At 36.0% G+C, this 72,089-nt stretch overlaps 1 long non-coding RNA gene across 1 annotated transcript; it reads left to right on the top strand.

Moving 5' to 3' along the window:
• Window positions 1-42,434: 42,434 nt before the first annotated feature.
• On the top strand, window positions 42,435-55,026 carry LOC125094338 (uncharacterized). Its single transcript, XR_007125469.1, has 3 exons — window positions 42,435-42,585; window positions 48,116-48,235; window positions 52,823-55,026. It is a non-coding gene; the product is annotated as an uncharacterized LOC125094338 (long non-coding RNA).
• The last annotated feature ends 17,063 nt before the right edge of the window (window positions 55,027-72,089 follow it).

The following is a 72,089-nucleotide window of genomic DNA, read 5'->3' as shown; positions in this document are numbered from 1 at the left end:
TCCTTAATTATCATTTTAAAAGATGTGCCAATAATGAAATTTCCATTATTCAATATTTCATTAAAAGGTCTAATTAAAGTGATTTACAATCTCTAATTAAAGTTCTAGGAAGACAAGCATCATACAGTTCCTAACAACAATGAAGTAAAACAGGATGGGTAACAAATATGAACCCGTGATGCAGAAATTATAAAGATCCGTTTTAACTAACAGGGAGTATTATTACTCTGCTCAGTCTGTGGCTTCAACAACAGAAATTAACTTTCACATGGTTCCGGGGGCTGGAAGTCTAAGATCAAGGTAGCAGCAGAGTTGGTGTTTGGTGAGACCTCTCCTCTTACATTGAAGTTGGTTGCCTTGTTGCTGTGGATATGTGGGATGAGGGAGAGAGATCTATAGTTCCTCTTCCTTTCAGGATACCAGTCCTATTTGATTAGGTGTCAACTCTTACCATCTCCGCTAATCTTAATCACCTTTTTAAAGGTACTATCTCCGAATATAATCATCTTGGGTGTAAGGATTCAACCCATGAATTTTGGAAGGCTTTGATCTCATGCAGTAGTCTTGAATATTCAGTTTTAGAAACTTTTGTGTTTTAATTTTAAACATAAACTTTAAATATTTTGCAGAGTGCAGTAGATAAAATCCATGTACATATTAAAGTATTATATCTACCTTACTATTCTTTGTGTAATAGTCCAAGAAATAGTCCAAGAAAATAGTGACAAGAAACCACTACTCTACTATTGTTCTCTAAAGGGTTATAACTATGTCCCATATTTAGAGGAGCCAGAAAAAAAAAATGACAGATTAGAGTGTGAATCTAGTTGGAATATCACTGGACCTCTTTAAACAATCTATTTTCTTAATATGTCTTGAGATAATGTTTCAGTGTAGTGTATTATAAAATTATAGTGTACCTCATGAATTACAAATCCCACTCTGAAAGTATGAGCAACTATAACGGATAAGTAACTCATTTATTCAGTACTCTTTTTATTCAAGGAGCCATATATCTTCCAGTCAATACAAGTTCTGTTCATTCAGTGGGTCTGAGATAAGCTACTTCTTCTTCCATTCCTTGAATAATATGCAGATAACATGACCCCAAAATGGACTATCCCCCTTATACTCTTTTTCTCTTATAAGTCCTTTTTTCATGTATAAGTGCTAATAAATTCCAATCCCTTCTTGAGCTTTGAGTAATTATGTCAGCTGGGCTTGCCATGTACCTGTATTAAACTAGCAGATCAGCTGACTACTATATAATCTATTATGCCCTCATTAACAGGTCTGCTGCTTGAAAGGCTGTCAGCTGGGGTCACGGGGGCAACTGGGTCACCACATGCCTCTCATGATCCAGCAGGCTGTTTACATGGCAACACAAGGGTTTTAAGAGCAGCAGAAGGAAATCCTGATCAGCTAGCACTTGTTAAGGCTCTCCTTAAATCATATCTGTTGCCCATTAGCAAATAAGAGGATAAACCCTAATCACACAAGAAGATGTGGATTAAAAAAAAAAAAGGTGTGAACAGTATGGGATATTACTGTAATCATATACACAGCAGGGAGGAGCTGGTATCACTGAAGCATTTTGCCCAAGTAGAAGGTACATATCTGGGAAAGCTTAGAAACTAGATTGGGGTTAGATAGAGAAACCAGATGGTAAAATACCAGATTAAGAAATGCACAAATTATCAGTGGAGAGCTGAAAAATTAGAGGAAGTCCAATCCACAAAATTTCTCTTACTTCTGACATCAACTACAAGTCATCAGCGGGGTTACTAACATAACCCTAAGTTTCATTAATTTTCTAGAATGACTCATAAAACTTACTGAAAAGTGTGATACTCATGGTTATGGTTTATTATAGCCAGAGGATACCTATTTATATCCATCAAGGGAAGAACAAATACAGTCGAGTCTAGGAAAGTGCCAGTTATGGAACTTTCAGTTGTTCTCTCTCTGTGGAGCTATGGACAATGTTACTTTTTCATTAAGGATGCGTGATTATATACAGAGTATTGTCAATCATGAAAGCTCACCTAAGCTTTGATGTCCAGATATTTATTGGGGCTCCACCGAATAAGCATAGTTGACTGACCACATGACCAATCTCAGACTCTTGCCCCTTGGAGGTCAAATAGATACCACATGACCCAAAGTCCCCATGCTCAGTCACACGGTCAGACTAGCAAGACAAGGAAGACAAGACACTCTATCAAGCATGACACATGCTTTCCTTTCATTCTGTTTGTTTGGAAAACAATACAGTAACTGTAATAATTTTAAGGGGATCACTCTGGAAATAAATGATGGGGAGATTAATGTGTTTTATGGTAAGCAACATAATGATCCCCAAAAATATCCATGTCCTAATTTTCCAAATCTTTTAATATAGCAAAAGAGACTTTGGAGATATAATACAGTTCAGAAACTTTTAGATGGGGGTATTATTCTGGTTTATTTGGGTGAGCCCAATCTAGTCATATTAGATCACATTATTCCTGATCTAAAAGCAGAGGAGGATCAGAAAGATTTGAAGTGAGGGAGATCTGATCATTACTACTTTGAAAATGGAGGAAGAGGGCATGAGCCAAGGAATGTGGTGGGCTCTAGAAGTTGGGAACAAGCCTCAGGTTACAATCGGGAAGAAACTGGGGACCTCAGTCCTACAACTACAAGGAAATAATTCTGCTAACAGTCCAATTGAGCAGAAAATAGATTCTTCCTTAGAGCCCTCAGAAGGAGCATAGTAGTTCTGCTGACACATTTAGTTTAGCCTATTTAGACACATGTCCTACTTACAACTACAGACACAAAGTTAAATTGAAAAAAAAAAGTGTGTTAAATTGCTAAGTTTGTCCCAGCCTTCAAAAGCCTAATGAAGGTATCAATATTGGAATGTATACTACCTTCATATTAGAAGCTAATTGTCTAAAATTAAATATTCATATTTTGGTATTATAAATAATGTTAGGTCTTTGTCCCCTGTTCCTGGTACAGAGCTCCTAAAACCCTTCAAATTTCCTGAGAGATCAGGAGTGTCTGTTATTCATAAGGAGTAACTTCTGAGTACATCTGAGTTTATGGTAACAAGGTGTCACAGGGTGGAGTCTCTAGGTGGCTTCAGGATGGGGCTGGTGACCAAAAAGACCAGTGATTAGATGGTTAGAACGTTCAGCCCCACCCTGACTCTGGGAAGAGGAGGAGTTGGGCTACAGATTAAGTTCTATAAAAACTCTGAACAAGGAGACTTGATGCCCTTTCAGATTGATGTATGTGTCCACCTGCTGGGAAGGTGGCACCTCAGTTCTATGGCTTCTGGACCTCACCCTATGTACCTCTTCCTCTGACTATTCTTTATAATACCCTTTATAGAAAGTTGTTAAATGTAAGTAAGTGTTGCTCTTGAGTTTTGTGAGCTGCTTGAACACAATGAGCACACCCAAGGAGGAGGTCATGGGAACCTCCTGTTTATATATAACCAGTTGCTCAGAAGCATATTTGACAATCTGGGTGTGTGATTGGTGCTGAAATGTGGTGGCAGGTGGCAATCTTGTTGGACCATGCCTTCAACTTGTGGGAGCTCATGCTGTCTGTAGGCAGATAGTGTCAGAATTGAGTAAGATTGTAGGACACCCAGTCAGTGTCTGCTGAGAATTGGAAAATTGCTTAGTGGTGATGAAAAACACAAAACACCTACGAATTGAAGTTCATAGATGTTTCTAAGTGATACTCCTGGAGATCTTTCAAAGCCTTCTAGTTCACATATACCAAATTAGCATATTAGTTTCCACATACCAAACTTAGAAAATACAGTTTGATAGGTACTGAATATAAAATCAGTAGAGAAGAGTAAAGAGAAGTTTCAGTGCAGATGTTGGGCAGTTGTCTAGGTTCTTCCATGGGAAATACATCACTCTCCCTCCCATACACTCAGAATGCATCTCACTCCAGGTCCTGCTCTAGAGCCATATCTTCTATGTCAAGGTCATAAAGCCATTCATTTGTCCTTGTGATTATTTCACGGATGGTACTAGCCTAAAATTAATGTAATCTCTCTGTGCATTTCTCCATCAAAAGGGATTGGTCCAACTTAGAACATTCATTTTGTCGTCCAGGATTCGTAGTTGATGTTTGGAGTGAGATAATTTTTCTTCTGAATGGTTTGCCTTACAAATGTGTGGACAAGAGTAGTTCAAGTTATTTCACTGCCTCAGGAAAAGCCACCTGATTCTGAAAGTTTCATATTAAAAAAAAAAAGCAGCATTAGAAGATAAAGCAAAACAGAGTCAAAGCATAGAGCTAAATAAAGGAATGCAAAAATTAAAAACTCTAAAGTATGTATGATACTCTGAAATTACTTCCCCTTATTATTTAAACTAGCTTCACTTGGGTTTTCAATCATTTCTAGGAGAATTTCATATTTTAGGATTTGGGACTTTAGGGTCAGTCCTCAATAGCTGGATTTAAACATAATAAAATTACAAAGGCCATATTTGTCATATAATGGTAGCCATAGAAATAATTAAGAAAATGACAAAGGAGGGGCGCCTGGGTGGCTCAGTGGGTTAAGCCGCTGCCTTCGGCTCGGGTCATGATCCCAGGTCCTGGGTTCGAGCCCCGCATTGGGCTTTCTGCTCAGCAGGGAGCCTGCTTCCTCCTCTCTCTCTGCCTGCCTCTCTGCCTACTTGTGATTTCTCTCTGTCAAATAAATAAATAAATCTTTAAAAAAAAAAAAATGACAAAGGAAGTTACTTCTAGTAACTGAAAGTCTACCCACCTGTATTGTTCTATGCTTTCCCTAAAGCACCATCCCAGCCAGGAAATAATCCCTGATTCTTAAGGGCATGTTGGAACCTCATCTTGTGTTTCCTTAGTACTCTGCTTGTATTCTTAATATATTATATATTTATTATTAGTATTGTATTACATAATTTCACAGAAATTGGAGGTTTCTTTTGGTATAGTTGTCTCTCGCATTTAAATAGACTGAACTAGTTATGATATAAAGCACCTATTAGTGTCTGACATATAGAAGGTGTTGAACTACCATGAAAAAATGAGTATGATCCACTTCCCACTTCCTGCATTAAGCTAATCTTCCCATGTACAGATCTTTTAGAAACAAATCTATAAGGCATTTGCCAGTCTCTGAAGCTTGCCTTGGCTCTCTGAGGTAGAGAGACTTTGAGAGATTTGTCTAGGACTCTCAAGGTGGCTGTTTCCACATAGAACATTTTATTACTTATTCAAGATTCTTTTAATTCAGCCAGATTATTTATAGAGTGTCATCAAGAGCTTCAAAGGCCTCATTGCCTATCATACTTACATACACTTCTCACTTAGGAGAAAACCTCTAAGCTCACTTTCAGTTCTGTTTTGCTTACTCAGAGAGCTAGATCTATAGAGGTTTTTACATTAAAAAAGAGATTGATAAGGAATATGTGTGTCAGGTAACCTGAATATAGACGCTGGAGTTTTTTCTTAGTTCCTTGCTTTTGTTCTGTTATTGCTATTATTTCTTTTTTTTTTTTTTTTAAACAAAGAAACTAACTGACAAATGAAAAAATCCAGGTTATTAATGAAAGAAAGATCATTCAAACAGAGAAAGGGAGGACCATGCTTCAGACTTCTTTCAGTGTAAAACATTAGCAATTCCAAGTTTGAGTTTCAAATGTGGTGTAATAGGTTTTTACACCAAAACTTTAAGGGTAAATAGCTTGTTAAAAATTATATAATCACATAGGTCTATCTGAGCTAATAATGAAGATAGAGAAGACACGAATAATACAGAGCTTGAATTTCAGAATCTTAAAATAGGAAAAGGAGACAGTTTGAATCTAGTTTACATTTAATAAAAATGTATAAAATACCTTTATGATTTTTTTTCTAAAAGGAACTTTCAGATTGTGTGTGTGTACATATATATGTGTATACAATTATATATCTATGTATATATATTTCTAGTACTTTTAATTCTTCTTTGTATTTTCCTGTTTAGTTTTTTGTAACTTCATAGAGCTGTTTTGTAATAGGAGAATGAATGATTGTCTCCTATTTTGTTTATACTGGGAAATTTCATTTGCATGGAGTTTATTTACATATTTTATAAAATTCAATAACTCCTTGGTTCATACATTAGTGATTATTTCCATTAATATTTAAAAATATTTTTAGTTTTAAAATAAAATTTAAAAGCAAAATAAGATACAGTGAGTTAAATATTTTGAGTTCATGCCTGAGAGAGAAAGAGAGAACATCCCCAAACAAATTTGTTTAGCTCCATTTACCTTAGTTATGCTTCTATAACTATTCTATTTACTACTTTCTTAACTAAATCTCTTCCTGTTTAAACGAAGGCTTATGTTTTCCAAAAGCAGCTTTCTTTCTCCTTTCAGCCCTATATTGCCAAAGGGATGATATGCTAACATTTAAAAAAATAAAACATGACAATGATAAACCTAACAATCAGACACAAACATCTGACATAGAAAGAGGGTAAAATTTTAAGTGGCATGAAGTGAAATTAAATAATCCCAGTGTATCTTTAGCAAGTCTCCACTAAAATCACCATAATAAATGTTGAGCCAGTAATTTTGGAACAAACATTTAAGAAAAAAATTACTTTCGTTTTTCTTTTCATTTTAACACCTTTAATAAAGCTAGTGGTATTTGCTCATGACCAAATCTATGTTAATTAACTTGTGTTTGCTTTTAAGCAAGGTGCATATAAAATTATTTTCTAGGGGCGCCTGGGTGGTTCAGTGGGTTAAGCTGCTGCCTTCGCCTCTGGTCGTGATCTCAGGGTCCTGGGATCGAGTCCCGCATCGGGCTCTCTGCTCAGCAGGGAGCCTGCTTCCCTCTCTCTCTCTGCCTGCCTCTCTGTCTACTTGTGATCTCTGTCTGTCAAATAAATAAATAAAATCTTTAAAAAAATTATTTTCTAAAAGAAAAGCATTTTCCAAATTATAATCAATTACACCCATATTTGGGTTAATCAGCTTCTACTGTAAGTTATTTTGATGATTTAACTCTTGTTATCTGACCTGAGCAATCTGGACAAAATATCTTCTAACTTGGCCAAATTTTAGTCATTCTTCTTTCTTCCCCACAGGTCGTTGGACCTTGACTTGTCCTTGAATTTAAGAAAGTATTGGAATTAAGAACAACCCTCTTCGATGGGCACTCCCGAAAACTGACTGCCCTCAGGCAAAAACATTACTAGATCAACTATGAGATCATGCCATCTGTTCATCCTTCTTCCCACACATTCCTTTTTAGCCTACTTTACTCCTTCTTATACAAACATGAGTCTCTTCTGTCTAACCTTTAAGATAAGCATAGAATTTCCCTAGCAAAGTCCTCCCTATCATAAGAGTCACTTTCCTCATTGTGCAGTAATCTATCTGAGTCAAATAACTTCTTATCTACCTTCAGATCTGTTTTTTTATTTGACAGTCCCCAAGGTATTTGTTAGGCAACTCCATCCCACAGTCCAGAAAATGATACACTGGTATGTCAGAAAAATACATACTTCAACATTTTTTTTCCTTTTTTTCCAAGTTACTGTGTGCCAGTTCCTAACATAAACCGTCTCTAGAGGACTGTATATAACTTTAAGATGTATATATCTTTATTAGCCTTTTTTTTTTTAAATAAATGAGAACACTGACAGGTTTAGCACCCAGTTACATGGGTGTACTAACACTGTAGCTCAGTCACTACCCTTTCTCCCAACTTCCCCCAGATAATCCCTTCATTGTCTTCCTCCTGTTCTGTTATCAGGAGACATACATTGCCACACTTGGGATGGGATTCTTCTAAAATTGTTATAATTTTGGATTTGAAAGTTGTACTTTTAATTCTGTTGTAAAAGTTGTAGCATTTTATTTTTCCTTATATGCTCCATGTAAAACTCAGAAGTAGTATGCAGATTAAGCAAATCTATATGTATATTTATGCAAAATAAAATGCAAATGTGCCTACCTAGTGTTTTCACAAACATCTGGTAGCTTTAGGATAGAAATGATGGTGTTAAGAGCCTGCTCATTTGCTGTGGCTTATCCATGGGTACCAGGCCAATTGAGAAACATTAAAGTAATAATTCCAAGTTTGGAGTTATTGTTGCAATTTTTTCTCCTTCTATAAAATTTTTTTAGGTTAAAAAATTCAGAAAAGTAAATAAATAATATAACAATGAATATACCAAATGATTATATTAGAATTACCAATATAATTTTTTAGTGGTTCAGACCTTTTAAAACAAAAAAATATAGGTAAAACAAAGCATTATAGGTAAAACAGGTTTGTTTGTGTTTTCTCTCATCAGTTCACCTCCCGTCTATCCGGACACATACTGATTTTCATGGATTTATTCCTTTTTTTGTTTCTTCAAATTTTAAAATGTGGTTATGTTTACATAAGTAATACATGCCACTTCTTTGTATACTTTTAAAAATTGCATTTAAACTCTCCGACTGTAACTGGCTCTTTCCACTTACATTGTGTTTTGGTAAACGAGACACATTAAAATGTATAAATTTGAGAATTTTGAATGTTGCATGATAGTATATGATACATATAAACTTAAAAGTAATCACCGGGGTGCCTGGGTGACTCATACAGTTGAGTGTCTGGCTCTTTTTCTTGCCTCAGGCCATGCCCTCAGAGTGGTGAGATGGAGCCCCACAGTGGGCTCCACGTTCAGTGTAGATAGAGTCCACTTAAGATTCTTTTCTTCCCCCTCTGCCTCTCCTCACCCTTGCTCATGTGCACGTGCTCTTGCACTCTCTCTCTGTCTCCCTCAAAATTAATTAATTAATGTATTTATTAATTAAAAATTAAAATTAAAAAAAATTATCCATGAGCACAACAGACATTTCCCTCAGTAGTTTACCATGAAAACCATAGTAGCAATGTAGCAATGGAAATCATTATGCTTATGTTCTGTTACAATTATCTATTATTTATCTACATCTTATCTATGACTTTGCTTTCCATGCTTTCAGTTGACTGTGGTCAACCACAGTCCAGAAAGAGATGATCTCCCTTCGGACATACTGTCAGAAGGTCAATTGTAAGTTAATGCCATGTCACTAATGACTACATCATTCACCTCACTTCATCTCATAAGTAGGCATTTTATCATTTCACAATCTCACAAGAAGGGTGAGTACATTACACTAAAACATTTAGAGAGAAAGAGAAAGAAAGAGACCATATTCACATAGCTTTTATTATATTGTGATAGTTGTTCTATTTTATCCTTTAGTAACTTTTATCTTACTGCACCTAATTTATAGATCATACTTTATCATAGTTATGCACATATGGGAAAAAAAAAGTATATATAGGGTTTGGTACTATCAGCAGTTTCAAGTATCCACTGGGGCTCTTGGAATATATCCCCTGTGGATAAAGGGGGACCTACTGCATTCTTAAAAGGGAATCTATTGGGGCGCCTGGGTGGCTCAGTGGGTTAAAGCCTCTGCCTTTGGCTCAGGTCATGATCTCAGGGTCCTGGGATTGAGCCCTCATAGGGCTTTCTGCTCAGCAGGGAGCCTGCTTCCTTTCCTCTCTCTCCGCTTGTCTCTCTGCCTACTTGTGATCTCTGTCTGTCAAATAAATAAATAAAATCTTTAAAAATAAAAAAAGGTAATCTGTTAATGAGTTTGATTATTAATGGTTTAATTGTATCCCTCTAAAATTTGTATGTTTAATTCCCCACCCCAAGTACCTCAGAATGTGAACTTATTTGGAGATAGGGTCTATATAGAGAAATCAAATTAAGATGACATCATTAGGGCAGACCTTAATCTGACTGGTGTCTTTATAAAAAGGGGAAATTTGGACATGGAAACATGCGCACATGGAAAGAATCATGCAAAGATGAAGGCAGAGATAGCAATGATGCTTCTACAAGCCAAGGAACATCTGAAAATGCCAGCATATCACCTGAAGCTAGAGAAGAGACATGGAATATATTCTCCCTCATGACTCTCTAGAAGAAACAACCTCGACAATATCTTGGTCTTGTTCTAGCCTTCAGACCTGTGAGTCAATAAATTTATGTTTTTTAAGCCATTCAAAGTACTTGTGCTTTGTAATGGTAGCCCTAGAAAACTAACAGATTGGGCATTTTTCAACTTTACTAGACACTACCAAATATCCTTTAAATCAATTTTTACTTCTACTAGTGGTGGTCTTTTTTTCAACTTAACTCACCAAAGAAATCACTAAACCTAGAGGCTCTCACCTGGTAGGCATTCCTAAATGAAAGGATTGGTAATGAAGGGGAGTTTTTTCTGTCTCTCTTGCTCTTTGAGTATTCATATTCCAAAGAGTTAGGAGAGTCCTTGTTTTTATCCCTCATCATGGTCACTGTCTTCTTTTCCTCTGAGTCAGGAGTCTAGTGATATCTCCCTTTCTTGTTCAACACTTAACAATAATAATCATTTTTGGACTGTTAGAGTACTAACACTTTTCTAAACACTTTATATTAATTTCCAAAGTGCCCTACAATGTAGCTCCTCTTGCCTCTATTTTGCAGCTGGGAAATTTGAGGCTCAAAATATACTAATACATGTCCAGGATCATATAGTAAAAGAAGCAGAATACGAGCCCCATTTTTCTGTACTTCAAAACCAATTATCTTGACTGTTACTCCATGAGCCCTTAGTGCCTAAAGTATGTATAGTAAGACCCCACAAAGATGTCTATATCCTAATTTCCAGAACATGGGAATGTTAGGTTACATGGCATATGGGAAATTAAGGTGTTAAGTTCACTAATCAACTGACCCTAAAATAGAGAGATTATTCTGTATTATTTTGGTGGGTCCACTTTAATCACAAGGACATTTAACATGCAGTAATGTTGGCTTTTGTAGATGGAGGCCATGAGGTAAGGAGCGAGGATGTTCTCTAGTAGCTGGGAAAGGAATGGAAACAGATTCTTCCCTAGAGAATCCAGAAAAGAACAAAGATAGCCCTGCTAGTCTCCAGAACTGTGAGGCAATGCATTTTTGTTGGTTAAGCCATTCAGTTTGTTGTACTCTGTAGCCATAGCGAATTAATGCATTCAATTAGTTACCATCCATATATTCGTGAAAACTTTGAAACTGGGTATTATGGTTCAAACAATGAACCATATGTGAAAAATGAACCATATTCACAATGAACCATATTCACTATCATGAATTATGGTTCAAGCATAATACTGGGTATTATGATTCAAACAATTTTTTACAAAGTTAGGGAAAATGCCTTAATTGGGTAGTAATACATCTTACTTCTTGGCCTCCTTCTACCTGTTGAAAATAGATACAGTTAGAACAATAAAATAAAATGATTTAAGAGAACATTGATCAGGTCATTTAGAAGGCTCTGAACCAGCAAAACTGTCACAAGCAAAACGCAGCTACTGTATTACTTCTCTTCTGCTGCCTTAGCAAATTTCCACAAAGTCAGTGGGTTAAGCAACATCAGTTTAGTATCTCACAGTTCTGTAGTCAGTGGATTTGGCTTGCCTGTCCCAGTCTTACAAAGTCCCTATCTTACAAGGTCTAACTCAAAGTGTAGGCAGGACTTGCCTTCCTTTTTGATGGTTCTGGAGAGTGTTTTTCTGGGATAATTCATGGAGCTGGCAGATTGAGCTCCGTGTAGTTGTAGGAATTAGGTTCCCGTTTTTTGTTGGTTATCTGCAGGGATGCTTTCTCAAACTTCCTGGGAGGTCTCTTCCACCGTGTTCAAAGCCAGTGATCATGGCCCAATCCTTGTCGTGCTTTGAATCTTCTCTCTGTCTTCTCTGTCTCCCCTTTCTGCTGTGTCTCTCTAACTCATCCCTTTTGCTCTCAGCTCCCACTTTTTAAGAACCCATGTGATTACTTCAGGTTCACTTGGATAAACCAGAATAATCTCCCAATTTCAATGTCAAGTAACCTTAGTAATATCTGAATATGATATGTAACACAGCTCTCAGAGATTAGGGTATGATGATATTTTGGTGGGGCAGCATCATTATGCCCAGTGCACCATCATAAATGTAGGTCCAAGTTAAGATATACTATAACTCCATATTTTACTTAACATGTGTGAATATTGAAATACATTGGAACATCTGATAGAATTAATGTGTATATCACTTAATGCTCATTTTTATCTTAAGTATCACTTGAATTTTTTTTAGTAATTGTATAGGTCTTCAATTGTTAGATTACTTATTTGAAAACATGTTTTTGTCATTTCTATTGAATATTTAATTCTAATCTTAGTGAAGACTGTATCAGTGTTTTAATGTAATTTTGTAGGAAATTATAGTGTTCCTTTTAATAGTATAGTTTAGGACTGAAATCCACAGAGAAGGCCCATTCTTCTTTGGCTTAAAAAGACTAATGTAGCTTTAAAATTGTAAAAGAAATTATATGAGCTTAGAGATAGGTTCCACAAGACTCCTGAGTCTTAGTGCTGAAATAAACACTGAGAAAGGGCTAATTGCCAACCAAAAGAAAGCAGACTCCTCCAGGGCAGAGAGAACACACTTCCTAGCCAAAAACTGATGGAATCCACAGAGAAAAAAAGTGCCATGGAGAAAATGGTGTGCTTTTTTTGGAAATAAACAATTGTTCTCTTTTGTCAGTTTGAATAAATGAATAGTTTGAATCTGTTTAAACATAATGTGGTTCCAGTCGCCCAGACAATAGCATACGGAATATTTAATAATAAGATGATGTAAACAAGGAAAAGTGGTTCTCACTTGGCCATATGGTTTTATTTTCTGTGAAAATATAATTTTTGCTCAGAGTTATGTTATTCCTCTTAGATTTCAAGATACTGTATTTCCTTTGCTAATGTTATTTAACACTTCAACAGAATATTTATAGTTGTAAAGGCATACCAATGATTTTATTAGAACATTCTGATAATAAATATATCAATGGAAGTGAAGAAGATGTCAAGACACTGAAAACCTGTGAGGGTTTATTCAGAAGTTCCATGAACCTGATTAACATAAGTGAGGTGTAGCTAAATGAGTTAGATGATAGTGGCAGATGCCTGAAAGTTGAACAAAGGAGACACACACCCTACTAACTCAATCTCAGAGTCAAAAAGATGTTCTTACTCCCTCCCAATCTCTACAATTGCTCCTAAATGTGTCCAGAAGACACATTTGGTATGTGGAAAAGACTTATTGTCAGTGATATAAAGAGTGGCTTCATAAGCTTCAATCTAAATTATATTTTGAAATTTTTTATTGGAAAAATTTTTATTCAGATATAATTGGCATATACTATTGTATAAATTTAAGGTATACAGTGTACTGATTTTATACATTTCAACCTTCATTCTAGTAGTAATGAAGCCTACCTACAACTATACTGCTCCTTGATATTTTTCACTTTCAAGTGATACACACTTTTTACTGAGGTAGTAAATATGCTATATTTACTGTCTATGAAAGGACGTATTTTGAAAGAATCATTGACACAAGGGATTAAAAGGAAAAATGACTTGTTTCCAAAAAGTGAATAATTGTCAATCCCAGGGTGATGTTAAATTCTCATTAAATAGATTATGAAAATGTGGGAGACAAAAAGATGGTAGATTAAACTATTTCTGTGACCATAAGCATTTCTATTATACATAACATTTAGATTTCTTGTGATAGCTTTCAAAGTTTATACTATTTACAACCTACTTCATTTTAATATGGTAAATCTCTATTGTGCTAATATGGAAAAAAATCTACAAGATACGTTATTATTTTTTTAAGTATGCAGAGAATGCTACTAATTGTGAAGAAAAAAGTTTATATATTTGGATATAAGCTTTTACCTGTAAGCAAATTTCTGAAAGTTTATATAATAATTTGTATCAGTCAGCGCCCAAACAAGAAACTGATTGTACACTCAAATTAAGGTAATTTGGAGAAGGTTTATTTACACAGAAATTAATTACAAAGGTATGGATGAGTATAGAAAACTGAAAGAAAGGGATCATGCAAGATTCTTGACTATTAGTGGCAGAACAGTTACCTACCAAGGCTGAGGGATTAGGGAAAAGGAAAGCTATCCAATGCCTGAAAGAGGAACAATCTTATAGGACAGGCTGTCTTTTAAGGGACAGACAACCTAGGTTGGTCTTAGTGGTAGACAGCAAGATGAATAAGGACCTTGAGGTCACTCTCCTTTCTCTCTTCCTTGAGAGGGATCCAGCAAACCCAACCCAACAAAACCAACCCTGAGATCCTGGGTGTACTGGTTATGTAGTTCACATGGGTCACTTTCTCAGGGCAAAAAAGAGAGAGTAGGAGGTAGAAAGCAGGTCTGGAGAAAGAAATGGAAGAAATCAATTACACTACTCTGCTGCATTAGGCATCTTGGAGTGTAAATCACTTTTCCTCTGCATGTATAGTTCTTGCTTATTTATTAAAATTGCTCATAACAAGAGTTTACCAGTAAAATAGTTAATGAAAACAGCATGTAGATAACTTCTTTTAGAAAGATCTTCACAGTTTGTCTCATGTAAATGTAGTTATTCCATTATATTAAGTCTGGATTGTACCTAATAGACAAAATACTTAAAATTTTTTAAGGATATATACCATCAAAATAGTTTGGCAATACTTTTACAATTTCTTCAGGAAGAGCAGAGGAATTGACCAAGTTAGGACAAATTGGTTTGCCAATCTTTTTGTATTATGTAGGCAGTAAGTATGGTGGCTCCCTAACTGGTAATCCCCATTTTATAGAAAAGAAAAAGACATCTGACATGCAAAATTATCAAGCCAGAATCTGAATTCAATCCTGTTGATAACACTAGGATATTAAGAGATTTAAATGAGAGAAAGAAACTGGTTTTCAAATCCCACCTGTCCCATAAATCACATCTTTTTTGGCAAGTCATTTCACTTCCTAAGCCTGATTTTTTTTAAAGATACTAAAATTAAAATATTTTCTTACAAGGACTGAAGTGAGACTAAGTAATACAGTATGTGAGAAAATAAATTAATGTAAAATAATTAATGTAATTTTGTTTCATGCACAAAGAGTTTAGGTTTCTGTCTGTCTCCCTCCCTTACACACACATACATACACACAGACTCACATTCATGTGAATTCTCACAGGCTGACCTTAGAGTTCTTATCTGGTAGATTCTAACTTTCACTCTAACTGGTTCTGCTGGTCTTGACCATGATGTAGAACCATGTAATGCTCTGTGAGGCCTGTTGGATTCATTTGATTTTGTTCCATGGATTGGCTACTAGAGAGATTTTAGCAAATGCCACCAAAACAGTTCAGAAATTCAACTTTTTTGTTCTTGTGAAATGTTAGAGACATCAATCTATCTTTCTCCTTGTAATTTTTCCTCTCCTTTCTTTTGTCCTGCGGGTAACAGTCTCTGAGCCGCCTTTTCTTAACTGAGGCATTTTTGGCAGGAAGAAAAAGCAGAAGTTGTCTGCATGACACTCTCCTTATTTGGCATTTGTTTCCTAAAACCAAAATCCACTGAAGCAATCAGTCTAGGTTCCCCAGAGGAAAGAGACTGGAAAGCAACATGAACAGAAAGGGAGGGTTTCTTTCAGGCGAAAAACAAAATCTGGAAACTGGAGAAAGCAAAGTGGAGTATTGTTCTATGGCTAGTACAAGAGTGGGGCTCCTTAATCTGATCTGTAGAAAATTCCCAGGACAGTATCAATAAATCTAAGTGGAACAGTATCATGATTCCCAGCCTTGGTAAAGACATATGAGTCAGAGATGCAACAGACCAGAGAGGACTAAAGGAATGCTGTGAAATGATTCTGTAGGCTTCTTGGAGACAACAGTGGATTCTGATGATCAAGAACTAGAGGCAACTATTAGGATTTTTTTTTTTTTCTGCCGCCCATAGCCAAAGATGAATTTTCTATCTGTCAAATAGAAAGGAGATACATAGTTCAAATTGGACTGTTTTAAAAACAATTAGGTTGAAATTAAGGTATTTCTTGCTTGTGGAAAATGAGCCTTATTGCATACATTTGTATCAAATACAGCCTGTGGTTGCAGGACTTTAGGAGTGAGAGAATACAGGTAGTAAAATACCAGTATAGGCCACAAGCTTTATGTCCTGATGACCTCTGCAGGGGAAGAGCTAATGGGGGACTCCAGGCTTTTGAGACATTGACCTGCATGGGTACCAAAACAAGCCCACAGTGAATTTTAGATATGTCACTCAGATTTAATTATGTTGTTTTGGTTTTAACTGTTTATTTGTTCAAATTCCATAAAGATCTCTCCTGGGGGCCTGGGAAGCACAGTGGGTTAAATGTCTGACTCTTGGTTTCAGGTCATGAGATCAAGCCCGATGTCAGTCTCCATGCTCACCAGAGTCTGCTTGAGAATCTCTCTTCCTCTCCCTCTGCCCCTTCAGCTTGTGCTCTCTCTCTCTCTAAAGTAAATAAATGAATATTTTTTTAAAAAATCTGAAAAGGAACATTTCCTTAAAAAAAGATCCTTCTTGACACTACTGGATGATTTTCTTCAAATGTACCTTTATATTGTTCCAATGCATTTTTTCTAATGCAACTTTATTGAGGTACAATTGACATATAATACATTATACACATTTAAAGGTATAACTGGAAAGATTTGACATACAAATGCACCCATGAAGCCACCATGGAAATCAGGATAATGAACATGTCACTCACAAAAGTTTGCTCATTCCCCTTTGTGATGCCTCCCTCTTGTCCTCCCTGCACATTTGCCATCCCATGAACACCCTCTTTCCCGGGTAACAATTAATCTGCTTTTATCCAAGATAGATTAGTTTGTATTTTTTAGGATTTTACATAAATGTGGCTGTACTACAGTATGTACTCTTTTTTGTTGAACTTCTTTCACTCACCATAACGATTTTAAAATGTATCCATTTTGTTGTATGTAGCAACAATTAAACATTTATCAAAAAGAAAGAGGCTATGAACATGTGTGTGCAAGTCTTTACATACACATAGGCTTTCCACACTCTTAGAAACAGAATGGCTATATTTAAGAAATTGTAAAACTTTTGTTCCAAATGGTTGTAATAGTTTATATTCCTCCCAGATATATATTAGAATTCCATATGCTGATACTCAGGTTCAGTCGGGGCATATGAGCCTCAATTTTAAAGTCAACAATCTCAAAAGAGAAGAGAAATGCAGTAAGGAAATTATTCATTTGCTGCCCAGTTTTGACTAGGGTCTCAGAGGAAGGAAAAAAAAAAAAACAAAAAAAAAAAAAACAAAACAAAATAGAAATCGCCTGTTTGTCTCCATAGCGTCCCCAAATCATGGACAACCTGAAAGGTATACCTGCCATCAGTATAATGGTTTTGCCTTCAGATGCCTGGCATGCTCAGGTAAGACAATGGAGCTCTGCTTTTTGGGAGAACTTAGCTTAAAAATAGTTAGTCCTCCTTTCAGTTGGGTCACATCGGGTAGTAAGAGCACCACCATCCTGAAAACTCCTTTTTTTCATTTCTACATATGACCCATCCACAAACAAAATTAGATTAGGATTAGTTTAGGGGTGTCTTGTAGATAAGTCTGCAGTGTCACAAAATGGGATGTAATTGCCTCGTTGTCATGGGGCTCGCCTTCCTCAGACAAGGGTGATAATACTGGGATTAAGAACGTTACAACATTTAAGATGTAGGTTAGGTGGCAAAAGCAGAAAGAACTCTAAGGAAGTTAGTCTGCTTGCAGAGGAATGTTGAGTCAATTCAGAGTTAGGGTGGCTTTGGACAGAGTGTGTAGTTTGTAAATAAACATCATTTCCTAGGGTCAGATCTGCTGGAGCTTTCACTGACTTAGCAGCTGCAGCCATGGAACCTTAAGACAGCTGAAATACACATGAGCAACTGAAGCAACTCGCAGGCTCTAATAGGCAATAAGACTATGCTTATTACCATGTTCTTGCGTGACCATTCCCAGGGCTAACTTATCCCTTTTGTGCATAAACATCGTGAAAGATTTTGAATAGTTAGGTAAATAGTTAGGTAGAAATTAGGAACCCATAGTCTGCAATAACCAGTCAAGCCTGGAAATCTACAAAGCTGTTGTTTAGTTGTGGGTCTAGAAAATTTCTGGATTAATTTAACTCTTTTGAAGAGAGCTGAATTCCTTCAGTATTTCAATCATGACCCAGGTAATGAATAGTGTCTAGAGACAATTGCAGTTTTTTCTTGAAGACTTTGTGTCCTTTTTCAGCTAACTGTTGCAGCAAATAAGCAGACTCTTGCATGGATGCCTCTTTGGTAACTGAGCACAGCAAAAGGTCATCTACATATTGTACAAAAATTGATTTCCCAGGGAGCTGGAGGGCACTTAAATCTCAGTGAAGTACTTGAGGAAAATAAGAAAGGACCTCAATGAACCCTGGAGGCAAAACTGTCCAGGTATATTGTCAATTGTTCCAAGTAAAGGCAAATGAATATTGGCTGTTGGGGTCTACAGGGATACTAAAAAAAGGTTGAACAAAGGTCTACACCAGTGAACCATTTTGAGTTTGACGGAACTTGTGACAGAAGAGTGTTTGAGTTTAGAGCAATTGAAAAATAGGAATGACTATTTTTGTGTTTGTTTGTTTAAGGTTTTATTTATTTATTTGAGAGAATGGGAACATGAGCAGAGGGGAGGGGAAGATGGGGAGAGAGAAGCAGACTTCCTGCTGAACAGGGAGCCCAATGTAGGGGTCAGTCCCAGGGTATGGAGATCATGACCTGAGCTGAAGTAGATGCTTAACCAACTGAGCCACCCAGGTGCTCAGGAATGACTATTTTGTTAATAGCTCTCAGGTCCTGGACAAAACTCCATCTCTACCTGTTGAGTTTCCTGACTGGCAAGATCTGAGTGTTGCAGACTGGGAAAGATTGGTCCCTGGGCAGTGAAGTCCACTATCACAGATACGAAGCCCTGAATGGCCTCAGGCTTTAGAGGACATGGAGGTGATTTAGAGAGATGTTTATTTGCATCTATTTGCATCCTTTGTTTCCACTTTTCATGTTGGGCTCCCTGCTCAATAGGGAGTCTGCTTGAAGATTCTCTCTCTCTCTCTCCTTCTGTCCATACCCCCATTCACACACACTCTCTCTCTAAAATAAATAAATGTTAAAAAAAAAATTATCCCTGAACTTTATTAGATACCCCCACTATGGAATTTTTTTTTTTTTATTCCAAAGTGTATGTTGCTTTATGAGGGTGAAATTTAAAGTAGAAAGTGTAGCTTTGGTGTCAACTAAAATTTGTCAAATTTTCATTTTCGTTTCCCCTTGGTTGTTTAAGGGCATTACTGATAATAGTTTTCTGGAAGATGAATCCATCTAAGGTGTGAGAACCCCTCAGACTCCTGTCAAGTATCTAGGGACTAGTGTTTTGATAATGGACCCTTGGGGAGGGTGCAGTGCAGGAGGCCCAGGTGTTGTTTTGGGTCTATGGCCTTGGAGCTTTTATAGCAGGAAAGCTCAACTTGGGCAGATTTTTGCTTTCAATCTTACTCCAGGGTTCTTTCAAAATGTTCAGCTAAGACATGAGTTCCAGCAGGCCTGTAGCCTCCTTTTTTTTTTTTTTTTTCCTTTTTATCAATCCACTGATCTTAAGAGATAATCTATTTACAAAGAAGGCAGCTGGAGCAGGCTGTGTGACCTTATTTATCGTATGGAACCCTGGATGCCATAGAAAAAGGATTTCCAAATGGGATTTAAAGAATGGCATGAATTCATTTTTGTATGTCTGTTTGCATGTTTGAAAAATAGACCATCAGGGTGGGCAGGGAAAACTCTAAGAATGGCTTGTAAAAGTTCAACTGCTGCTGTGTGAGCTTTTTCTGGTCTCTGAGATGTGGAAGACCAAGGATCTTGGATATCAATCATCCTCCGGGTTTTGCCATCTTGCTTCCTGCAACCATTTTTGGACTCCACCAACTCCTCCCAACATGTGTACAAGCTGACAAAGATCTGGCAACCCAGGGTCATAGGCCCCATAATAGCTCTAAATTCTTCAAAAAACTTTTTGGGGTTCTGCCTTAGGTTTAGGAAATTCTTTAACTAGGACTCTTAATTCCATCTTTGACCAAGGGATGAAGGATATCTGAAGTTCATCTGTAACCTCAGGTAGTTTTATTTTAAAAAGTAACTGTCTAATAATAGTCTCTTCAGAGTGGAAAGGCAGCTCAGACAAAGGATTAGTAAATTGAGCACTCAGGTGAAAAAGAATGGGGGGTTAGGCAGTAGGAGTCACATTAGTCCTATGATCTTTTGTTTTAGGTACCTCTTGTGTATTTAAATTTCCATTAGCCTTTTGTAACGAGCCTTTTAATGAAGCTATTTTGGAATCTTGAAGTCTTTTGAAAGTTTCTGCATACCAATTAAAGTAGGCATTCCATTCTGTTTATTCAACCTGGGATCCCAAGCTCTCAAGTGCATTTCTTAAATGAGTGATCTTATCTAATTGGAATGTTCCCCAAGATGGCCATGATATCTTTAAGTTATTTTTAGTAAAATTTTGTCATTTTTCTAGATAATCTGCAGTTTCTGAGGCTACAGTTCTTAAACATAAAGTAATAGCCATGCCAGAGGTGGTGAGTTAAACTCTTCGGATATAAAGCTTCAAATTTCTTTTAGCTAGGACTTTGGGTTTCCCAGAGTCAGACTAAAATCTATGATGACCTATCACAGGAATCCTCTTGAGGTGATGAGGGCTCTAACAACCTTTAAATGCTTGACCCTGTCCACTAATATTTGTGGCTTTTTTGATTTCTGAACAATTTTTTTATTTTGATTTTTGAACAATTAGCCCTTATTTCATATACATTCGAGGCCTTCCACCAGACCCAAGCCAGCCCAAAGCAGAACCAAGTGAATCCCAGACTCAGTCCGATTTTGAAATTGTACCCCTGAGGACTCAGCTTACAGCCCCAGGAGGAGTCTTACCCACCAAACATGCGGTGACAGATGCCCAGCTGTGGACCCTGAAGTGTTACTCTGTCTTTTTCAGAAGAACAAGTAAACTGATTTTTTTTCTTTTAAAATAATTATGGCATAAAGGATTTAATTAATGGATACCATATCAAACATGTACTACATGTATTATTTGTCAGATAATGTGCTATTAAATGTCATACAAATTATACTAAGTTCTTTGAGATTTCAGGAAGAAAATGTATGATTTCATCTTTTTCTTCATCATTCCTGTTTACTTATGTATAACTCTAGGATTTATTTGTACAAAATAGCACATACATTTGTGCACATGAAACATTCATTGAAAGGAGGGGTGTTCTCCTACAAATTATTGGTTCATTTTTTTAAAACCTCAAATTAAGAAAATTGAGCTAATACCACTCGTGGTACCTTACCATTGTTGAGCCACTCAAGTCCCTTCTCTTCTTTGGTTTGCTTCTTCCTCTCTCTGAGCTCCTTCCCTGGTCCCTTTGGCCTTCCTTCCTCCCTCCCTTCCTTACTTCCTTGTTTAATTTCCTAGACATTTTTCTTCCATTTCTCCTTAAAATTCTAATATGTTTATTAGGCATCTTTGTTTGTGTCCTTTTAAAACATGTATTGATTATGCATGCAAGCAGTTTCTAAATTTACATAAGTAATATTGTGCTTTGTATCTCCTGGGTTTTTTGTTTTGTTTTGGTTTGGTTTTAGATCAGTTTTATTCTATTGTTGTTGTTGTTTTAACTCAAAGCTGTATTTATAAGATCCAGCCATGTTGTGTTATGTATGTGTGCGTTTATTCCTTGCTTCTACTGCTAGATGATGTGTGTCTACTACATTTCTTTATCTGCTTTCCAGGTGATAGGCACCTCGATTGCCTGCAACACTGTACTGAACATCCTGATAAATGCCCCCTCTGGCATTTACCCCCGCTGTGTAAGAAATTCTGCATTGTGGATTCCCAGGAGCATAATTGCTAGGACAAAATATATGTGTAATTCAAGTGTGTCCTGGCAGGTTCTTGTCCAGAATAGATCCATAGTTTACAGCGCCATCACCAGCATAAGAGCTGTATCCTAATACCAGCCTTTTAAAGTTTTGCCAGAGAAGTAAGTATAAGCTCATAGCTCATTGATAATTGCATTTTCATGCTTCTGACTTGTAATGACTGTGCATTTCTTCATATGCTTACCAGCACTGCAGTATTTCTCTTCTGTACACAACAGTTCATATGCTTTGCTCATTTGATCATTGGAATCACTGTATCATTCTTCTTCATCATCATCATCTTCTTCTTCTTTTTTTTTTTTTTTAACATATACTGCATAATTTGCTTCAGGGGTACAGGTTTGTGAATCAACAGTCTTACACAATTCACAGCACTCACCATAGCATACACCTTCCCCAATGTCTGTCACCCAGCCACCCTATCCCTCCCCAGCCCACCCATCAGCAACCCTCAGTTTGTTTCCTGAGTTTAAGATTCTATTATAGTTTGTCTCCCTCCCCAGTCCCATCTTGTTTCATTCTTGTTGATTTACAGGACCTTCTTGTTTTTTGTGTGTTTTGTTTTGTTTTGATGTTTTGTGTGTGTATGTTTTCAAGGGGCGTTGTATCCAATCATTGCCAATTTTGGATATGCATATACAAACCCCTCTTCTAGCCTCCCTCTAATTTTGTCTGTAGTGTTATTCACTGGCAGAAGTTGTTAATTGTGATGTAATGCAATTATTTCTTTTTAAAGAGCTTTTTGATGAGAAATTTTGCATAAGAATTCTTTCTCCTTGGGGAGGAGATATTTTTCATATTTCCTTCTACTACTTATATAGTTTTATTTTTCATATTGAGGTAACTCATCTAATAGGAGCTACCTGGTGTTACATAAAGATACATACAGCTTTAGTTTTCTTCATATTGTGAGCGGACTTTTACAGTTTGAACAACATGCCCTTGTCCTTAAATTTTGTAGTAACATATTTATGGCATTTTATGTCCACATACATATGGTTCTGTCTCTAAGTCCTTTAATCAATTTTATCTATTTATTTGTTCTGCAACAAAATGGCTCTGTTTTTATTACTAGGGCTTTGTGAAATGTCTTAGTTATTTATCGCTGGTATAGAAAATACTATTAATTTTTATAGTTTGGCCTTATATATCTTAGGCTTCCTTATGTATTTTCCACCTTTATCCTTCTCTGAAATCATCTAGGAGTTCTTCAACCTGATATTCCATCCCACTAATTTTTTTCTTTATTGTATCCTTACTATTATGATCTCCATGTAGTCTGCATTTATTTCAACCAATATATTTTTCATATATAATATTTAAAATTGTTTATTTTATTTTCTAGTATTTTCCTTTATTTTCTTTTTTAAAATTATTGTCTATTGCAATAATGCTGATTCAAATCTTCCTGCTGGTCAGTTTCTTTTATGGTGCTTGTCCTCTGCGGATGTTGAGGTTTTGACTTGTGGGCTCCACTTGACTTCCAGTTATCAGATATGGTCTGCTAACACGGGTTGAGCATGGATTTGGTCAGATTTTTTTTCCCCCTTCGGTGACGATCTCAGCCAATTTAATCATTCCCATTTTTTGCCAGTTCATCAGGAAAAAGAAAGTCTTATGGTCGGGGCTGAAGTAGTGAGGCCCAGGTCCAAGAGGTATTCAATACACACCTGTTTTCATCAGCTTCAGGCTTTTCCCATGCACAGATGTGAGTAACCTTGCAGACCCTAGCATGGACGGTCTAGGCTCATGTGGTAGGGTTTTGTTCTGAAGAAGTAAGGTCACCAGGAGCCAAGACAGGAATGGAACCTGAAATGTTGTCTTTAAGCTCTTTTCTCTGTAGATGTCTTTTTTTCCAGATTGCAGCCATGTACTAAATACCCTCGCCCAAGACAGCATTTGTCTTCCTGGGATTGTCTTGTGTTGTTACTTGGTAACTCATATTTTGTTGGTATTGTTTGATTGATTAGTTCTTCGAGTCCATGTTTCCCTCCTGTCTTAATTTCCCCAGAGATGTGTCCTGGGGAGGGAGTCTTAAACGGCTTTGCCTGAAACTTGAGATTTCTCTGTCACCATTTTTCTTATGATGTTTGTGCCAATGAGTTGAGCCAGAAAAAAATAGTTTATTTCATCATATCCTCATAGGCCTTTAATAAATTAGAATTCACTCTTACATGATTGTATTGGGTTTACTTTAAAATCATAAATTGTGCTTTTTATCCCCTTATTTTTAAGAAATGTTTCCTTTTTGGGTGTTCCTTTTCCTTTTGGGTGTTCTCTCAGTACCCTGATAGACATGCAGAAGGTCCACCTTCAGTAACAATAAAAAAATAATAATTCTAGTCCGTATTTTCTTCTCAAGAGTTATCTAATTTAGACCTCATGGCAATCTATTAGTTCAGGTGCTATTTTCAACATTTTATTTAAGTGAAGAAAATATTAGAGAAATAAATTTTCCTGAATTCCAGAGCAGGATTCAAAACAAGCTCTGAATTGCCCCAGATTCTGAGCTTGTAGCCATTCCTGTCTGATTTTCTGATGCTAATTAGGTAAATGCTGGCAAACTTCTACTGGTATAACGTAAGAGCATTTAAAAACCAAAAAAAAAAAAAAAAGTAAAAAGGAAAGAAAGTTCATTTTCTCTACCTCAATTTGCCACATATCACTGTTAAAACTTTTCTAAGTTCTCTCTCCCCACAGAATGAATCCACTTGGCCTTAACTATATCCTTCCTATCTCATGCTACCTGCTAGGCCAACAGCAGAAGCATATGAAAACCCAGATTTGTCCTACTAGTCCTGATGAAGATGAAGCCTTCATACTAGGACCCAGGACCAATTAATTATATTATTAATGCCGTGGTGTCCCTATAACTTGGTAGAGCATTGCATGCTGATGGGAACTGCTGTTTTACCATTGAATGCTGTATACATTATTCATAATGCATGGCAGTGAAACTGAATAATTAATATCTTGATATCAGTGATAATCCGACCTCCCTTCCACATGCCAATACACAGTTTGGAAATTCTTTTTGATGCATGCCCAATGCATATCACACTGTGCAAGAGTTCTGCATCCTGAAAGATATATGCATGTGCTGTAAATCTGAAACATAGCTATAGTGCCTTGTAACTCAGCAATTATTTTTTCCAGGGCACCATAAATAAAAATGAGAAATTTACCTATATACATTTTTGAGAATTGGAGAGTGGATACAGCTCTAGTAAACTATTCATTTTAAAAGAATGGCTATTGAACTTAATGCAACAGCTTCATCGATGCACAGAAATTTACCCTTTTGACAATACAATTTAAAGCTGGCTTGTTTTAGAAACAGACTGGTAAAAATTGTAGGAAGAGATTTTTCAAAAAGGAATGGAACTCCCAGTCCTTACATGGCTCTCTGTATCCGAAAATTAGTTATTTAAAAAGAAAAAAAAAAAAAAACAGAAAGTGTGTGTGTGTGTATGGACTTTTTCCATCCCTAAAATTTAACTTAAAAAGATATTATCTGCTGCATTTTTACAGTATCACTTTCTACTATTCATTAATATTTCCATCACCGTCGATTAATATTCATTGGACATCCAAAGCATCTTTGCCATTCTAGCAAGAGATCTGATCCCTCAGAATACTGACTTTTGATCTAGAGTCAGATAAGCTACTATTGTATTCGTGAGGTCACGATTAATTACAGGAATGAAACAAATTATATATTTATAAGAAATAGTTGGCATTTCCTGAATTCCAACTGTGTATAAGGCACAATCTAGCATACTTATTATTCTCATATCTAGTTGGGATTACAACTTAAGTTAAAAAGTCAGAAAACACAGAGACATAGAGACGGACTAGAAATGGAAGCCCAAAATAGCACCCTTGTCAAAGTGACTTTAAATTAGGGTGACAGACAAGAACTATAAAAATAGACATATGGAAATAGCCAAGTTGATTAAAAATGGGTTTCTGAATTAGTGCCATTTGGAGGCTAATGTCAGATTCTGATTCTGTTCTGACATATTAGGAATTGTGTCATATTTCCACCCCAGGCCATTTAGATATCCTTTATCTAATGGTACCCGGTTTTCCCAGGGAGGCCTTTTTATTCCTCCTGAGAGCCCAAAAGCCTGAAGCACAAAGACCCAAGTTACCTCTTAATAGAAATTCATACCCAACATGACCAAGACATGATTATTTCAGTGTATGTATAGGAGAGCTCCCTGCTGTTCTTGGCATTGTGAGAATCATTCTTGCTCACTCTCCCTGAAGTTGTAGAGGGCTTTTTTTTTTTTTGGTTTTTTATTATTTTTTTTTATTTTTCTTTTCCATTAACAAGAGAACATTTCAATTCAGTTGGTGTTCCTTTAGTCACTGAGGTGGCATTACCACTAACTTTAGCACTTTGAAATGGTTACAGTCAAGTTTTAGATCACAATCCTCATACCATTGCTAAGGGTAATGGTTTTCAAACAATACAACTGTAAGAGAGAGCCTGGGGATAGCCTGGGAAAGGAAAGGTGGGAAAGTAGCTCTATTGAAAGGTAAGAATCTCTTGTGACTGAAAAACCTCCTTTATGCATTGACTGAACCCCAAGTGGACCTTTCCTATTGACAAGCTAAAGGTATTTCTGAGAACAGGTAGTCAAGTAACAAAAACTCATTTCCTCCAAATTGAACTGAATCGCTAAAGCTACTGCTTGAAAGAATGACCTCTTCAGAAGACAGGGCAGAAGAATTTAGCTATGTTTCTTCTCCAACTGTGTACAGTTAGCAGAACTGTTAGCTATTCCCGGTGTCACTAGGAACAGCCCTTTTGAGCAAGAAAGGGAGAGGAGGTCCAATACAGTAGTGTGATTCTGTAGAGAAGGCCATTCTTCTTCCTTACAACATCATTAAATACGTATTACTACTCTCTGGGTCATTCAGCTTCATCATCTCCCAAATAATTTAGGTCTTTGTAAAAAGATACATAAATGTATACCAGTACAGTTTCATTTAACTTTTTGCCTTTAGCATAAATATAAAAATACAAAGTGTCAATGCTCCAAGTGATTTCCTCTGGGACTTTAATATATTTACCAGATGCTTGTACTATGTCATAGTCTGATGGACAGTGTGTCTTGGTTGACATTTCTTCCTGCTATTTTGCACAGGTTGGTTCAAAAAGGTTTTTTAAAAAAAGTGACAGTTAAGCATATCAGTATTCCTTGATCCAACTTAAAGCAATACTTAGCATTTTATTCACATTTTTCCCATCATATGTCTATAGAGTCTCAATTTATTAATGATGGTTTTCCATTATCATTCAAGAGACATTGTCTCTGATATTCCTAAAAGGAAAAAAATAATCACATAAAATCATATAATAAAAACAACCAGTTTTCCATCCATAAATCCACAGACTAACATCACTATGTGTATTTTATCTTTGGGCATTTGCTTAGTTTTGCTATGAAGGGGTATGTCTTGATGGGTTTGATTATATTTTCCATATTTTATAATTGCTTCTATATTTTCCATATTTTATGATTACTTCTGAGATGTCAGAGAATACACGCAAGTATGGGATACTTGAGATGGTATAAATCTATTTCATCAAAATGTTTAGAGAAGATAAAAAAAAATCAGTCACCAGAAAAATGTTGTTAAATCAATCAACAAATGCTAATATTGTGTGAAGTATTTGGGTATGGGCTGGCTATATATAATAATCTATAGATAATCTGGACCATGATTCTTTCTAATTGCAAAGCACTCAGAATAGACTTTTAAGATTATTTGTGATTACCACTCTGGATTTTAAAATTATATTCTTGCTTTTATTTATTACATTAATTAGGACTTAGTTACTATTCCCAAATTCTCAGGAAGTAACTTTCCCATTCAGGTTATTCACTGAATCTGTATTAGTCACCAAATGATTGCATGTTAGTCATGAAATGACACAGTGATTTTATTTTATTTTATTTTTCATTTTAATTTTATTTTTTGGGGGGGGGGCTTAGATCCTTTCCAGGTTTAAAATTACAAGATGGACAAGGAAAATCATCAGCAAAAGTAAACTGACAGTAATATTAGGTGTGTTTGTTAATTCTAATCATTATGCTTCCACAGTGAAGGTCACATCAACGACTTTTAAAGTGGAGATGAAAGTTTAAGTTTGGAATGAGAGCACATCAGTGTCAATGAAGAGAGCCAGGGCCCCTGAGGAAAGTTTTCATCAGAGTGGAAAGCAAATAGGGAAGTCAGTCCCACCCAAACCTTTTTCTTCCAGAGATGAAGTGAGGCTTATGGTGGTGAGTACCATAAGAGTTTGATCTTGAGCTCTCTTGACATGATTTTTGAGACAAATTATCAGTAAAGTGGTATGGTCAGGAGAAAGGCATCAAGGAGAACAGGGAAGGCTAATTTAATTGCTTTTGTTCCTCAGTGACATAGCTTAAATTGAGCTTGCATTTCTGAGAGCACAGGGATATTTGCATGCTTGGATTTTTATAAATGGGAAATGAACTCAAAGCACTTGGCCTACGGATAATGTATCACTCTATACTTGAAGGACAAAAAATACAAGAGGGACTCAAGGGAATCTGAAAATTTTTCCTCTTTCGCTCACTTTCTCCAGATATGAGGGGGTGGTGGTGATAAGGTCAGCTTAAGTGTAAAATGAAATATAATAAATGCAATACAAAGATAAAAAAATGTGGAGAGTCAAAATGCATGTACCTAAATATATGTTCTTTAGAAGAGCAATATCTCGTGGCTTTAAAGGAAATCAGTTCACTTGATGTTTCATTTATTAATGTATTAAACAAAGACATATTAAAGATCCTTTCGAAATGGTTCATACCAAGACAAATTCTGGCACAAAATGTTTTGTTGAAGACTCTCTGTCTATATGACTGAATTTGTGAAAAATCAGGGAAATATCAGAGTAATGATTTTAAGCTGTTGTAGAAAAACTAAAAAAAAAAAAAAAATTGGAACATCTCCAATAATATTCAAGGATTGAAAAACTTGTAACTCTTTCCACTAAAAACCTGGTAATACTGTGATTTCCTGGAAGTGGACATAATTAAAACACATTAAAAAAAGGCAATTCACGGGCGCCTGGGTGGCTCAGTGGGTTAAGCCGCTGCCTTCGGCTCAGGTCATGATCTCAGAGTCCTGGGATCGAGCCCCGCATCGGGCTCTCTGCTCAGCAGGGAGCCTGCTTCCTCCTCTCTCTCTGCCTGCCTCTCTGACTGCTTGTGATCTCTCTGTCAAATAAATAAATAAAATCTTAAAAAAAAAAAAAAGGCAATTCACATTCTGCTTACAAATTCTCCCACACATTTAGATGTTACTAGAGTTGATTTCTTCTGCATTTGATCTTGTCACTGTCTTCTATCTATGATCATTGAGATTTTATTCATATCCAACTGAATCTAAGTAATGAAAAGTTAATAAAATCTATTATCAATATAATGAAAACTATAACTTTGCTATAGAGGTAAATAATTAAACACTTGTGAAACTCTGAGTCATAATTTGATGGAGTTTGTAAGCAATATAAATTTATAAAATTCAAACAAATGAAACATCAATAAATGTGAGCTATTATTGCAACTTGAGGGGTGTTTACTAAATAGCATTATTTTCATGCTCTGGTTGGAATCAATTAAGAGACACAGGGATCAGACAGATGGAGATCAAGAGAACACCAAGAATGCTGATAAAAGTTAAATTGGAGAAATTGTCTTTCAGTCTGTTAGCCTAGTGGGCTGGCTCAGATTAGACACTGAAATTGAACTTGTCCACTCAGTTTCAAGTGTTGTGGAAACTTGCACTCCTCCATGGGGTCCTGACCCTGCAAAGCTTTCAGGAAGTGATGCAGCATGTGTTTTCTTCTAGTAGGTGTACCAGAGAGAGAATGGAGCTGGGTCCCATTTGTTAATTCTCTGCTCTCGGCCTTACCCACGAGAAAAGTTCATCTTCCTTCTCTAGGCAAAAGTAAATCTAAGAATGGAAAGAAATCCACATTTAACTCTATTGGAGGTGTTATTATTATTGTTTACTGATATTTAAAAAATAATAGTAATAACCGTATCCTCCTGAGATTTCTTTTTTCTTTTTTACCTTTTTTTTCTTTTTTTAAGATTTATTTGAGAGAGAGAAAGGGAGCACACACACAAGTCGAGGGAGGAGCAGCAGGAGAGAACCGCAAGCAGACTCTGCTGGGCGTGCAGCCCAATGCCCTGCTTGATCTCCCAACCCTGAGATCATGACCTGAGCCTAAACTGAAAGTCTGTGCCTCAACCAACTGAGCCACCCAGGCGCCCACTTCTTGAGATTTCTAAACGTACTCATATTTGGAATGAGATAGATGAAGCATCTTCATGTTTTCAATTTCAACCAGGTGGTTTCAGTTTGACTATTAGAGCAAATAGTGATAGGACAATTGTTACTTCATATTACCTTCTCCCATGAGTATTCTATTAACTTTACTACAAAAAGATAATAATTAATAAATGTTTTAGCCATTGTTATTAAGGGCTTAACAACTAGGCATATAACTTTAGATTCCTTTGTCTGCTCTGATAGGTATATACCAACAGAAAGGATGAGGATATGCAAAATAGACAGTACATTTAAAAGTCTTTTCTACAGGATGTCCTCCCAGGCCTTTCCTTCTCTTCTTTTGAGATGATGGAGTTCAGAAGGCAATGAGAAAAGCCTATGTTGCTTCATGAAGAAAAGCTGCGATACAACACCACTATTCCTTGGGTGAGATTTTTGAATAGAGACAACAGAGTCATACTCTATTAAAAACAGTTGGCATAGGAAATATATATATATATATATATATATATATATATTCAAATACATACATATATATATGCAGTAGAGTAGACGATGAGTTTCAAGTGTGCAACATTATGAAAAGTGTAAAACAACACAAAGGTGAAGCACTTAAGATTTATTAAACTTGTATTAAATTGCAAAAGTATGAGAGATATAGAAATGATCTTTTATGTTGTATGTTAGGTTCATTAAAGCTAAACAGATGTGACATATCCGTATTCCTTGGGTAAACTACCAGTGCAAAGTAAATGCTACATGCACAATACTTGTGGAAGGTAATCATTAAGCTGAGTGAAAATGGATACCACATTAGTGAAAGTGATGTTGCTGTACCATAGATTTTGGGATAGCAAGATAGTGGAGGCAACATTCTAATTCTTATTGGATCAAAGTATTAAGATACTGTTTTACTTCCTTGTAATAAATCACTGTTTTTATGTTCTTGATTATGTATTAAACCTTCCAGGATTTATATTAATGTGGACAAAGATTCAAAAAGAATCAAGTCTATGAGCTAAAATCATAAGAGTTGTAATGAGACCAAAGGACACCACAGGGATGGGATGATACATCCATTCTTGTTCGTATCTATTTTGTTTGGGGGGTTACTCAAGAGAACCATTTACTGCAACACCAATGATGTTTTCCAGCTTAATCTTTATCAGTAAATGAGATGATACTTTGTCCTCCATATATTTTTCTGTCTTTATGACATTGATTTAGAGGCACCTGGGTGGTTCACACAGTTGAGTCCAGCTGTTGATTTTGGCTCAGATCATGATCTCAGGGTCATTGGATCAAGCCCTGGGTCAGTTCCATCCTCAGTGGGGAATCTGCTCCCCTTGAGATTCTCTTTCATCCTCTTGCTCTGCCCCTCCCCCCACTCATGCTCTCTCAAATAAATAAATAAATCTTTTTAAAAAAGACATTAATTTTAAAAATCTGGGGAAGGAAGAGAAGTGTTATTTATTAGGATGACTTAAAGATTCCAATTCTCTCTCTCTCTCTTTCTATATATATATATATTTTTCTCTTTCCACATACCATTTTTGATACCTACCAGTATTCATCAACCCACATATACAAATACGTACTTACAAAAACATATTTTTCATAGATTAATAAAATTACTCCGGAGCTTAAAAGTCCATATACTTTGGATCTTTTCTGATTTAGAAAAGGATTGAATGTTAAATTTCTTTCCTAATCAAAAAAAAAAAAAAAACAAGGATCAAAATATAATCTCAAAGCCAAAATTAATGACAGGAGTAGAATGCAATTATTTTACTGTTTGGTTCAATTTAATCCTATGTAGTACTGTGGCATGTTAAAACTACAAGATTTCTTTTTGGCAAACATTTTTTTATTGTTAATATTTCCTTGACTTGGGCTTATTTTTCTTTTAAATTATCTAGGGGCGCCTGGGTGGCTTAGTAGGTAAAAGCCTCTGCCTTCAGCTCAGGTCTTGATCCTAGGGTCCTGGGATCAAGCCCCGCATCGGGCTCTCTGCTCAGCGGGGAGCCTGCTCCCCCCCACCGCCCCCACCTGCCTCTCTGCCTGCTTGTGATCTCTGTCTGTCAAATAAATAAATAAAATCTTTTAAAAAAATTATCTATTTGGTTCGCTAAATCTTTACATTGCTAAGGTTCGGGGTGATGCTGACACAAAAATTATAGATTATTGTCTTTATTTTTAAGAAAATTGTTATTGTCTGCCTGTTGCAATTTTGACTAGTATTTAATCTAATTGTTTAAAAAGAAATATATTTATGTAGCTGTGTGTGCTTAGCTTTCAGGTTACCTGTTCACATATTGCTTTGGTGTCTCTCATTATTAGCTCCCAGAATAACTTTACAAGAATTCAAAAAAAAAAAAAATAGATCAAATAGAACTTCTAGCTATAACCATCTCCTCATGTTCCCTCTCTTGAAGAGAAATGTTATTCTTTCAATCGATAAAGGCTACCCTACACTTGCCCCTTGCTCGATGCTTTACTTAGTTTATTAACATCAAGTCAGACTTGAATCCTGGTTTTTGAGTCAGCTCAACTCCATCCTGCATCAGTGTCCAACAGTACCAGGTCCAAATGTAAGAACGGTTTGAAATAAGCTTTAAATTGTCATTGAGGGCGCCTGGGTGGCTCAGTGGGTTAAGCCTCTGCCTTCAGCTCAGAACATGATCTCAGGGTCCTGGAATCGAGCCCCGAATCAGGCTCTCTGCTCAGCAGAGCTTCCCTCTCTGTCTCTGACTTCCGGTCTGCCTACTTGTGATCTCTCTGTCAAACCAATAAATTAAAAAAAAAAAAAAATCTTAAAAAAAATGTCATTGAAATCTCGAGGGCAATATCCAGAGGTGAGGGACCACTACTCCTCCTCCTCTACACCATTATTTGAAAAAAATGGTAGGACCTTCACTAAACAGTGAATAAACTGCTCGGGGAATTATCTATAGCTGGGTGTTGAACTCAGCTGCCACAAAGAGTTTAATAAAAAGTGATCCCAAACTGGAGACACATGTTCAATACCCGAGGCTATCCCAACTCTTAATATGATCCTTGGTAGTTATTTAAATTCTTTCAGGTTACCCTGGTTATCTAATTTAAAAAAGAGAGCTGAGGTGAGCTATCTATAATAGCTAACATTTATTGAATACTGTGTCTAAATTTCTCTACATTATTTATATCTGTTATATCATTTAATTTAATAATCGTGTGAGAGATGTATTAGTATTATTCCATTTTACATTTGAAGAAACGGAATCTTAGAGAAGCTAAAATATTCTCATGGGCATATGCCTAGTAAATGGTAGAGGCAGAATGCAAATTTAGGTCCATCTGTCTTCAAAGTCTGTGCTATAGGGATAAGGCTCTAGTTTATGTTAACATTCTATGATTATTGGTTATTTGGGTGGTGTGTATTGTCTTTGGGAAGCAATAAAATGTTTTGGTACAAAGGTGACCTAGAATTTTTTGCAGTACTTAAGTACTTTAAAACAAAAGAAGTATTATAATATATATATATATATATATATATATATATATATATACAGTGTTTTTAAAATAGGCTATAAACTAGATGTATTTTAATCTGTACACTTTCTTTTAGATTGGAAGCTTGTTGTAGTCCTATTTCCAGAATAAATACAGAACAGGACTTAGCATATTACAGCGCCTGAATATAATTTGGGGCTAATTGAAAAAGGGAAGGAAATCATCCCTGATTAAATTTGCAAATGGCTGTCTGGAGAACCATTATAATTTATGAGGATTTGTTGCTCAGAGAGTAAATAATACCAGTGACAGCATTTCCTCAGAGAACAGAAGATCAAATCTGTTGCAAACTAAGTGCCAATACTTCCTCTCAAAAACACAGTGGAAGAGACAGAGATAATAAATGATGCTCCATTTACTGCAATGCTTATGACCCTCCTGGCTGCTTGACAGCAGAGGGACAGCATTTAACCCTTGCAGTGTGCTTAACTACATATTCCTGTGGCATCCAACAGCCCCACATTCTCAGGGCGTAACTGAATAGAGAAGTTGTCTTGTAAGAGCGGGTTAGCATAAGAATGGCCATCTTGAAGGCCGGGAAGCCATTTTACTGAGCATCCCTAACCAACCCACAGGGCGTATGTGACTTGAGACAAGAAAAAGTAGCTAAAATCTAAGAAACAACTTAATCATATACCACCAGGGCGGTTAGGTGGTAGTGCCACAGGGACCAAATGTTAAAGAAAAACAAAGAGTTAACCTGCAGAGATCACAATCCTGCAAGACTGGAATCTCCCTTGGTTTGCAAATGTCCTGGTGATTTACAACAAAAAGGGCTATCTCTTCAATGGCCCAATTTCTAGAGACAAATGGCTCAGTTCCTCTAGGCCAAAGGTCGCCCTCCCCACCACAAAACTGTGGGAGGCTGAGGCAGAAGAAAATGTAGTTAAGGTGAAAGTTCTTCTAAACCTAAATCTCCCTTAACCGCCAGGATGGCTCCAGGGTGATGCCGGAGTGGCAAAAGGTTAAACAAAGTTAAACTGTCAAAGTGGGGCGCAAGATATGTATGTAGCAATGGGAAAGTGCCGTGAAAATGCTATATAAACCCTTGGCTTTGAGTGCTCGGGGTCCTTGTTGAAACCCGCTGCGCAGGGTGGATACTTGGACCCCAGCTGGCTGGAAATAAACCTCGCTGTGTGACTTGCATTATCGAGAGTGTTCTCTGTCTAATTGAGGGGTGGTCGACTCCGTACCCTAACAGTCTAGGCAAGTGAACCCCATAAAATCACAACTGGTATTTCTGGCATATAGAGATATGTTTAGAAATTTCATGTAGGGGACGCCTGGGTGGCTCAGTCATTAAGTGTCTGCCTTCAGCTCAGGTCATGATCCCAGGACTCTGGGATCAAGCCCTGCATCCAGCTCCCTGCTCAGCAGGAAGCCTGCTTCTCCCTCTCCCACTCCCCCTGCTTGTATTCCCTCTCTCACTGTCTCTGTCAAATAAATAAATAAAATCTTTAAAAAAAAGAAATTTCATGTAAAAATCTTTTTACCTTTTTCGTGATAATGATCACAAAAATCTCCATGGCGTGCATTGCGGCACTACTGTGTTGGCGTCATTTAGCAAAATGACAGGCATTCTGCAATTAGCATTTGTGAGTTTCTGATAATGCAAATTGCACGATGAAATTCAGAATTTGTGGTCCTATATTTCAGAGCTAACCCCAAAAATCCAAGGTGCAGATTCTAGCATATTTAATTCTACCTTTGGCTCTCCTGCAGCATACAAATTGAAAGCTAGGCAACTTGTCATTCAAATGAGTTATTAAAAATTGAGACCCTGGATCTCACCACTTTAGAATCTGGTGGTGTCAGCACATATTAAGAACAATTTATGAAACGTGGAGACCTATTGGTCAAATGTTAGCCATATATACTGGGGTTGCCATTTTAATTACTACATGTTCTTTTTTAAATAGGCATTTATTATATGAAATAAATTATTGTTCTGTTTGAACAGCAATATCTGGCCCTTATTGATATCTTATTACATTGCTTTAATAATCATTTGACATTTAGCATTTCGTAGCTGACAATGAAATGCAGTGATTCATATCTCTTGAATGGATGATAAAATCCTAGAGGGAAGTCATTATGTTCTACATTCACTTTATTAATTGATTAATTAAACTGACACAACGTTAGACTGTAGTAGGATTAGTAAATACCAAAAGACTGATGAGCCAAAGTTTACACTTAATAGGTACACCAGTGTATATTTGTTAGTTGTATTTTTCTTTTTTGGTGATTTGACATAAAATGAAATGATATATGTAACACATGGAATACAGTGTCCATAATAAAATAGATGATATAATATATATGATTTCCTGTCTTTCATTTTATTAGTTCTCAAAGAAGTCTGCATATGGAGACATGCATGCACAATTTTCTCTCTCAGCCAAGATGTTGATTTCATGCAGGTGCACTAGATGCAAGATAGTGTCATTACAGGTAGTAATACAATAAGCCTTGTGTCTACTAAATTCTATCTATAATAGCCAGCTCTGAAACCTGCATAAACAGGCTAAGAAAGTAAGAAAGAAGAGTAATCTCCTTGCATGGAGTCGGGAAAAGAGGATCACAATCAATTCCTTTCTTGGGGGGAAAATATAACACAGGTCCAGCTTCAGGAGGGAAAAAAAAAAAAACCAAAAACCAAAAAACAAAAAAACATGCTGGCTTCTAATTTTGCATCTTACAACGATTTGTCCAAATTTTGTTTGGTTGATTGCACTGAATTGTCTTGTTTTTGAAAAACAGCAACAGCTTAAAAGGAAGCTCTCTGCAGGAGAAAAAAATACGCTTCAGGGAAGAAGGGTAGAAAAAGGAGAGAAGGCATTATTAATACAGCTAGTTATATGATTATTCTCTCTACGATTTGTTTCTTCGGAGCCCAGTGGCAGCTTTTTGAACTCACGTTGTGGGCCACAACACTTAATAGATTACCAAGTCATCAAAGCAGTCTCCATTACACAAAATTAGCAGGATACACCTGCAGCAAGGAAATAAGGTAATAAACAAACAGACACGGACACAGAGGTCAGCAATACTTGGGAATTAAATCTGCTTCGTCGTATGCCATGTACGCAATAATTCAGAGTAAATGATAATATATTACACCCCGAGAAAATAAAAGCCTAGTCAGTGCTTGACTTACATGAGCAAAACAAGCTTACAGTGCATGGGTCTGTGTTGTTTGGCAAGTAGTCAATAAAACTGTACCTTATGACTTTCTCTCCTAAAGGTTCTAATCAAAACAATTTATTTCAGGCGTGTAAACCCTGCTTTTCAGACTGTAGCTATTGTCAGCATATGCAGAGGCATCAGCACTCGCTGATGCGATTTTTGGATTGAGAGTCTCAGAGCTCCCCCATCTGTCTCAGGAATGGTTGGATTTCGAGCTAGATCAATACAGCATGTCAACTCTAGTGCGAGGATTCCCCCCCCCCCCAACCTTTATACCAGCAATTTCCCTGCATCCAAAGCTTGCCCAGTGTAAAAGCAGTCTCTGAGGATATTATGCAAAGTGGCTGGATCTGATAGAGCTTGGAGAACATTAGCTACCAGGACACTAATTGCTGGAGGCCGAGCATTCAGACATTACAGCCCATTTGAAATCTTAAACGCCAGCCATGAAAAGAGAATATCTTTTCAGGCTAGATGTTAACTTGCTTGCCTCTATGATCGCGGGGCGGTGGGTAAAAATGAGAACGAGTTCTGTAAACAAAGCTACCGTTTATTTTTGTGTGAGAGTAATCTGGCGGCTCAGGCTGCTTCTTTGAATGTATTTCTCTCTCATCAGCCGTGGGAGAGAAGAATTGAATGTGATGTGTTTGTCTTAGTAAAAGGTATAACTAGATCCTGGAGGGAGACAAAGTGTTTTGCTTTGTTTCTGCTCCAGTTCTCTACTGAGAAATAAAACCAAGAGGATTCAATTCTTTTCCTTGCAATGGACTCGCAGCTGCCATGACTCACTGCTCAGAGCCACAGAGAGCAGATTGTTGTGTATCACTGCCCCTTAGTGGTTGGCCAACAGCAAACCTTTTAACACCTACTGAACACTGCAGGTTTGCAGGTAAGTAGTTTACGCGGGCTTCCCTGTTTCTTAGCATGGGCAACAGAGACTTAATATACCTGCCTATTGCTTTCTAAGATGATGTTGTGTTTCTCCTGGTCAGTGGAATTGCAGAGGAAAGGGCATGTACTCTGGGGTCAAACGCATCTAGAATGATATTTCCCTGCTATGAGAGCATAAGCAAGTTGCTTAACCCCTTTCTCTTTCCAGCATGGAATTAGCTACTACCCACATAAACCGATGTTGTGGGATTAACTGAGATGATGCAGGAGAACAACTAGCAAAGTAGCTGATACGGGTCTTGGCCTCTGTGATGATCAAATGTAGAAAGCACGCAACCCACTATTTTGTGAGATCAAGACAATGTATGCATGTCATGGAAACATAACTATGGACCATATGGAATTACAAGTGGAGCCTGCCTTGAGGGGTCACCTGAGGAAAACTAGAGCACAGTGGTTCCTGTATCTCGCCCAGATTGTACGTTAATTTAATTATTGTGGTTTGTGGTTAGATTACGGTAAGGTGAAGTAGGGTTTTATTCAGTTCGCCACATACTTATCGGTAGCCTCCTGCTCTGTACAGTCAATGTGCAAAGGAAAAAAGTGAGTATCAGTGGCTTGGAGGAGCAACTTCTAAACAGTGGAAGAGAAAGAGATACAAACGTGTCTATATAAAAATTAGACTCTGCTAAACTAAGCATGTATATGGGGTGCCTGGGTGGCTCAGCTGGTTAAGCATCTGACTTCAGCTCAGGTCACTGTCCCAGGGTCATGGGATCCAGCCTCACATCAGGCTCCCTGCTCAGTGGGAGGTCTGCTTCTTTCTCCCCGTCTGCTCCTTCCCCTATCTATGCTTGGCTCTCTCTCTCTTTCATAGAGTAATAAAATCTTTAAAAAATAAATAAATAAACACGTGTCATAAGTGCTATGGGAATGTAGGAGGAAAGATCATCGGCAACCTCAGGGTAATTTTCACAGAGTTTATATTTGTAGAGGTACTTGATGTAGTAATTTTAGACTTGGCTAAACAAGAGGAAAACTTTCGAAGTAAGGACAATAGCAAGGATAAGTAATTTACCGGAAAAAAAAAGAGGTATTGAAAGAATAATTTAAAAATCAAGTGTGGCATGGGCCCCTGGGTGGCTCAGCGGGCTAATTGTCTACCTTTGGCTCAGGTCATGATCCTGGAGTCCCAATATCAAATCCTGCATTAGACTCCCCACTCAGCGGGGAGTCTGCTTCTCCCCCTCACCCTCTCCTACCAGCTCACTCTCTCTCACAAATAAATAAATAAAATCTTTTAAAAAAGCAAGTGTGGCAAAAGCATAAGCCATGTGTTAGGGATAACAACCAATAAAGGTGAGCAGGGTAGATTTTAAAGAGCCTTGATCTCTATGCTGAACTTTTACATACTATATTCTATAACAAGGAATCATGAGGGAACATGTTTTACATCTTGGGAAATTTTCTTTATTTTGTTTGAAAAAAGCATTATTTAAAATGGATTTCCCCAATAGCATCTTTCATATCAGAGACAAATATTTTGTAGTCATTTTCAAGGTTATCTATTATTATTTAACAATATGCACTTACATCTTCTTTAAAATGTTGGTATAATACAAATAGCAATAAAATCTAACTCTTATGGATTCTTGTCACCAACCAAATCTCCCATTGACCTATCATTTGATTTTCCCATTGCTAATGATAGCTCTACATGAATATTGTTCTCCCCTCTTAAATAATTATATTAGGCCCAGACAAAACAGGTCACTGGAGACACCTTGAACATCTAACTGGGATCATTCTACACATAAAGTAAAACATTTGGTTATCTTATGAAGATGTAAAAATTATCAAGTAACATTGAAGGATGAATGACAAGTCCCAAAGAACCATAGGACAACATATCAGCTTAACCTACAAATACACCCAAATATCGACTTCTGTTAATATCATTAGCACTACTCAGGTCTAAGACTTCATCATTTCTCCCTTGGACTACCTCATCGGCTATAATTGTTATAAACATAAGCCAGCCAACTGAACTTCCAGTTTACAACTCTCTTTTGATTCCTAGCATCGTTAAAAAATACTGTACATGTTCATATCTCATAAGGTCTTTACAACATCTTTATAACATCTGCATTGTGTTCTCATGCTGCAAGGCTACGACTCTGTTTCACCCCTCAGGTTTTCTTGTTCTTCTAACAATTCCCCTCTTTTCCACCACAGGGCCTTTGCTTTGTCTTACCTTTTCTAGAACACTGATCTCATGTATATTTCAATTTACCCTTCATTGAAGTTTTTTATTTAAAGACATCTGTGGGGGGACACGTGGGTGGCTGAGTGGGCTAAGCCTCTGCCTTCGGCTCAGGTCAGGATCTCAGGGTCCCCCTGGGATCAAGCCCTGCATCGGGCTCTCTGCTCAGCGGGGAGCCTGCTTCCCTCTCTCTCTCTGCCTGCTGCTCTGCCTACTTGTGATCTCTCTCTGTCCAATAAATAAGTAAAATCTTTTAAAAAAATTTAAAAAAAAAGACATCTGTAGGGAGAATTGTCCTACCCATACACTCTCAGGTGGCTTCCTTCCCCACTTTCATCATTCTCTATGTTCCATCACATCTTGAATTTTATTTCTTTCTCCTCACCTGTTGTAATAATAAATTACTGTAATTCTTATATATTTACCTTGTATAGTCTGTTTCACCAGTGAGAGCCATTTGTTTTATTTCCCTTTGCATCCTCAGTACTCCCACACAGTGCAGGCAGCTGTGTTTGTTAAACGTTTACTGAATGAATGAATGAATGAATGCACTAACCAATGAATGAACGACTCACTAAAGCCCAAGTCAGATGAGAAGAAAAATGAAATAGAAAGCCACTGAGATGCTAAAGCCAACAGAGAGAATCAGGGGAGGGGAGATAACTGACTAAGGAAAGCATGAGGGGCACACATATCAATAATGTAAGATAGGAAAAGTGGAGACATAGCCTGTATCCATATGGCCATATTTATAGCCCGCAGTCTGTTAAATTCAGTATGCCAGGGGATGAGTAAGAGTGCTTGGGATTATCCTCCTCCCTATAACTGCATAGGCTGTGGGGAAACAGCCAGAGGAAGTGTGAAAAGTCCACATAAGCCACCCATACTCTGAGGTAGCTGGGATGAGAGGCGAGACACACTCCTACAGTAAAGTGGTGGCACCGGGAACATCAATGGAACATTGCAGCATCTCCCCATGGGTCCTAGAGCAGAGTTCCAGCAGATGTAAGAGCAAGGAATTATCTTATAAGAAACCCTGCCATTAGGATATATGATTCTAATTTTAACAAGCTGGGTTTTGTTATCAGAACTCTGCTCCTTAGAGAAAGGAGAGAGGTTAGGCAATGAGGTGAAACTCAAAGTCCTAAGGAAAAAAAAAAAGAAAGAGGAAAAGATTACACACACACACACACACACACACACACACACACATATGTGTGTGTGTGTGTGTGTGTGTGTGTGTGTGTATACTGTGCATGTTGCTACTATGAGAATTCAGTCAGGAGGGTAAACCTGAAGCCAGTAAAACCAGAATGAAGAAATAAAGTCAGAGTTGGACTGTTGCTTTATGTATTTCTCTAAACCACAAGACCTTTATTCACATGGTTCAGGTGGGAAAGGAGCAAATTCTTGCAATCTAGTCCAATTTGTTCTTTTGATTTTTATTATTCCTGTGGCAAATGATATTGTCTACAAATGACTAAAAAACTAACATATTAATAGTGACAAACTTCAGTACAGACACTCTCTCTTATTTGGCTGAGAAATCTATAGGAAGAGCTGCTAGTTGGGAAAATGGGTCTGTGTGGCCCAGAATGCTAATATAAATGCTGATCTACTGAATCTGTGAGAACTACACAGAATGAATAGTAACACAGGGTATTGGAGGTTTTATGCAGGAAAAAAATGCCTGTGATTAGAGATAAGTTCATGGGGAATAAAAGAATGTGGAGGCAGAATTACAGACTTAGTACAGGAAAATAGATTAAGGTTGAGAAAAACTAAGATAAAAAGAGATTTGGCAAGAGGCTGAAATGCTTTAAATCCATGCAAATAACCGACAAGGGGGAAAGTGAATATGCTGGAAGGATAAAAGAATGTATTTTAGAGCAAGACAAAGATCAGATACGGGGACAAAACATTAAGAAACTGCCCACATCCTGATTTTTAAGTTATCTAAGAGTACAAATTGACTTAAACATGTTCTGTTTAATGTACAATAAAAACAATAACCAAGCAAATAATATTAATAGAGCAAGCAAGGAAAATCAGAGTGACCTTGGTTAGCAATGTTATGGAAAAGAATGGAAGGATTTCTGGTTTAAAAAAAGGATTCATTATAAATCTTGAGTGGAGCCTGTAGGAGGAAATTTTTATTTTATGCTCTTTTAAGTTTGCATAAGACAAGTATTGACTTTGCCATATATTTTTGGAAGGTGGCACTACAGACCAAGATTAAATCCTTATGGACACACTACAGGGAAACAGAGTGACAAAACCTCAGTGCTGAGAAGTATGATTCCATCTCCAACACCTACTCCTACTCCTGAAACACCATAAACTCTGTATCCTGCATCCCAAGTGATTCAACAAGGAAGGTACTGATCTGAAGTTTCTATAGATGTGCTTTGGAATGGGGAGGTTGAAGATTTTTGAATAACTTAAAACCATAAACACACTGAAGAAGAACAGGGTCTATTGCTGTCATCACATTTTTCAAAGGAGGTCTCAACTCAAAAGTTTCAGAAGCACTGAATGGTTATGAAATTATGATATAAAAGCTTAATCTATGTTTAAATCAGTATGATTATAGATTATTTACAATGCATAGCATATGGAGATCACATATATATGTGTGTATAATGTGCAAATATATAGTTATACATAATCTGTATATTTGTAAGCATTAGTTTGTTTTTATATAATCTTTCTATCACCATTCGTATATATAATAACTTGTGGAACTGAGAATAATTTATGCATTATTTTAGTAACTTATACTATACCCCAATAAAGGGTCATCAATAAAGATACTCAGTAGATAGATAACTATTTTCAAAAGCATATTCAAATACCGGTGTTTTTTTCCCTCTTTCAAACATCCCTAGATATAGATGATGGCTGCGCCTAATACAACTAACATAACTGTTTTGCTCAAATTAAAATTCAATTAATGTCTTTATTAATTAAGGTTAACATAGTTCTATCACTCATTTGATCATCATTTGAAGATTTTAAGATTAAATTATTAAATGTTTTATGTGCATTTTATGTTCTTACTTGGCTAGATGTTCTTTTTCTTGAGATGGCCAGAAATACTTTCATCTGGAAAAAGCTTGCCTCTCTAAGGGCATAAATCCCAGGCAGAAAAATGAAGGTCTTGATTCAGCTGTCTGTAAAACCATACAGCTAATTAAACTAAACAGCTATTTTGTTGCTATAGCACAATAATTAATCATGGAATAAGGCTAAAATCCTAGAATAGAGAAGTTTCTGCTCTTAGTGAAGTCAAAATGGGTGAATTTGTCATAACATTAACATTGATTAAAAATACGAAGCAGTGGTATCCAGTATTTCTTTTACCAATTATGTAAAGGATGGGTAGTAAGTTTAAACAACTACAACATAAATGCATTTGTTCAGAAAAAATACCTGAGAATTCTGAAATATGGAACAATATTTTAAGATTGTATCCTTGCCTGTTTCAGTTACAAAATAAATGTCTTCATGACCTTCACCTTGCAGAGAAAACCTAGAATTTTATGAGGGCTCTACTATATGTAAGCTAAAAAGATTCAGCTAATTTTCTGTTGCCAAATAAGAATTTGGACAGATCTCTGAAGACTCTATAACTAAACATTTTCCTGATAAAGCATCTCTGGGATTTTAAACTCCAAATTTTCTCTTAGGTACATGTCTCAATACAATGTTCAAGTAGGAAATACTTACACCTGCTTCCCCAAAATGCATTTCCTATAAAACTGCATTTTTATCAAAATGATAGGAAAGAAAACTCTTGACTTACATTTCAGGTATAATTGGTAGAATGTTATACTTACATATAGAAAATTTGAAAAACTCAAGAATTCTTAGCAGTTGGAAAGTGTGTTTTGCAGGTTGTAGGCATTCTATCAAAATATATCAGATAAGCCTTTCTCTGCCATATTGTTCTCACCTGAGCATGATTTCACTGTTATTCTATATTTAGTCCTTATTTTGTCTATTAAAGTACAATAAATACCAAAAAAGTGGAGAAAATATTGAACAAAACTGTACAAAATTTAGCAAAGCAGATGGGGAAAGTAATTGTCAGGGAAAACATGGTCCTGCATGTAAAATGACTACTTGCTAATAACCATATTAATATCTTGGAGACCAAGTAGCAATGTCTTAAAGCAATTTACATCTTTACCTGATAGGTTGATACTTGTTTTTCGCATTATACAAAGTGTACACCGGATACTGTTTGAGCACTTTAGATATACATGTAACACTTTATAATGTTTCTCTTTAACTAATGAAAACGTGAAAAAAAAAAAAAAAAAAAACTAATGAAAACCTGGATCCCTGTTAGGATTTTGGGGCAGAAAATCTTTTGGTAAAGAATAATGTGGGTAATGACTGATTTTGGTCCTTCAAACATTGAGTTGTCAAATAGCTTCATGGATGTTTTTCTTTGGAATCTAACATCATTTTTCTTAAAACAGATTTTAATCTCTTCCAGATTGCTCTTTTTGCACCATGACCCAAAACAATACATCTTAGCAAGACAGCGATGACTTTCTATAGCTGCATGAGTGCTGTATAGTAAAGTTTACAGTGTAGGAAAGAAGATCTCTGCTTCTTCCCTAGAAGAAGAACTATCTCATGGAAGAGAGTTTAACACCATAGTCTCCTCAAATACTGACCTAAAGCCCATGACAATGGCTTATTTTATTTAAGAGACTTTGTAAGTTTGGGTAATTAACTTTGTAAATTTCCCAATCATAGGGAGATTATGTCATATGGAAAGCAAGAGTAGGTATCCTTGACCAAGCTCAGATAAAATCTAAGAAATATACACATAAACTGTTATTAGGAGGTGAACAATTTCACCTAAAATTACTTTAAACCTATGATAGGATAAGTGGTAGAGTTGATTAATAGCAAAATTACTAATTAATAATAAAATTAATTGTAAGATAGCAACAGTAAATTTATCAAAAATTCTTAGGCCAGATTTGAAAAGAAGCCTTTATTTTAGATGTCAAACAAACACAGGAATATGTTTAATGTTATTGGCATTCCCTATTGTAAGGAAATTTTTAGAGATGTCTGCTTTCCAAAGTGTATATCTTTGGCATGCATAGACATAAGGAGGAAAGAATGTTCTATTTCTTGGTTATGCAAATAATGACATTATCTTCTTAAATTCATTTCAGTACTGGGTCAAAATCAAGTTAATAAAGAAAAAAATGGTTAAAATCTGAACAAAAATTTTAAAAAATTAAGACATCATTATGTAATATGAATAATAATGACTCTTATACTAGAACTTCCATCACGTGTTCTTCTATACACCTGACTTTCTTCCCCTTCCTTCCTTCCTCCCTTTCTTCCATCCTCCTTCTCTCTCTTTTCTCCTCTCTCTCTCTCTCAATTGTAATTCTGTATCCTGGAAACAGTGATTCTTATCCTTAGCACTGAAAGTAAATTTTTATCTCTTCCCCTGCAACATTATGGCTATAGAAACAAAGTATTTTTAATGTAAATATTAAAATAAAATTTGGTACAGTATTTGAACTGCCATTGCTTTTGGCAAATGAGCTTTTATAAATGTTTTAAGGTTCTTCATGAGGAGCCTTTTCATCCAAATAAGGAGAGACTAAGCTTTAATATCCACTTGTTTGGCTGGAAATTTCTTAAAAAGAAAAAATTCCTACTGTGAAATTGCTAAGGGTACTCAATAAACAATTTAGTATAGTGACACTATACTAAATGGGTTAGAACATCTTAAACTCAAAAAGGTTTATTAGCCAGGAATATTAATTTCATCTTTCCATATTTATACTTTTCCTTTGTTTTCCTTAAGTTCTTGGACTTAGATCAGTGGTTCTTAAAATTATTCAATGGGTCTAGGAGCTGGAAGTCACAGTGCAATTTGTGGACCACCATTGAAATACTGAGATACTCAGTGTACCTTTAAATTCCACATACACAATTTTGTGGCATACTCAATATCATTTTATACAGATATAATATAAATAAGATGAAATAAGAGTCAATGTTCTAAGACAAATGTATTTGGAAGAAAAACACATTTTTAAAAAAAAATGTCTCCATTAGGTTATTTTTTTCTACAAATTCGGAAGAGACTCATTATTCAATTACAGCAGCAGAACACCTTGATCCTGCTAATGGAACATGCTCGGCATGATAATTATTTAAAAACTATCTTTCTACATTAACAGACTCTGAAAAAAGACCAGGAAGTAAAGAACATTACATGACTATAATCAACACAAAAATTAGCTGGATATTTAAATATATAAAATTCATGGCACATTGCACAATTTATGATCTAAACAGGATGTTTTAAGCAGAGTAATTCCCTTAAAACTGCTCAGTAACATTAATGAAGTCTGCATATTTAGACATTCTTCGGGCAATAATTCACAAAAAAAAATTTGATATGATAATCAGTGTTTGAATAATTTTGTTTTCTTTTTGTAAAAAGATAAAACAAAAATCTAACAAATATGCATGAACTCATTAAATAACTGAAATGCAGTTTTATAGAAATGCCTTTGTGGGGGCATCTAGGTGGCTCAGTCAGTTAAGCATCTGCCTTCAGCTCAGGTCATGATCCATGAGTGCCAGGATTGAACCCTGCATCAGGCTCCCCACTCAGCAGAGAGTCTGCTTCTCCCTCTGGCCCTCCCACCACTTGTGCTCTCATAACATCTTTAAGAAAAAACAAACAAACAAACAAAGAGAAAAATGCCTTTCTTATAATAGTGCAAAGTGCTATTTTGTGAATGGTTTAGTGGCACAGGGCATTTTCAGATCATCACAGAGCACAGAAGAATATTCTGGCAAAAATCCATGGTCAGTTCCCTTCTAAAAAAGTTTGGTAAATTTAGAATAATTTATTTAAAGTTTAGTTTTTTCCTTTGTTAGTAGTCTGTATCAGGCTGAACTTCTCAAGATGGTGATCAAGTAATTAAGAAATGCAGTTCTTTTTTACATAAGTAATAGAGAGATTAAATACACAAAAAGAAAATGAGAAGGCTAGGATTATATATATATTTTATATATATATTATATATATATATACACACATATAAAAAACATACATACATATAATTTTTACTACATATATACTACTTATTACATAATATTCTTTATTACTAAGAACTGGTTGATTTAAAAGTAACCACTAACTGGAATATTAAAAAGGCAGAATTACAGTTATTTGGTCTAAAAAAATAACTGAAAGTAAAAAAATTAAGTTTACAAATGATGAAGTTGAAACTCAAAGAGGATGTGACATGCTCAAAATATGAGAGTGGGAAAAATGCTAGGTCCCAGGTCTCTGCCTCCCAATCACTGTTTCCTCTAGTTTACCAGACTGTAAACAAGTAAGAGTTACATATAAGACTTCTATATTGAATAATGCATTTTTCTTCTTCTCTTGGCATGTAAAGACCAGCAATGGAAAGTTTTTCTACAACTCTATTGTTGAGAAAATCAGGACTAGAATTTTAAGCAGTCATTTATTCACTTGTAGACAGTTATACACATGCAAGATACTATAATGTGGGAATAGACATATCTCCAAAGAAGATAACAATTGGTCAATAAGGATATGAAAAGATGCTTATAATTAATCATTATAGAAATGCAAGACAAAACCACAGGAAGATACCACCTTGCACCTATTAGGATGGCTTCTATAAAAAGAAAATAAAACAAAATAAAAATCAAAGACAGAAAATAACAAGCTTTGTTGAGGATGTGGAGAAGTTGAATCCCTAATACACTGTTGGAGGGAACTCAAAATGGTGCAGCTTCTGTGGGAAACAGTTTGATGATTTCTCAAAAGATTAAATAGAGAACTACTATATAATCTAGCAATTTCATTTCCAGGTATATACCCAAAAGAATGGAAAGCAAGGTCTCAAAGAGACACTTGTATATCCATATTTATAGCAACATCCATTATTCACAATAACTAAAATATGGAAGCAACCCATCAGCAAGTGAATGGTAAGTAAAATGTGGCACATATAAGCAATGGAATGTTATTCTGCCTTAAAAAGGAAAGGGATTCTGACACATGCTACAAGATGGATGAACGTTGACACTGACAGATGCATCTGCCCTTTACATTCACACTCTACTCAGATCCTTTGTTCAGAATGAATGTGCATTTATATAGCAAGATAATTTTATCAGAAGAAAATACAGACTATTTCAGATTTATTTTATTTTATTTATTTGAGCAAGAGAGAGCATGAGAGGGGAGAGGTCAGAGGGAGGATCAGACTCCCCGCCAAGTAGGGAGCCCGATGTGGGACCCAATCCAGGGACTCCAGGATCATGACCTGAGCAGAAGGCAGCTGCTTAACCAACTGAGCCACCCAGGTGCCCCAGACTATTTCAAAATCTTCTCACAATTAACTTCAAATTTTGTTCACTAAGAAAACATTTCCCAAGTACCTTGTCCTTAATGTCCTCTTTAGAAAAACCTGGCATTTTAAGGAATGAGAGTTGTAATATGGAAATAAACAAATACTCATGGTATTGCATTTTCTTTATTCTTCATAAATATTAACTGTCATATAAGAGATATTTCTACACAATATTTTTCAAACTTAAGGGCTGATGTATTCAAAGGGATTAGAGAATTTTAAATGCAGCTTAACTCAAATGATTTTAATCATAGGCAGATACCCATCTATGTTAAATTTGAGAAAAAATTCCATTTGAATTTTGATCTCATCAAAAAGAGTTGCAATACAACTAAGGATAGATTACATAAATTCACTTGCAGGGTAAAAGGGCTAAGAGAATTTTTTAAAAATATATTCATCTTTATAAGTCAAAACTATGTCACTAAGGAAAGCAATCAAAAGAGCTTAAATTTTGCAGGTTCAGGTGAAATTTCATTAAATTCTCTACATGCATTTATGTCCTATTTTCATGTTTTTCAAGAGTGAGAAATACAGGCTGCTCCCACAGTGGGTCTTTCTATCTGGATATCTGATCGCAGAGTTTCAGTGGGATACTAGCTAGTATTCTGAGATACCAACAACAACAAATGAAACTAAATTTGGATTGTATAAGTAGGAAGGGGATTTATTGATAAGATATGTAGCGGTATGACTTCAAAATAGCAGTATGAAGAGCTCTGCAAAACTGCTCCCCAGGGAATAACCATAAATGGTGAAAATCATGAAAAAAAAAAAAAAAGTCTTTCAAAATGGTCCCAAAGGCATATCATAAGTGAAGAAACGAAATCTTGGTAAGAATAGCAAGACTCTGTGACAGTCAAGTACATCCCACTCACCCCATCACCTTCCCCCACCGTAGAGCTCAGCATGAGGGAAACACCAGTCTGGGCATGTGTTGCCAAGAAGATGAAACTTTCTTCACCCCTGGTTCCCAACAAGGGATATGGTGCCAACTTGAGAGTGGCAGTACGCCAGCATTTCCCATGGTCCTTCATCTCTGTATAGTAGAAGCTGAGCTCCAAGTGAATGTTTCTGAGAGTTTAGGGGTTCCTTCAATGGAGGTTCTATCCCAGGCTTAGCAGGCCTAGAACCCTGGAGCTGGAGGATACCCAGAAAACTCTCAGGGTGGCAATTACATTGTGAGAGAAGAAAGCAGAGAATATCAGAGACTACCACCCACCCTGAACACGCTGCTGGTATAGGGGGGTGTCATTTTGAGAGAAGTATACCATTGCTGTTGTTCCTAACTCAGAGATTCTGCTCATGCAAGAGAGATGGGGCCAAAGAACAAAGCTCAAGTTCTCTCCAAAAGAATTGACCTTATTCTCAACTGAATATGAGAAGTTAAAATCTAAGGGCATCTCAAAAACAGGAGAGGTTTTGGTGATAAGCGATTAAAAGGAATTTGGCAACTCGGGGCACCTGGGTGGCTTAGTGGGTTGAAGCCTCTGCCTTCGGCTCAGGTCATGATCCCAGGGTCCTGGGATCGAGCCCCACATTGGGCTCTCTGCTTATCAGGGAGCCTGCTTCCCCCCCTCTCTCTCTGCCTACCTCTCTGCCTACTTGTGATCTCTCTCTCTCTGTCAAATAAATAAATAAAATCTTTAAAAAAAAAAAAAGGAATTTGGCAACTCCATCAGTGTAGCAAACTAAGCTATAAGCTAGCTAGCTGACCTGACAAAACAGGGGTAAAAAACAGCTGAGATGAGCCCTCTTGGAGTCTGGACAAATCTCAAAGACGATTCTCAAAATTAACCGTCAAAAATGGGAAGAACCCAAATGTCTGTTAACTGATAAATAGAATATAAGGTATATATTCCCCAAATAGCATATTATTTTGCAATGAAACTGAATGAATCAACTACAACATGGATGAACTTTGAAACATCACGCTAAGTGAAAGAGGCAAGTCACAAAATAGCACGGAATATTCAAGATAAACAAATCTATAGGGACAGAAAGCTTCCGCGGATGCCTCAGGCTAGAGGCATTAGAGCTGGGAGAAACTGAAGGAGGTGACTGCTATTAGGTATAGGATTTCTTTTTGAGGTCATGGAAACTACTGTAAAATGGATGTGATGGTTATTGCACAATTCTGTGAATATACTAAAAACCATTGAATTATATGCTTTAAGGCAATGAACTGCATGGTATGTGAATTATATCTCAATAAAGCTGCTATGCAAATATTATTTAAGTACACATTTGGTGGTTCACCTTATCACTGGGATGACTAGAGAAATAGGCTCTGAAAAAGATCAGGAAGAAGAGACGGCCAGGCTACCAGAACTAAGCTGAATGAATTCATAAATTTGAGGCTCTTCATGCTTGCCTACTACAGTCTGCCCTGCCACTACCAGTTCTCCTTGGATATTATATACAAGGACTTCTGTCATTGGTTCCACTATCCAAAGAGATTCTCCACTTTCCTCGTTTATATCATTAGCTCCGGTTTCAAACCACTGAGTGACTCATCTGATTGTGTAAGCTTGCATTACATGCCTGCTCAAGCAGAATGTGTAAATACAAAGCCTTTTTTCTCTGCTATATTAGAAGTCATCTTTTTGTCCTTACCAGGTGAGAGTTTCTCAAGCATAGGAAAGGGACTCAGATGATGGGAAGATAAAGATGACAAATACACACAGATAAATGAACATAAAATATACTGTATAAGTATACATTATCTTTATTTAAATAGAAATATAGGTTAAACACGATAATAACTAACTAACACATACACTTCTTACTGTGTACAAGATATGACACTGTTCCAAGAGCCTTTGGTATTTTAACTCATTTACTCTTTGCATCAATTTTGTGTGAAGTCTGAAAAACAAAGTTCTTTTGATTCAACTCAGCTCTCCTAGATGGATCATGATCCATACTTAGAAATATATATTTTTTCTCCTAGTCACTGAAAGTTTTCTCACTGAAAATAGACAGATTATATAACATTCTATTATTTTCCTCCTTCAGGGGTTGTGCTTGATGCTAGGAGGGTGTAGGAAGCAAAAGAGAATACAATATAATTCCTGCTCTTAACAAGTTTGCAATATAAATGCATTCCTGCTAAGTGAGTGTACAAAATAACTAAAATAAAAGAAAGTCTTCTCAATAAAAAGAAGTTTCTCAAGGAATAGAAATATTGTCTTCCAAAATAAATGTCATGCTTACTTCAATTAAAAAAAAAATTGAACCTATACCCACATCCTCTTCTCCCTGGCCCTAATGCAATGCCTGGAGAACCTCTGAGGGAAACTTCAGCTCCTGAAATTTCAGTTTGAAATCCTTAATTATAATGAATTCAGAGAGAAATATAAAAATAAGTATTTATAGGACTATCTAGGAAGAGAGATAGTGTTAAGGGAAGTCCAAAAGCAATCTTTAAAGAGGATGGCATTTGAGATAAGCTTTGACAGATGCAGATGGGTGGTTGTGATGAATTAGAGAGAGCACTGTTATGACCACAGACTCACAAGGGGTGTTCAGGGAACAGTGAATGATCTACTTTTGTAGGAACATAGATTATATATACAAGTGTGCTAGGAAACAAATTTGGTAAGATAAATTAACTCAGGGTTATGGACCATGAGTTGCCAATGTAAGGCTTTTATGTTAAGCTGAAAAGTAACAGGAAATCATTAAGTTTGTCAATTAGAGAATGACTTGTTTTGTTTTGTTTATACAAGAAGGGTTCAAGAGGTTTATTAGACAGCCCATGGCAAGATACAAAATGCTCAGTGACCATAACAATCATATTTCATCAACCATGTGCCACTTGGCACTATGACACAATCCTGCAAGATACCCCTGGGCTCACATTTCCTAATGGGCTGCCAAGAAATGAATCCCCTCAAATCAAGATCCTAATACAAAGGCATTCTTGAGACCACTGGGGAGCAGAGTCCTTAGAAAGCCTGCTTTCTTATCAATGTTAGGAGGGACAGGGGAGGAAACTGTGTGGGACAGTTTGAATTTCCAAACTTAGTAAGAGGGAAATAAATTTGGAGGCAGGGTCTCCTGGGTCTGGGGCAGAGCATGGGGACAAGAGAAGCAAAACAACTGGGACCTGACAGCAGCTTTCTCTCACCTATTTCTTTTGCTTACCCCTCTCCTCAAGGGTCAACAGATGACTGCACCATTGGCCATGTTGAACTAAGCCAGCAAGTTGCTATCCTTTGTGAAGATACCTTCATAAGACAGCTTCTCCTTCTCTGCAAGCATGCCTGTGGCTTCAGAAATCTTCTCTGTGATGCTAGAGAACTGATCTGTGAGCAGGAGGCTGAAGAGTAGTGCCTGCCCTTTCAGTTTCCATTCTGTCTTATCCTGCATGTTAGGCACCTGGATTTTGAAGAACACCAGCCTTGTTTTTGTTCAAGAACTCCTCCTCGGGCATGAGGCTCTTCTCTGTCTTCAGGGTCTTGGAGGTGTGTGTGCCTTCCATGGGAAGCAGGGTTGGACAGTGGGCTTTGCGCCTAGGGCTGGGACCAGTGACAAAGGTGAAGCAGGGAAAAAGGCTGTTGGCACAATCATAGGGGAGGACGAGGTGCCATGGTAAGGGGCCAGGGAGTCATGGGCACCACAATGATCCTGGGTGAGTGTATGATAAGCAGCATGGGAGTGATAGCTGAGCCTGGGGGCAGTCAGACCATGAGAGCCTTTGGGGCCAAGGACATGATGGTGCTGTGGCCACAATTATAGCATGGATGGACCAGAGGCAGCATGGCACATGAAAATGAGGTGATGAGAGGGTCAAGCTGGGAATGTTGATGACTGGGGGCACAAGTGGTGACTGCTGGGGGATGCCATTGGGCTTGCTGGGGCCAGTGTTCTCTTTGGTGTCATGCTCCAACACTGGGCCCTTAGATAGGCTCCTGACAGTTGATATTGGACTGGGTGGCCTGCTGGGTCCTGGTCATGCTGCCTAAGTGACCAGTATCAATTAGATATTGCTGAAAGTGGTATGAACTATGTTTTATGCTATAGACTGTTATTATTTTCTATTGTTAGTTTAAAAACATCATTATTTCATAACATTTATTTATTTGTTTGTTTATTGGGTTTAAGATGGTTCCAAATAATGATCAAAAAGAGGTATAGAAACTTGTTGTAATACTGTCTCAGAATACAGCAAATGAGATTTATTTAAATGGGAAAAAAAGGAAATAAATATTGATGGATGATGAATAGATGAGAAAAATTCATGGAAGAATGAATAAATGCATGATACAGTATGGAGACAGAATCTATGTAATTAGATCAATTCCTACCATGGGGGAACATTAGATGTTGATGTCAAGGATTTATTAGAAATGTTATTGAAGATATGTAGGGTAATGTTCATATAATTAACAGAAATCAGAATGATGGAAAAGGCAGTAGCGTTTTTGAAGCAGAAGTAATATATTTGTTTGATGTATTTAGATAAATGTTCCATTGGGGCAAATTTGAAGTAATGCCAAACAGTTGAAATTACAAACCTAAACTTTAAGAGAGTCTTTTTGGATTATAAAAGTTGATAACACATATGCAAAGAATACAAATTCAACTGTAGGAATAGATTCAAATTAGAATCAGACAAAATGATACAAGAAAGAAGGTTTTGGAGACAGGGCCATTTGGAATGAAAATTGCTAGGTAGGGGATGACAGTATGAGAAAGACCAGAACAATAACCTAGAAGATAAGGTTTATATTTGTTAGGAACCTAGAAGCCAGAGAAAGGGAATTTTAAAAGTTGATTTGCCAGTTGGAAAAAAAAAAAAGCATTAAATATTTCAGAAATTAAGGGTTTTATGCAATGAGTGATCAGTTTTGCTAAATAAAGAATATCATTTGGACTGTTTGAAAACTTTTGTCAAAGACCATTAACTGTGTCATATGGGAAAATAGAAGAGTCCCTACCGAGTTTATGTCATGTCATATGGAATAAGCCTAAAGGTTTAGAATTATTCTTCAGTTTTGAGCAAAATTAACACTAACATTTTTAGTAAAATATGTTTATGCAAATGTGCAGTTTTCTGATGATATTCAAGAGCAGTATTGAGGTGTCATTTTATACATATGAGAATGTCTATTTACTTAAACACAAGAGATGTCCAGTAGTTGTTTCTCAATATTAATAACCAAAATATGACCATTCACTATTATGTTGAGATGCTAACTCATTCTATTTTTTTGTGTGAAGTAGGAATTATGTGATATTTTCTATTTATATGTTATGCTTCTATACTATTTGTATCATGTTTAAGGATTAAAAAAAAAACAACAACCAACTAAAACCAAAAGAAGTTACCAAATAAATTTTTCAGGGCAAAAGGGAGGAAACACAAATCACACATACACACACACACACACACACACACAGACAAGATTTCAGAAAAAAAATTTATAACCAGTTTTATGAGTATGTAAATAAAGTCAACTTTCCAAGTTTACTATGAGGATTGAGATAATATACATAAAAATGATTTACATATTATAAAACACAGAGATCATTGTTATGTTCATTGTTATATTAATACTCCTTGGATAAGGCAAGGAGTATTAATCTAACACAGTAGATCATGAAATAGAAACAGTACTAACAATAACTTCAAATATAAGAGTACTGTGGTTACACTCATTCTGGTATTCATGTTGATCTATGAAAAAAGAAAAAATAGATATTGTGTTTTTTCTAATTTTTTCAATAGCAAAACTAATATATACAGGTGGTCATTTCTAAACATCACATATTAACAAATGGAAAATAACAAAAATAAGCTGGATCCAGTGTCAGTGTTTTGTGTCCTGAAAGTAACTTTGCCAAGGTTACAAATCAAGTGACAGAAATTATATTTTGATCTGTTGCTGTCCACCATATATAATTTTTCTTGAAATCATATCTATGACAGGATTTTTTGTCAAAATCAATATTTTTTTCTCAAAACAAAATTATTAGAATTGACTTTAAGACATTTTGTTTAATTCAGTAAAGATTTATTGATAGCTTTGGATGTTCAAGTTGGATGTCTAAGACACTGTGATAAATTAAAAATCAATCTGCTATCTCCACTTCTCTAATATCACAGGGACTTGTAAGGTAATAGATGAAGTAATTATTTATAAATTGCTAATAATATAAAGCAGGTTTATATAAATAGTACTACAAATATTCAGAAAAGGGCTATAAGAGTGAGGTAAATATAAATGAGAAATTTATTCTGAAGAAAGTGATGTAAGAAGTGTGTCTTGAGTCAGGTAATATTTGATAATGGTATTGAAATGACTTAATTGTGGATAGGGTGATAAAGGATAGAGGATGTATAGGGCATTCTTCAATGATTTGTCTCAAGTGAAAACTTCAGAGATTCAAGATTATACTCAGATAATTCACCACCATGTCATCTATCCATAGAATTGCATAGGATATATTGAGCAAAGAGCACAGTGTAAGTCATGAGAGAATTTTTTTATTTCCAGTGTAGTTAATATATGGTATTATATTAGTTTCAGATGTACAATATAGTAATTCAATGGATCCATTTACTACTCAAAGCTCATCATTTAAGGCCATACCCCTCTAAATATGCTCAATTTCATCTGATCTCAAAGGGCTAAGCAGGGTCAAGCCTGGTTAGTACTTGAATTGGAGAGAGAGGTGTTTTGATTAATAGCTATAGATACCTGTGTGTTGAGAAGAAACATCAGATAAGTAGGAGTACCCATTTGGAGAGAAAAAATTTAAATTATATGGATATGGTATAAATTGATAAGACTTAATTGTCAACACAATATTACACTAACCAAAATAAACAGTTATATGATTACCTCGAAACATAAACTAGATGAACTCCTTATCTCAGATCTGCCTTTTCTCTTCTAAAAATGAAAGGAGACTTTTATCTCACATCATTGAAGCCTCATTGTAATGGGCATCACTGTAAATACATAGTTTTTGTTTTCTTAACCATGAGGCAAAAATACATTTTTTTGAAAAATTGAGCATAAATCAGAAAATATTGGGTAGCTGCATATTTGACAATCTAAGGACCTTGGAATCATTTCAGGACCTTAAATAACTATGTCTCATGTCTTTCTGCTGATTTATCTTTGAAGATGTATTAGTCAGAGGTATATTCTATATTTTTGCAGATTTTATACACTTTGTAAAATTGTAATCAATCTCATTGAATTGAATTGTAGTTTTCCAAAAGGGTGAAGTGAAATTTAGAATTTAATGCTAAAGAACAGAAAAAAAAAATGTGCTTTTTCAATGTTATAAAATGCAGTCCTCAGAAATAACAATGACTTCCATATATTTACATGTTCTATGCTGTTATTTCTTGTCTCTTTTCTGATTTTACTTAAAAACCAATGATGGGGGCACTTGGGTGGCTCAGTCGGTTAACCACCTGCCTTTGGCTCAGGTCATGATCCCAGGACCCTGGGATCAAGCCCCACATCAGGCTCCCTGATCAGCGGGAAGCCTGCTTCTCCCTCTCCCACTCCCCCTGCATGTGTTCCTTCTCTTGCTGTGCCTCTCTCTCTCTGTCAAATAAAATAAATAAATAAATACATACATACATACATACATACATACATAAATGAATAAACAAATAAATCTATCTTAAAAAACACAAACAAAAACAAATGATTTTTTTTTTTCTTAAACTCCCTTGCATGGTCACATGTTTTTTAATTAATATGGTCTCTTCTCTGTCTGATAACTATTTTGGGTCTCTTGGCCAACTATGTTGAACCTTCTCTCTGACAATCAAAATCCTCTATAATATGGTCTTCGTTTCCCTAATTAAGTTTTGTCTCCCTCAAGTCTTTCCCATCTGCATGATTTCTAATCTGGTAATTTCCTATGCCATTTTTAGTATAGGTCAAACCTACTTGTGCATTTGGCCATCATGGATACCTATTCCAGTGGCCTCTACTATCTGAATTTTTCCAATTATTCAATACCAAGTTCAGTGCCTGTAGGCCTTCTTAAAGAGATTTACTAACTGACTACCATATGAAAGGGACAGCATACTTAAATATTATCTTCAAGATTTGTAGTTGCCTTCAAGAATCTTATGGTTAAATCAAAGTAAATCAAAAGAACAGTTCAGTGAGTTTTCTAATACTTCGATTTTTTTGATGAAGGCATGGAGGTGATGGCAAGACAAATCCATAGAAAGTGCTCTATTGCCGCGCTTCGAGGGCCTATTCTCAGGCAGGATGTTGGATACGTGAGCACTGAGTGTCCTCCCCAACATTATCCCTAATAATATAAATCTATTTCTAACATCTCTTCCTTGCACCCAGCATATCAGCATACTCCCTGTGCATTTGAGACTCAAGCGCAGACCATTACCAGTAGACTCACGTCATCAATGCCAAGGAAATACCTCACTGTATATTAAGACTGATTCTTCCAGAAACTGAAAGACTTATGACTTTACTAGATGGCCAGATCAGGCTGAATCTGTACATCCTCTATAGATTTATTCATTAATAATTTCTACAAATAGTTGTTGAAGCCCATTAGGCACCGGACCCATAGATAATCTCTAGTTATGGCAGATTCTGTGCTTCAAGTTTTCTGTCTTGATTCATGTACTGAGCTACTGCATGTCAGGTGCTGCCAACACTATAACATTGCAGATGTCACGTCTGGCCATAGAATTAAGTCTTTCAAAGCCTCCTTGTTTTATTTTCTCCTTTCAACCCCTAGATATCTCATCCTCATCACTCTCTGCACAAACATGTCCCACAATCCAGTAGCAGATTCAGGTCTAAAGTGCCAAGTATTCATTCCACTCATTCCTAAAGTGGCTTGTTCTGTGTAAGACCAGGAACTGGAGTTCCCTGGTTCTGGGACTTTTCACCTGGGTGATCTTAGGCAAGATAATCAATGTAACCAAGTCTCGGTTCATTCTTCAGTAAAGGAAAATGGTAATACTTGCCAGCTCACATGATTTTATGAGAATACAATGAGAAAAAGTACCTGTTAAATCATAATACAGAATAAATATATTATTACAAATAAAACTAATAATAAGATGAAAAATACATACATTTTTTTTCCTCCCAGTTATAATTTGAGTCATCCGCAGCTTGGATTTTACACAGCACCTGGTAAAGTATGTTAAGCGCGTGGTTAATGCACAAGAAGAATGGTTTGATTCACTGGGAATTCCAATGAAGTTTAAAATTCTCCATTGTCTGTTACACAGACAGGACAAACAAAGACCTGCCCAAAACTTTTTTCTAGGCTCACAATAAAAACAGACAAGTGTCTCATTTTTTGACATGCAAACAAAAACATACATGTGTTTATGTGTGTACCTGTGTATGTATGCATACATATTTCTAAAAAACTTAAAGCAAAAATATACACATTTCCACTTTTACTAGTTAGGGTCTTTGGCAACAAACAACCCATCTGACTCCCAATTTGGCCATGGGGGAAACATACTCTGAGATGGATATTTGCAAGCCAGAAGTTTATTGAGAAGTCCCTTGGGATCAGCTCTGTGGTGAAGGAAAGGAAGTCAGAATGAGTAGAAAGTACTGTTGGATTACAATACCATTGTGAAGGATAATTTTGCTGATTTTCTGGGGTCTTAGAGCTTGCAACAGTCCATCCTAATTGTTCCACAGAAGAAAGAGGACCAGACTTCACACCATGTAATCAACTATCACTGAATGCCTCTGGGACAAATCACTGAAATTGAGCCAGATCTCTTCAAGGCAGTTTTCCAAGAGGAACATAGCTTAGAACTATCTGGATCCAACTTTCCCCAAAAGCCAAGGAATTCTGTTTCAGTCATGAATGGAGAAAAATAATCTCTTAAAAGTTACAAGTAAAACTCCATCAACCAGGAAGGTATGAATATCTGTTTCATAGAACAAGTGCTGAGAACAACTCTTCTAGGATCCTAATGTGGTCTGGAGGTTTCAACTAATATTTATCATCTATCTCATTTTTATATAATAATTACTGAAAGAGGGGTTATTCTGCTGTGAAGTCATTTGTCATGATCATATAAATTTAATAAGAGTGTGAATATCACAAACTCCCATAAAACCTCTTAGAATGAGGATTCATCATAATTCATGATGAATCCTAATCATTCAATTCAACCACTTATTTCTGTTGAACGTTATCTGAATATTTTTGAAAGTTATCTGAATATCTAAGATACTCCTGTGTCCTGAAAAATTTGCTGATTTTATTAATTTTCCCTAATTTTGCTAATTAATTCCAATTAGCCATGTTTTTCCCCTCACCAATTATTATCTGATCCAAAACAGCATCTCAGGTTGTATTATGTCTAAGTGAGACATATATATGGCTGAGATGTGTGCAATGCAACACTGACAGACAAAGTGGCAAGATCTATACAAGTGCATACAAAACACATTGTCTATAATTATTGGCTCCTCCACAGATAGGGTGCAAGATTAAATACAGGATACAGGAAACCTGGATGGGTCAGTCATCTACCTTTGGATCAGGTCATGATTTCAGGGTCCTGGGATCGAGCCCCACATTTGGCTCCTTCCTTGGATGAGAGTCTGCTTCTCTCTCTCCCTCCACCTCTGCCTGCCTCTCCTCCTGCTTGTGCCCCCCACCCCCGTCAAATATCTAAATAAATAATCTTTGAAAAAATAAAATTAAATAAATAAATAAATAAATAAATAAATAAAGGATACACAGTTAAATTTCAATTTCAGATAAACAACTAGTACTACTTTAGTGTAATTTCATTCCAAATAGTGCATGTGACACACACACACATACACAAATGGTATTTATTTGAAATAAAAATTTAATTGGCATCCCTTATTTTCATTTTCTAAATCTGGCAACGTTGTCCTCAAATGAATGACACTATGTCAGAAAGGTAAAATTTTACTTTCTGTTCACACTATCTCCATCATGGTATCTCAGCCTCAAAGCTGTTGAGATTCTTGGCCAGCTAATTCTTGGTTGGGAAGAGGAGGGCAGACTATCCTACTCACTATAGAATAAATAGCAATATTCCTGGTCTCTCCCCACTAGATGCCACGAGCATCCCCCCAGTAGTGATAATCCAGAAATTTCTACAGATGTTCCCTAGTTTCCCCTGGAAGCAAAACAGCCCCACTTAAGAACTTTTATCCAGATACAAGGATTAACAATATAACTGATTTAATCATCAGGATAATTCAGGCCAAATCCTTCTCTTTTAGTTAGATAATTGCAGCAAACAAACAAACAGATGACACATGTAGAGAAGTTTAAATTTGTTGCACTTTATTCAGAGTGTGACATAAATTTCTAGCTAATCTATCTGCTGATACATTTGATTGCTTGAGAGCAGACCATGAAAAAGCCTTCTGTTTTATGATCCTGTTTCAAAAGCTATTGACTCATTACTTACCACCAGAGCAGTTCTGGTTCAAAATATTTAGTCTGACAGAAGATACTTATAGATACATGAGATGCATGCCCTTCACACTTCTATGTGTACATGTGGCCCTACTGAGATGCAAATTGACTCTTGTGACTCATCCAGTTTGGTTTCAGCCATGCTAAAACTTCCTTGGTAAGCTAACATGCAATTTAAGATGACTGAAATAACAAGAATCTCTGCTAAGTCTGTTTAATTCAGTGAGAAAAACAGCTGTGGGATAAGGATAACTGATAGAAACATGAGATAAGATAGGGTTTGTTCCAGTTCATGTTATTACCAAACATGACCATGTAAATAAACTCCAGGCCAGAACCTTCATTTGTTTCCTTCTTTGCTGTATCTCCCAAACCTACAGCATTACCTGGCTGATTGTGTTCAACAATATATCTACAATGAATGAATGAATCAGTCAGTAACAGATGGAGCTGACATAGTCATATATGATATTATTGATTAAGCACACTGTCCAATCAGTGATTATAAATTGTTCAGCAGACATTATCTTGCTTACAAGGTTGTATTCATTAAAAGAAAAATAAAACTCTTAACATTAATAAGTGATTAAGCTCTTATTAGAATTACTTTATCATTCATTAAGACATAACACAGGGCTCTAATTTTAACCAGTCAAGCTGTTTGCTAAGTGTTATTTTGTAACCCTTAGGATTAAGGTGTATAAATATATAAAACATAAAAGATCATATGCATTTATTATAAATAAATAAATAAACTATTTATTATAACTAAATTAGTTATAAGCAGAATTTATAACTAAATTCTGTATGAAGATGTGAGAGTGAGAGAGAAAGGGAAAGAAAGAGGTAACTTAAGAATGAAGTTATTTAGTTATTTGAGAAGAAAAGTTATATATTTCATATTAAACATTACCAAAAAAAAAAAAGGACCAAGTTTTGCCTTTCTGGCCATACTGCTCACTATTTTCCTAAAGTTGGTAAGATTTTGGACTGTCTAGAAATTTTGTATGATATAGCAATTAGCTGTGCTTTATCCTTAGATATATTAAAGGCAGTAATTTCTCAAATACTAATGTTAATGAGGTTTATGAAGCCAGTTTTATCATTTTGCAAACATCTGTTGGGGCATGACTAATTGGAGAAAGAATAGTGATAAGAATTTCTGAAACATCTTCATATTTTATGAAGAAGCAATTACCCTATAGAAATGTTAAACACATCTAGAGCACAATTATACTTTCATTATTCAAAATTCAATACAAATATTCAGTCAAACATAAACAAAATAAATGTACATAAATGGTTTAAAAATCCTGTTTGCTCTTCCATTCCAGGCAATATGTATTTTTAATAGCAGAGGAAAGAAGGTCTTCATCAATGTCCAGGCACTAAACTTTTTTTTTTTTCAACCCAGCACTGTGAGATATTACCAGTCTAGGAGAAAGGCACTATGATATGTTACTGGGCAAATCTGCTACACCTGCCATCTTGTGACAGACTCTTAGACTTTATGAACCTCAATTTTCTTATCTGTAAAATGGGAATAAAATTGACTTTTAAGATAAAATGTGATGATGTTTATAAACTGTTTTAGAGCCACATTTGGCCCATGGCAATTCACAGGAGGCTACTGTTTTGCAGCTTTCCAAACAATTTCAATCCATATATGAAAATAATCTTTTGGTTGTAACACTTCTGCTGTTAGGTAAGCCTTTATGGTTTGATATATCAAGAGTTTTCTTGGTTGTTTTTTTTTTTTAGTTAATGATAATGCAAATATACACTTAGACATACATAAGGGGTTGATGTTGCTATTTGTTGGATCCTGAATCAGTTCAAATCAGTACATTTAGTTCAAGATAACGGGAATTTATGGAGCAAGCATCAAATGACAAAAATTATACTCAGGGCTTTCAAAACAAAGATAAGCAAAAATCCCTTGAACTCATAGTCTTGGTGGTGAAACAACAGAAATTATTTTACTTTACTATGCAGAGCAATTTATCTCTTCTCTCTAGACCAAAAACCTAGACCAGGGGCTCTGCCTCAGCATACTCCAAAGGCATATTTGAGTGTGTGCGTGTATGTATGCATGTTTATACATGTGTGTGGGCTTGCTTTCATCTCTTTAATAATGGAAGCTGTGTTTCCAACGATGAATGTTGTCTCCATTCCTAGAACATCTGATGAACATATAGGCAGCTTGTAAAATAATTTTCTCATCCATATCCACAAGTGCATTCATTTAATCCACAAGCATTTGTTGAGCAACTATGTGATGTTCTGCTAAAAACTGGAAAATATGAAGATAAGTAAAATAGACATGACTCCACCCTTTGAGAGTTCAGAATCTACCAGGTCTATGAATATACATTATATAAACCTGCACATATATAAAATAAAGTTATGTATAATTTAAGTTAGAATCACAGACAAGCCTTTCCTCCATGTTTATGCAAATTAATGTAAAGATTATTTTCCCTCTCACAACTTCAAATTTCAGCAACAGAGGAAAAAAATAAAATGTTTGCACACACTCAGGATATTTTTGTAACCTTCTCATGAGAAAGCAAATATTCACTTGTGCAGAAAGTATTTTCGTGTAGCTTATGATTTCTAGGCGTTTTGCTGAGTACTGGTTATAAAAAGAAACAAAGACCCTGTCCTTGGTTCACATTGATTTCACACAAGGGACACATGTCTTAGTGAAGAAAATTAAACCTGAGTTTGGTTCCCTCCTCCATGCCTATCACCTTCTACTAACATGAATACTCTTTTTTTTTTTCTAACATGAATATTCTTTTTTTGCAATTTTACATCTTTATTTTATACTTTTTTCTCTTCTTAATACATTATGCAGTCCTTCTCATTTTTATTTATATTCTTCAAATTCTAACATGAATATTCTTATATAATCCTTAACTCTTAAGAGTCACTGGTTTTGAAGAGAAACTAGACAATGAAAATAAATCAATGTAATAAAATGTTAGAGGTATTATGATAGAAAACTTTACTAAGTTTAAAGGGGTGACATATTGGTTTGAATAATTTTATTTGCAGAAGGAAGGTGTTCAACATACCTACTAAAACAAATAAATGGGCCTTTGAAATAAAATTCAAAAGGTAAATATAATATTCTAGCCTATTTTCTAGGCTATTCATGGTGAAGGAAGGGAAGGGGTTTAGGAAGCAGGAATTATGGTGTCTGAGGCAAAAAAAAAAAAAAAAAAAAGTTATATGAAACAATGTGGCACTTTCTAAGAACAAGTGGGCTAGCCTGAGTAGAAAGCAGCTTCTGAGAGAGGGAAGAAACAGACATGAGCAGGGTTTCTCTCTCTCTCTCTCTCTCTCACACACACACCCCCCACACACACAGAGTTATAGAATGGGTTGAAGAGTGTGGGGTTTTTCCCATGGGTGATATTGACTTGCTTGAAATTGGCAATAAAACAATTAAATTTGTTTTTGTTTTGTTTTTTTAAAGACTTCCATGGCAGCAAGGTGAAACCTGTATTAGAGGAATGTAAAATTGTAAATCAAAATTGCAGATGATGATTGAAACAGTCCTGATGAATCTGATCATAAGAAGACCAAAAATGAAAAACTCAAACCTTCAAAAACCTAGTTAGCTTTGTTCACAGACAAATGTAGTAATAAAAAAAAAAATACTTTGTTCTCTTAAACGGAAAAGTACACTAGATAGTCTTCTATACCAGATTTCACATTCACTTGCTAAAGGCTTGGCATATAGAATCTGTAGAAACTAGTCCTCTCATTTCTGCCTTTGCCAATGTAAAGACAGAATGTAAAAACCTTTGCCAAACATTCCTTTTAACCAAATTTTGCCTGTTAAACATCTCAGCTGAAAAATGTCTTGTTATGCTATATTCTTATTCACAGCTTTCTAAACAAAAGGTCAAACATTTTATTTCTTAGTTGTCACGTAACAGCTGCAAAGAATTTTAAGTAACTGGCAACCTGTACATAAGTTGAGACTTAAAGGTATCTACTTATACAAAGGCTAATAAATATGTAAATTGTGTCTGAATGTGAATTTTGCTTACTTATCAAGATTCTTGGACTGTTAGTTTAATCCACAGGGTAGTAAAATTCTCTAGGCTATTTTTCTTGCTATATTAAAAATGTTCCTGAGACAAATACTAATTCAGCATAAAGATAATGATTCCAACGAGCAGCTCCATAAAAAAAAGAAGGTTTGGTAGAAGAGAAAAATTTTGTTAAATTTCTAGTGAATTTGGAAAACAGAAAAAGTGTATTACTGCTTGGGCATGTGTAAGACTACTACTTATAGAGTCAGGGCTTAAAACTGATCAAATATATTTAAGGGAATCTCTTCTGCTTCAGTGATTATTAGAAATATTTAAAAACCATTTCTAGGAGCTCCTGCGTGGCTCAGTCAGTAAGCGTCTGCCTTCTGCTCAGGTCATGAACCCAGGGTCCTGGGATAGAGCCCTGCGTCAGCCTACCTGCTCAATGGGGAGCCTGTTTCTCCCTCTCCCACTCCCCTTGCTTGTGTTCCCTCTCTCGCTGTCTCTCTCTGTCAAATAAAGGAATAAAATCTTAAATAAACAAAAACAATTTCTAATTTGGGATCAGTGTCTTGTAATCTGCTTATATCCATGGGATTTGATCACTTTCTTACAGGGTGCTTTAAAGATTTATTTACTTATGTTTAGAGAGGTGGGGAGGGGCAGAGGGAAAGAGAGAGAATCTCAGGGAGACTCCCCACTGAGGACAGATCTTAATGGCAGGGCTCAATCTCACTATCCTCAGATCACAACCTGAGCCAAAACCAAGAGTCGGTCCTTTAACTTACTACACTACCCAGGCACCCCTTAAGGGGTGCCATGAAACAGAAATATCTGTGTGTGTGTGTGTGTGTGTGTGTGTGTGTGTGTGTGTGTGTGACAGCAAAATAAAAGTAATAGTAATTTTTTTTCTCAACCATTACTGCGGTCAGTTGTTAATTAACCATCTCAAAGAAATCCAGACAATCCTGCCTCCTTCACCAAATATCTTATAGTTTCTGTTGTGTTTTCCTCCCCCCATTTCAGTGTCACTTTTACTTTCTTTTAGTACCACCTCCTTCGCCAACGTTGGAAGTCTTGCTTTTCCTTAGTCTCCTTCACTATTTTTTTCTTTTTTCTTCTAACATTTTAAAACCACACAATTATAGTGATTAACATTTGTGTTATAAATATATTCCCTGGTCCATATTGTCAACCCAGAACACAGAATTCAAGAATTTTATCCGACTTTGGGATAGAACTCTATGATTTAATACAATTATGTGGTTGATGCCAGATGCCTACCCACATCAAAAAGCAACTCAAGGAACTCTGATTTTTTTTCTTGACCACTAATGACAATGAACTCAGGGTTTCCCTCAAAACAGTCAATTCTGCCTTCAAGAAAGTTTCTAGAAAGTTTCAAGAAACTTCTAGAAAGTTTGCTTCTATAGCATTGACATTGTTCTCCCTACATCTCATTATACTATCTTAGTCTTCTTGGGCTGCCACAGCAAGATGCCACAACTCGGTGACTTAAACTACGGGGAGTCATTGTGCCTGGATAGACAAAGTCTGATTGGTATACACCTCCCTGGATGAGAGTACTTGAAAAGCAAAGGAGGAGTGCCCGGAACGCTGGGCCTCCTTTGAAGTTTTGGAGGATTCTAACTGTGACTCACCTAGGGAGTAAATGTTTAAATTTTAAAGAAAAACAGGTACCTGCAGTGGTCACGTACTTCGTGTACCCCTTATCTTGTCCACATGTCATGAGCACTGTTTGGTCCTATCCCACGCTGCCCTGTATATTATTATTGTCCTGATCACTAAAGCTACACATTCCTTCTTGTTTTGCTCTTGTACTTGGTGTATTGATCAAACTCAAAATAAAAGAGTACACAGACCTTGGCTTGTGACTTTTTCCCACTAGAGCGTCTGATCCCCTATTTTGGTGTCTGGATTAATCTTTTCATTTGCCGTCTGAGTTTCCTGGCCAAACCCAACTTTAAACAATTTAGTTCGCACATTTCTTGAGGCTGGAAGTCCGAGATCAAGGTGCCGGCAAAGGAAGCTTCATTCTCAGGCCTCGTCTCTTGGCTTATCGGTGGCTCCCATCTCACTGGGCACCCACATGACCTCTTCTTTCTGTGCATGGAGACAGAGAGAGGGAGCTCTCAGGCATCTCTTCTACAAAGACATTAATCCCATTGGATCATTGGATCAGGGCCCCACCCTTATCACCTCTTCTCTCCTCAATTCCTGTAAATATAGGTGCACTAGTGATTGGAATTTCAGCATATGAGTCTTCAGGGACACAAACGTTCAGTTCATAACACATATACCAGCTGACCCCTTGACACTACATGAAAAAGTCTATTTCAGAGACTATCACAATGATTATTTGAAACATCTCATCAGATCTTTTTGGCTTTCACATACCTCTCAGTAGCTGTAATTGTCCTTCCAAGAACAGCTCATTGGTACATTTCCTTCAGGATTCGTTATTGATTCACATGTTTCTTTTTCATTTGAGAAGCCATGTAAAGATCTGAACACTGCCTTCCTGGCCCTCTGAAAGCTGGTTAGCAAATTTTCTCCAGACATTTCATAAAAAAAAAAATAAATAAATAAATAAAATTTTTCATGGAAAGTAATCTGAAAGAAGGCTCCTCCTGCACTGTATAAAAGATTAAGTTGCCATGTCTTTGGAATATTGATGAGAAAAGGATGAAAATGTTCACTTTGAGAAGCTGTTTACTTCCATCCAAAGTTGGTAGCTGGCAGTCTGGCGTCTTCGTTTACATCCCAGACATTAAACCTGGGCTATAAATATACCTAATGGGGTTTTCAATAGTTTTGTTTATCTCCCTGAGGACAGAAGAAATCTGCTGCAGAAATGTCAGATCTTAAACCTTGTTTCTGTGAGTTGTTTTTATTTATGTTCCATCTTGTGTTTCTCTGACATACACACAAAAGTCAACTTCAAAGAGCTATTTGTCATATTTGAAATTCTTAAGTAGTTAAGTGTTAGTTTGAAGAACCACCTGGAAAAGTGTAGACAGGCAGTACATCCAGCACATTAAATCCAGACTGAATACCTAACATTTTTTATATCACAATTTTGTATTCCAAAAAACCAAACAAACCTGGCATTATATACCATCATAAATATAACATAGTGTTATATTATATAACATTATAAAATGTTTACTTTATTCATGTTCTACAGTGAAATGATTTTCTTTGTGTTTACCAGTGTATTATTTTTAAAAACTCCAGAAATTCTGACACAGTAAGCTTATATTTTCATATGCAAAGGTTCTGAGTAACGAACAACATGAGTGCTGAATCACAAACAATAGCAAACGTGTTTGTTCATATATTATTAAAGCCAATTTTTAAAAAAATTTATCTGATGTCCCCATTTATATTTTTAGGTTGTAGCAATCATTAATGTAATTGGTTTATTCTCTTTAAGAGAGTTGCTTAACTTGGGCATAGAGTCATAGAATAGCATAGTTGGAAATACCTCAGAGTAAATTTTTAAATATCTAATTATACAGAAGTACCTTAGAAAAATGAAGTCATGAAGCTAGTCATTAGAAAACCCCAGGAATGAACCTAGCATTTCTATCTTTTAATACAGTAACCTGCCCTGGACCCTGGTCCAAATTTCTAATTCTTATTATGCTAATCTATATGTCCTTTTCCCCCCATAAGCACTTATTGCTTTCTAACAGACAATAAAATTATTTATTTATTGCTTATTATTATCATAGTCTCTTTCCCCTTAGGCAATGCGAATACAATAAGGTAGGACTTTTTACATGCCTTATGTACAGATATAGTCCAATTGCCTAGTATGTATTCAATAAATAGTTACTTAAAAATGAATGAGCTAATAGTATCTAAAAATATCTAAAATTGTAGGGTTATAAGACCATTTTTTTTTAAATTCCACACACATTTATTTGGTGCCTGCTTGTTCCAGATCCCATCCTACACACTGGACTGAAGATCATAAAGAAAACCAAAATGACTCTTCAGTCATGGTACTTACAATTTACTGAGACAACTGAATATTATACAAGTAAATACAACAATTAGTAAGTATCTGAAGTTAAGAATTAGCGAAAAGAAGACAAAGAGCAAGACAACTGGGACTAAGTTCAAAGTGCATGATCCAGTGAAGATGTGATATTCAACCAAAAGGAGAATGCATGTCAGGCTACCTGGGGTTCAAGTTATCAAGGTTAATCCTATATTTCTGTATTTAGCTTTCCACACATGTAAAAAATATTAAATATGCTATTGAACAAGTGATACAACAAATAGAATTGAAATGGCCAGTGGAGATCAAATGATTGTGAAGAATGTTTCTTCTCTACTTGGTGTCATCTCATGGAGGTTTCTTTCTTATACATGACCGACCTAGAAATTAACTAGGAGATTTACATATCACTCCAACTTCCATTAGTTACTTAATGTTTTAAATCACATCATCATATGATTTTCTTTTTAAATTCCCTGTTGTCTCATTAACTTCATTCTCACTTAAAAGCACTTATCTTCCCGTTAACATAAGTAGCTTACTCCATACAACTAATAACTATGTCATAGCCAGGCAAATACTTCAGATAGTGCTGCTTTTAATATACTCGTGGGATAACCTTAGTTATTTTTCCATTTAGTTAAGGAGAGAGAGATCTTACTAATTTTTCCTAAAAGATGTCTAACAATTGGAATGTGGAATTCTGAACATTTTTATACTAACAGTCCTACATTTAAAAAATCCTTTTATTTACTCTGAACATTTGAGGAAGATATCACAAACACTATAATGTTTTTGTATACATGCAGAACAGTTCAGAAGTTAATTTTCTACTCCAAAGCCATACAGCTGGAATTAAACTCAGATTTCTCAACTCCTCCCCCAAACAAAATTCTTTTAGTTAAACTTTATGTCAGGAGGCAATTTTATGATAAATGGAAAAAAATGCAGTAGTCATGAATATCCCTGTTTGTATAAAATTATGATATATGTATTATGTTGTCTACAAAGAAAAATTAAAGAATAGAACAAAATAAAGAAAGAGCAAGACTTTTTCGGATTACACCTATGTGTATCAGTAAGTTAGAATTAATGTTCTATATTACAAAAAGAAAAACAACAGAAAAGCCAAAACAACAACAACAAAATACAAAGATAGAATAAAGCTTATGCCTTTGCACTATCTGTCTTTCTAGATTTGATTTCACTGTGATGGAACTTTCTAAAGTTGAGATATCTGTTTGGCAATTATACAGATTTATCAAATTTCTGAGCTATTCTTTAGATAAAAACTTGAAGAAAGTAAAATATAACATAGTAGAAGATCTATGAATACATAAATAGAGACAAGAATTTTATCTGAATTCATGAAAAGATAATTACAATTGAAATTAAAATCTAACAATAGTTAATCCTCTTTCTAGCAAAATATATTACGTCAGAAATAATTTCTCATTTGCACTGGCTCAATACCAACACATAAGATGTACCTCGATGGTTTTGATCAAATCTGTTAACAACTCTATGGCTCAGTTTATTCAAATAAAAACATTGATCCAAGTTATTCCATATATCTTCAAATAATAAAAATCATATGCCTGTATAAAATAATGTAATAAAATCTGGAAGGACTTATTAATTCAATAAGACAAGAAAAAAGGCATATAGATTCAGAAGGAAGAAATTTTATCTGTTTACAGATGACATGATCATCTATGTAGAAAATTCTAAAGAATTGATAAAATACATCCTAGAATAAGCAATTAGAGCAAGGTTACAGAATACAAAATTAATATACAAAAGTCATTTGCTTTCTTGTATACAGCAGAGAACAAGTAGAACTTGAAATTAAAAGCAAAATACCCTTTACATCAACACCCTCCAAAATGAATACTTGGGTATAAATCTAACAAAACATGTAAAATTTCTGTAAATTATGAGAGTCTGATGAATGCAATTAAAGAAGAACCACATAAATGGAGAGAAATTCTGTGTTTATAGAAAGGAAGTTTCAATATGTTCAATATGTCATTTCTGCCCAAATTGGTCTGTTGGTTCATTTCAATCCTAATCAAAATCATACCAAGTTACTTTGTGGGTGTCAACAAAATGTTTTTAAATTTTATATGGAGGGCCGAAGACAGAATATCCAACACAATATTAAAGGACAAGACCAAAGTTGGAGGACTGAAGCTACACAATTTCAAGACTTAATATAAAGCTATGGTAATCAAGACAATGTGGTATTGGCAAAAGAATAGACAAATAAATTGATAGAAAAGAATATAAAGCACAGAAATAGACATTAATAAAAATAAATAGACACCCTAAAATAACTTAGACCGAAGAGCAAAGCCAATACAATGAAGTAAAGATACCTCTTCAACAAATGGTACTGGAACAACTTGACATGTACCTGGAAAAAAAAAAAAAAAATTCTGGCCGCAGACCTTAGGTCCTACACAAAAATTAACTGAAAATGGATTATAGGGTCTAAAGGTAAAAGGCAAAACTATAAAACTCCTAGAAAATCACAAAGGATAAGTCCTAAATGGCCTTGGGTATGGAAATGATTTTTTATTTTTTTTTAATTTTTTTTAAAGATTATTTATTTATTTGAAAGAGAGAGAGATCACAAGTAGGCAGAGAGGCAGGCAGAGAGAGAGGAGGAAGCAGGCTCCCTGCTGAGCAGAGAGCCCGATGCGGGGCTCGATCCCAGGACCCTGAGATCATGACCAGAGCCGAAGGCAGAGGCTTTAACCCACTGAGCCACCCAGGCGCCCCTGGAAATGATTTTTTAAATAAAACACCAAAGTACAATCTATGAAAGAAACGATCGATACACTGGGCTTTCTTAAATTAAAAATTTCTACTTTGCGGAAAAAATAAGAAGAAAA

This window comes from Lutra lutra, chromosome 2, assembly GCF_902655055.1.
Source record: "Lutra lutra chromosome 2, mLutLut1.2, whole genome shotgun sequence".
Classification (NCBI taxonomy): domain Eukaryota; kingdom Metazoa; phylum Chordata; class Mammalia; order Carnivora; family Mustelidae; genus Lutra; species Lutra lutra.
This window is presented reverse-complemented; position numbering and strand designations above follow the sequence as displayed.